Consider the following 72,089-nt stretch of genomic DNA (forward strand, 5'->3'; position numbering starts at 1 on the left):
GTACCTCAAGGGTCTACAGCTGTATGTAGAAGTTGTCTAAGTGTGGTCTTCTGCCTTCACCGTGCTGTCAGGGTTGAACTTAATGTTCATTCTCTCTGCTCGCTTCGGCATATTGTGTAGAAAAGCCAGGAGAGACAATGCTCCCTGAGTCATCCATTCAAGATTCATGTCAACCATATCTTCTTCTTCTTTGTCTTCTTCCTCTCCTTCGGAGTCTGATGGTTCCGGATCTAAGTCTGTCATTTCGTCTCCGCATCCACCTCCTCCGATGCCTTCCCCTTCGCCTCCTATACCAGAGTTTGATCCCAAGATCACAAGAGTGCCTTGTTCATCTTGCGGGAAGATTGGAGGTTCCTCTCCATCTTCAATAGTGTCTTCTAGACCTTTAAGCGTGGCAAGGACTACTTCTTCCACCAATGATACGACAAATATTGTGGGCGTGGCTTTTGGCTTCCTAGATGTGTCTGGAAGATGTTGTACACTTGGGATCAGTTCCACTACTTTCACGAACTGGTGACAGATGGGACGAACAAAGCGAAGGTGTTGATATGAAATCTCGTGTTCAATTCTGGGAGGTGAGGAGTAACCAACTGCAGAGTCACGTGTAGGTGAGAGGGAGTGTGAGTTACTACCTTGACTAGATGGTTGATGAATGAGTGTGAGGGGAATTTCATCCATGTACAACTGGCTTCCCTCCTTCTAGTGCCAGAAATGTTGACGATGTTGGACCCACCAAAATTCAGGGGATCACCCGGTATGAAGTCCCAACTAGACCATACATTGTTTAGTGTGGGAGTCCCATCTGGTATGATGGCTCGGTTGCCATTATCTTAAGGATTTTCCTCAACTCTTTCTTGTCAGCATAGGAGAGTGATCTGCTTTGCCTTCGAGAAGTGAGTTTCATGTGCCTCGTGAGTGCTAGTGTACTCGTGTCAATGGTTTTTTCAATATGAAGGGAGAGGGTGAAAGTGGGTCCCAAGTTGGTTGGGATGCAATCCCAACTCAGCTAGAAACACACACACAATAGGACGTGCATAGCTTCTGGAGGAGCAATCCACATGGATGCGGAAGTCAAAACATACAAGGTAATATAACACGTATAGCACTCGATGGATGAGTCTAATCGAGTGCAACAGTTGTTACAACAAGCTTCATGTGAAAGGTCTGTCTGATGTCCGAGAGAGTAGTCTACACAGGCGAGACAACATTAACAACATATACAACACATTTCCATTAATAGACTATGTATTACAACAAGTGAAATAGTTAATATGTAGAACATAGGTTGAAGTAACATGCATTACAAGTGTTAAATATTAGTCTTACAACAGATACAATACAAGTGCGAAAACGTGTTGGCCTATTAACAGGCTTTTGAATTAAGCGAAAGTTCCGAGACACATTGTTACACCATACCTCAGTAACCCCGAGTGCAAGGTGTTGGAGCCACTACTTACTCCAAAAAGAAAAGATAACAAACTCTCTTGGCTATGTGGGAGGAGCTGAGGAGAAAATTCCCTTACATGTACAAATGAGGGGTATTTATAGCCAAGGGTGAAACTGACCCTTATGGTTGTTTGACTACCCTCGTGACCGTTTGAATTCCATGACTTTTCAACTTACATGACTCTTTTTTCAACAAATGGGACTCTTGGAATTCCATGTTACATCACATTGATTGACAACATAGCCCATAGTAGAGATGTGGGCGACATGACTCGACATGGCAGTGCTAGTACGTTCGTGTCGTTGCTAAAGTGCATGTCGAGATTCAGTGTTGATTCACCTCCGCATGGCGAAGTGCTTCACCTCCGCATGGGTGATGGGTGTCTTCATGGTTTATCACAGCTTCACCTCCGCATGGCGAAGTGCATGGAGTCTTCAATGGTCCTTGGTTTGCTTGATGAAGCTTTAGCATGTTTTTCCTTACTTGCATGTTGGAAGGCTTGGCAGGCTCATCTATTCAAGAAGCTGCATGTTCGTCATGTTCATCCATTTCACATGCATCATTAGTTTGTCCGTTGGTGAAGGTATCCTTCTGCATGTGCTCCCTTCGTTCATCCCATTCGTCATCTTGCCATGTTTATTGGTGTACCTATACCTGCAATGACTCATGACAAGAAGACATCAAATCCAAAACCTCCTAGTCTACCATGACACATGATCATTTTGGATGTAGGTGACCGGGAGAGGCAACAAGGTTGTGAAGCGGGATTATGGCTCCAGGCACTGCTGATGAAAACTGCACAAGAGTCATTGAGTGATGAAGACAGGAAATCTGAGTCGACAGTGACTATCTGCGGGTCTAGCTCGATTGGGAGGAAAAATTGCTCAAATTTTGGGAGAGACGGTCTAGGCTGTAGGAAGGCAAGGTAGGAAAGATCTGTGCATTTTCTGGAACAAGCAAGAATCAGGGGCTAGAAGGAAAAAATTGCACAATTTTCTAGAGGAACAGGTCGGGATGTGAGGAAGGTAAGTAGGAAGGGATTGTGTAGTTTTTCGGAGGAACTGCCCAGGAGACTGACAGCCAAAACTGCACAATTCCTAGAGGGAAATGACAGTTTGCTTCTCTGTCACTGGAAGTAGAAACTGTGCAATTCTTAAAGGGAACTGGCAGTCTGCTGCTGGGAGTTGCTGGCAGGGGAAACTGCACTGAGGCTGGGAGGCTAGCATGCTGATCATTTATGCCCAATTTCTTAGCTGAATGGACTACTGGGAAGCAAGAAGGAATTCTCATGAAACTTCGCAATTTCCGAGATGAGCAGCGGGTTGACTGTCGGGATGACTGACTAGGAAAACTACACAATTTTCTAAGGGAGACAGGGATGGGTACTTCGTGTCTGTCTGAGTTGTCTGCACAATTTCCTCAGTCAGCTGAGTGAGAAAGGTCAATGGCCTCTGCGTAAATTTTTAGGGGAGTCAGCCCCGAGGTGACTGTCGGGTCTAACTGCCCGGATGACCAGCATGAGGGTTGATTGAATTACTTGCGGGCAATGCAACTTGAAAATACTATCTTGGTGCTTCTGCGCTATTCTGGTTGACATTCGATTGAGTCGAAAGCAGGGTGATGGTCCAACTGTCAGAGGAGAGTCTGATTGTCAGAACTTCAGCAAAAATGACTAAGTGTGTGAATGATCGAAAGATGCATAGGTGATCATACAAACACACGCTCACATGACTTGATGATGAAATGACCCAAACCATCCAGACACACATGTTCAACATGACTGACCGACGGTGCAAGTGACAAGCACGACACTCATGATTAACCATTCATTGATCGAGACAATGCTTGCACGACAGTGAATGTGACTCCGTGTGTGAGTGCAACAGATTCTTTCATAGCAAACACAACAAGCACATACGAATCGAAGACTTTGAGCATAACTATTAGGTCCCTATAATACTAATTATTACCCCATTAATATTGTACTTATATCCCTTATTAATATTGTTGTGCCCCTATTGTCCCCATATTGTTATTACTGTGCCCTTTAGAATCCCTCTATTGTTATTTTTGTCCCTTTATATTATTATTGTTAGGTCGGTTGGGTTATATTGTGACTCCTTAGACTCCTATATATAGAAAGGAGTTTTTTTCATTTGAATCATCAAAGAATCATTCATTTGTGTAATGTAAAGGAGGTTGCCCCCTCGAAGAGGCTGAATTCCAAGGCGTTGATCTATATTTTCTATCTTTTTGTGAGCTGGTTTCATAACATTTGGTATCAGAGGTTTGGATTCTAGGGTTTTTCTACTCCAAATAGGTCATCGTGGCATTTTCGCTATAAATTTTTTCTGTGACGTTTCTGAAGAGAAAAAAAAAAAAACCATTTGAGACGAAATTGCACTGAACCTTAGGTCCAAATTTCAGAACTTTTCGCACTATATTTGTGAAGATATGATCTTAGGAATTTGGTCTTTTTGCAAACTCCTGAATTACATTCCAAACAGGTGACCTGGGGAAAATTATCATGACTTTCTCTTTGAGCATCATATTGAAGTTTTGTAAGAAGGTACAAAAAGAGGACGGATTTTAGTTTCTTGTATATATTTTTTAGAGCCAAAAGTTGAAACAGGGACACGTGGCATGTCGTACAAGTTTGCACTACTAAACTAGTCTATAATCAAGTCACTGTGGGGGATTTGGCATAACTTTTCCTTGGAGAATCCAATTTGGATTAGACTGGTGGCATTGGAAAGAGTACACAGAGGACTACTGCAGGTCATAGTTTTAGAACTGGATGATCTGAAATTACAGAGATACATCAGAGGAAATATCGAGCTCCTACAAAGTGAAAAAAGGTGTGTAGATTTTTTTAAATTTTTGCTTAAGCTTGGTTTGAAAAATTATTTTGAAGGAATTCAAAGGGCATAGTAGAGAATTGTCATCGGTAACTGATGCCCCAATGAAAGAAAATGAAAACACCTAATAAGAAACCTGAAATATCTAGCATGACTCATGAAGAAGAGAAAGAAATGCTACACGATATATCAAAATTACAAGACCAAGTGCAACAAATGTCACTCTCACAAAAGTTAACAGAAGCTAAGATAAATGGCGTGGAATCTAAGATAAAGGGCATGGAATCTAAGATGAATGGTGTGGAAGCTAATATGGACAATTTGAAGATAGAATTGAAGGCATATTTGAAGAGAGACATGGCAGATTTGAAGACAGAATTGAAGACAGACATGGCAGATTTGAAGACAGATTTGACAAATTTTCTACAAGAAATACTTACAAATGGTGAAAGGGTAGTAAAGGAAACTCATGATGCGAACAAAAGAAATGTTAATCATGATTTCATAGACTCTAATGTTGGATCAAATACCCACCATAAACCAAAAATCGATATGAGGGAGTTTGATGGCAAGGATCCCGCAACATGGATATTACAGATGGAGCAATTTTTCGATCTCAATAATGTGCAAAACACACAAAAGGTACATATTTAAACTTTATATTTGGAACCAAATCAGTTTGTATGGTATCAATGGCTTTGCTCTCGTAAACAAATTATCACTTGGGCAACTTTTACGGAAGAATTGATAGCACATTATGAGGATACAAAAAGAAACACTTTTTTTAGCCAATTGATAAGTCTCAAACAAAAGGGCTCAATAATGGAGCACATTGAAGAGTTCCAAAAATTGAACATAAGGGTAAAAAATATTCCAGAGGAGCATAGGATTGATGTGTTCATAGGGACTTTAAAGGATAATATCCAACATGATGTTCGGCTTTGGGAACCTGATTCATTAGAGAAGGCATTCAGGTTAGCAAGAAAAATGGAAAGCAAAATTATGGAAACCAGGAAGCATACCAATCACAACTATAAATATGGAAGTGTTGTTTCCCCTAGTCTTCCAAAACCTATAAGGTTGACACTACAACAATTGGAAGAAAAAAGAGCAAAAGGGATTTGTTACAGTTGTGATAGCAAATACACTAAAGGTCATAAGTGTCGTGAGAAGAAATTATTCTACATAGATTGTGAAGAGGAAGAAGAAAAGGAGCAAGAAAGGTCAAAAGAAGAGGATATACTCCAGGAACAAAGCCTAGATAAAGAAGAAATGAATCCGACCATATATTTTAATGCATTGGCGGGAATTACCACTCCTCAAACCATCAAGATAGAAGGACAAATCAATAAGAAAAAGGTAATAGTGTTGATTGATTCAGGAAGTACCCACAATTTTATTCATTGTAAGGTAGCAAAAGAATTGAATTGCTTCTTATATCCAGCACCAGAGTGTCAAGTGATGGTTGCAAATGGAGGAACAATAAATTTCTCCGGAAAGTGCCATAATATCAAGCTATCCATGGGAGAATATGTATTGACTAGCCCAATGCTTTCCATTCCAATGGGAGGTGCTGATGTTGTACTAGGAATCCAATGGCTACAATCCTTGGGTACAATAGCTTTTAATTTTCGAGAACTTTTCATGAATTTTCTATGGAAGGAAAGGAAGTTTAATTAAGGGGTATTGCAGGAAAACCGGGAAAGATAATCAGCTCTAATGGTATGACAAAGCTTCTAAGAAAGGAACAAAGAGGTGTAATTGCACAATTATGTTCGCTAGATGTTTCCACATCGAAATCATCTATTTCTCCAAATCTCCAAAAAGTCTTGGACAATCATTCCAAGGTATTTGAGACTCCCAAAGGTCTCCCACCTATCTGTGATCATGATCATGCTATTCATCTGATTCCAAGAAGTTCCTCCAAACATCAGGCCGTACAGATATCCCTATGCCCAAAAGAGTGAAATTGAACGTATGGTTGCAGAAATGCTAGAGGCTAGTATAATTCAACCTAGTCAAAGTTCTTTCTCTGCTCCAGTAGTATTGGTGCACAAGAAGGATGGATCATGGCACATGTGTTTGGATTATAGGGAGCTCAACAAGCTCACTATTAAAGATAAGTTTCCCATTCCTGTCATTGATTACTGGATGAATTGCATGGATCAATTTACTTCACCAAGTTGGATCTTCATTCAGGATATCATCAAATCAGAATGAAGACTGAAGACATTCTGAAAACATCATTTAGAACTCATGAGGGTCATTATGAATTTTTGGTCATGCCTTTTGGCCTTACCAATGCACCTTCTGCATTTCAAGGTTTGATGAATTCCATTTTCAAACCATTCCTTAGAAAAATTATGTTAGTATTTTTTGATGATATCCTAATCTACAGCAAGTCTTGGAAGGATCATGTTGAACACGTTGACAGGGTGCTACAACTATTGGAGGAGAAACAATTATATGAAAAAAGATCCAAATGTTTCTTTGAAGTAAAAGAGGTGGAATATCTGGGTCATATTATATCTCATGAAGGATTTAAGGTAGACCCTAGCAAAATTAAAGCCATTAAGGAATGGAAAATCCCCACATCCATAAAGCATCTGCGAGGATTTCACGGGTTGACAGGGTATTGTCGCATGTTTGTTAAGAATTATGGGAGAATAGCAGCACCTATAACAACATTATTGAAGAAAGATGCATTTTCATGGACTCCAAAAGCAATAAAGGTTTTCAAACATCTTAAAGAGGCAATGTGCCAAGCACTGGTCTTAGCTACACCGGACTTCACAAAAACCTTTATTGTTGAATGTGATGCTTCAGGAAATGGAATTGGTGCTGTTTTAATCCAAGATGAAAGACCCATTTCTTTTGAAAGTCATCCAATCAAGGGAAAGTTTTTACAAAAAGCTATTTATGAGAAGGAAATGTTGGCAATACTACATGCACTTAAGAAATGGTGACCCTACCTAATGGGAAGACACTTCAAGGTAAAAACGGATCATGATAGCCTTAAATACTTTTTAGAACAAATATTATCCTCTAAAGAGCAACAAAAGTGGGTCACAAAGATGTTGGGTTATGACTTTGAAATCATCTACAAAAAAGGGAAGCAAAACGTGGTGGCAGATGCACTCTCAAGAAAGGATGAGGAAGTGGAAGCATTGTTGTGCGCCATTTCTATTATCCAACCAGATTGGATAAACGAAGCAAGGGAGGAAAGGAAGAATGATGAAGTGTGGGCACCTATTCAAAAGTTACAACAAGATTCCAGTACATCTGATACATTTCGCTAGAAAAATTATTTGTTATGGTACAAATATCACTTATACCTCTGTAAGAATTCCCAACTCAAACAAGAGATTCTTATGGAATTGCACACTTCTCCCTTAGGAGGGCACTCAGGATTTTTAAAAACTTACCACAGGGTTAAGAAGGAATTTTTTTTGGGATGGCCTTAAATCGGATATTCAAAAGTTTGTGGCAGAATGTTTGGTTTGCCAACAAAATAAAGTTGAAACGATTAAGACCTTGGATCTATTACAACCTTTATCCATTCTGAAAGAGCGATGGCACACTGAGGAACTAGGGTTCCTGACAGCCCTTCCACGGCGCACAATCTAAACACATAGCTTTACAAGCCCAAACAAAATTTTAGTCAGGACTGACCCTGTGACTATGAATGCAGAGGAAAATGAACAGTCCACCGAGGGAGGCATCAGCGCCTTCCCCCAAAAATTACAACAATGAAAACCCAACTGAGAGCAGAACTGAGACTACAGAGAAGCCCGAGGCTCGGCCTGCGCAGCAAATGGAGAAGAATGAACATGAAGATTTGGAATACGAGAAATCAGATAAACAAGCAACATATGGCACACCAAAGAAAGCTTCATCGCCCACATGCAAGCCCATCACCACAGAAAGGCCCAAGATCGAGCTGCCTAGTCACAGGATCAATGTGCAAATACAATATATGAAAGATCATGCCCTGATTGGAAAATTCATAGGTTTCTGGCCTACTGAAAATTCCCTGCAAGGCTGGATCACCTCGAAATGGAAGCCCAAAGGTCATGTAACTCTACAGTTGGGCCCTAAGGGCTTCTTCATAGCCACATTCAACTACCTTGAAGACCAGAACCGAGTCCTGGATGGAGGACCTTACTTCTTCAATGCAGTAGGTCTTTATCTATGAGACTGGGTCAAAAGATTCAACCCCGATAAGGAAGATTTCGGTTGGGTGCCAATATGGATCCGCTTGTACTCACTTCCACTGGGATACTGGGATGAGGATTCACTAACAGCCATTGGCAATGGTCTAGGTGAGTTCATAAAGGCAGCAGAGGAAACTAAGCTTTGAAGATACACATCCTATGCATGGATCTGCATTTAAATGAAGTTGGTCCATGCGCTACTGGACACGATAAGTCTTCTTCACGACGATTTTGAATGGATTCAACCCCTTGACTATGAACATGTACCCTTCCGTTGCAGGAGATGCCATGCTCACAGTCACCTCCTAAACATGACGCCTAAAACCACATAAACTGGAAACAAGTCTGATCCAGAAGGCTTTACCAAGGTTGCCAGCAGGAAAAGGCATAACAAAAAACCTCCCTTAGCACCCAAAAATGCTGCTCCTTCTTCTGCTTTTCCATCCTCCAGCAACAGCTTTGATATTTTGACAAATTTAGAACAGCCCGAATCAGATACGCCCATGCAAGAAAACCCAAGCTTTGTTCCATCCACCCTTTTGTCCCCCACTCTCATCCAAGCTAACACCAGTCATCCTTTGAAAGCTATCTTCTCTGAAAAGCCGGCCTCAGATTCAAAACCCACCACCAACCCTGTTAAATACAAAGCCCTATGGTCTGATAAAATTATGGACATCGATGATACTCCGACAGAACCCTCTCAGCCACCAATCCACCAGGAAGGGGGAATTCAGCAAAGCTTAATGGAAGAAGGACTAGAAAGCTTTGATCTCGGGGAAATAGACATTTTCAGTCTAGAGCAAGCCTACAAAAGGAAAGAGTTCGACACAATACCGGAAAGACAACTAGAAAATTTGGAAGTAGTGCTCACAAGAGTGCATCAGCACAATACTTTGGGCATACAACAAGGAGGCAAATGGGATGGGAAACATATCATTAAAGATGGGAAGAAAAGAGGCAGAAAGATAGATCTACAACGTACCATATTAATTGGGGAAATGCTAGTGGAGTCGGGAAGATGCTCCAAGTTGACCAAATATTACCGATCCTTACCTACTAGTCAACCATGAAGCTCATCTCATGGAATGTAAGAGGACTTAATGGTCGCGGGAAGTATAAAATCTTGAAGAACATGATTCAGCAAGAACAACCATACATTTTATTCATGCAAGAAACAAAATGCAGCACCAGTACCTTAGAATCCATATTATCCAAAGCCTGGGCAGGATGTCAAACAGCAACAGTCGACGCAACTGGTGCTTCAGGAGGATTAGCCATAGCATGGAATTCTCAACATATATCCTTAACAAATTTCCATGCTTCACACTATTTCATTCAAGCAATGTTCCACCTGATCGGCACCAACATACATGGACACTTAACCAATGTTTACTTCCCTCAAGAAAGTACACAAAAAATAAGGCAATTAGAAACATTGAAGATCCTTAACGCTCCAAGAGCTTATCCACTTTGGATAACGGGAGGAGACTTCAACATGATCACATGGCTGGAGGAAAAATTGGGAGGCAAAAGAAAGCTCGACAAAGAAAGCAATGACTGCAAAGATTACATTCAACACAATAGTCTAATGGACTTACCTTTTGACAACGACATCTTTACTTGGAACAACAAAAGAGTCGGCACTCAGCAAATAGCATCCAGGTTAGACAGATTCCTAATTTTAGACAATTTTGTTCATCTTGGTGGTGATATAAGTGCCTCTATCTTACTCTTAGCTGGATCGGATCATTGGCCTATTTCTTTACAATGGAAAAATCCCAGAAACTCTAATAGAAAACCATTCAGGTTTGAAGCTTTCTAGCTTAATCACCCTGAGTTCAATACAGTGGTCAAATCAACATGGGAAAGTTTCATTCCCAATGGAGGCTCACTTATGTACCGATTCCAGCAAACGCTGAAGCATATCAAAAAACAAATCAAAACCTGGAACTATACCACCTTTGGCAACATCTTTCAAGAGAGAAAAGCCCTTGAGCAGAGCACGACAGAGCTACAACAGAAGATCATCCTAGAAGGCAGAACAGAGGAGTATGCCAAGCAGGAAAAAATACTACTAACACAACTAGATGAAAGAGGCAAACAAGAGGAACTACTATGGAGATAGAAATCTAGAATCAGATGGCTAAGAGAAGGGGATGATCCGGATTTAAACAGGAACGCAACAAATTACAGAGATAACCATGTACACAAAGATGCAGCGGAAATAATACTTCATTTCATTAATGGAAAATACTGAAATATGCTTACAAACAGAAATGGAAATAAACTAGCTAGGGCGATGGTAGCTTATCTCTGAGAAGAGATGTGATGGCTACATGCCTCTGAACTGTGTTACAATGAGGCTCGAAGGCCTATTTATTGTTGAGAAACAATGGAAAACCCTTCACATCCCGAAACCTAACCCTAGAAGATGAAACGCCAAATTGTGGGCCCCGTTTGGGTAAATTGGTACATTAATTTCCCGGGGTCGTAACTTTGGCATATGATCTCCGTTTGACGCGTACGATAGCTCGTTAGAAAGATCTATCCGAGAACTACCACTTTGGGAAGGGCAACATCGGTCTATAGACCCATGTTGCCCCCAGATTTCCCAAAAAACGTCGTTTAGGGCCTCAAAACAGCTCCGGAAGTTCAGGACCTGAAAAACTGCTAAAAATAGTAAACTGTGCTACAATTAAGGAAACTGAAAATGCTGAGAAGGACAATGGTGGGGGTCCAGGTGGACTTGGCAGGTGGCCACCAATATCCACCTGGATCATTCCTCCCCCCTTAGGAAGCAATGGTCCCCATTGCGTTGAGCTCCTCCATGAGATGAGGAAACTTCTGCTGAACTTGTTCCTTGGTGAGCCACTTGCCCTGCTGAAGGAGTTGGCCTGCTTTGACAACTCGATATAGTTGGATATTCTGTTGGCGAGTGTTCTTGATCTGTGTGTCCATGATCCGATCAGTTGCAGCTTGTTCCATGCAATCTGGATTTAATTCTGTGGGTTTGAGCTGTTCTGCAATATCGGATGTGTCTAGCAATGGTGGAAAGTATGGCCGAAGGCGGTCCACATTGAACACTGGGTGCAGGCCAAGGAATGGGGGAATGCTGAGCTCAAATGCATTGTCTCCCATAGCCTTAGTAATGGTGTAAGGACCATATCGGAGTGGTCTCAATTTCCGATAGGCTCCAGTAAGGCGTTCCTTTTGCAAATGCAACCAGACTTTGTCGCCCACCTGAAACTTGTGTGGCACCCGATGTTGATCATGTCGCTGCTTGTACTTGGCATTTGATTTCTCAAGGATGTCATGGACCTGCTGGCGAATATGTTGGATGCGCTCAATGAAGCTGGTGGCCTTATCTGTTTCGGACTGGACATGAGCTGAATTCATGTGAGTAGCTGCAAGTGGCATGGCCACATCAATGGGGCATAGTGGCTGGAATCCCAAACCCACCTGAAAAGGGCTATGGCCAGTGGAGCTGTGAAGAGCTCGGTTGTAGCTGTGCTGAACGTAGGGGAGGCTCTCGTCCCAGGTGCGAGGATGCTTTGAGTTATACATGCGCAGAATGTGCACAATCATCCTATTGACAACCTCTGTCTGGCCATCAGTTTGAGGATGGAAGGCTGTGGACTTCGTGAGTTTGGTGTCCAGCATTGACCAGAGACTGGACCAAAAGGTGCTGAGAAACCGACTGTCCCGATCTGAGATGATAGACTGTGGGATCCCAAAGTGCACCCACACTCGTTCAAAGAAGAGTTTAGCAGTGGCTTCTGCTGTGATATTCTTCTTGCAGGCCATCATAATGGCCATGTTTGAGAACCTGTCGACGACCACAAAAACACAGTCATTTCCATGCTTAGTGGAAGGAAGGCCTGACATGTAATCCATGGAGATGGATTCCCAAGGTCGACTAGGGGTAGGCAACGGGGTATAGAGGCCTTGCTTCTTAATGGTCGGTTTGGCAATGGCACAAGCAGTACATGATCGGATGTACTTCCCAACATCCTGTCGAAGATTCGGCCAATAGAAATAGTTTTGCAGTACTGTAACTGTTTTCTCGACCCCGAAATGCCCAGCAGCCCGACTGTAGTGTGCTTCCCAAATCATCTTGGCACGCTCGCTTGAAGGAACACAAAGGTGACCGAGGTGGCATAATAGGGCATCCTGGAGGTGAAAATCTGCAACCTGCCGACCCTCCAAGAGTGTCTGGTATGTGTGGCCGAATTCTGGGTCGCTTTTGTAGATAAGTGGCCAATCAGAAGTCTCGTGCCCGCAAGAGTTGAGCACGGTGGTCAGCGCCATGATCGGTGGTCGACTAAGGCAATCTGCAACATTATTGGTGCTGCCCTTTTTATACTTGATATTCAAGTGAAACTGTTGCAGGTATGTAGACCACTTCTGATGGCGATCATTCTGCAATTTCCCTTGGGTCTGTATGAACTGCAGAGGTCGGTGGTCTGTGTGGATGACCGTTTCCTTCCCCAAAATGTAATGCTTCCATTGTCGGCAGGCCTGTACAATGGAATACATCTCTTTATCATAAGTGGGGTACTTCCGGACTGTGTCTGAAAGTGTTTCACTGTGATATGCCACTGGATGTCCATGTTGAGTAAGGACTGCCCCAATAGCATAGTCAGAGGCATCTGTCTCGACCTCAAATGGTTGTTGTAAATCTGGTAACGTGAGCACTGGTGCTGTGCAGAGGCGATCCTTCAACTCCCTGAATGCCTTCTGTTGAGATTCAAACCAAAAGAATTTTGCTTTCGCCCCGCCCTTGGTGACTTGACTCAAGGGCCAAGAAATATGAGAAAATCCCAACACAAACCTGCGGTAGAAGTTGGCAAGACCTAGAAAGCTGCGGAGCTCTGTTAGAGTGGTTGGAGAGGGCCAATCCCGAATGACTTGGACCTTGGCTGGATCGACATGCACCCCCTGTTCATCAATGATGTATCCCAGATACTGAACCTCGGTCATGCCAAAAGTGCATTTCTCCAAATTGGCACATAGCTTGTGTTGCCGCAGTGTTTGGAGAACCTGTCGGATGTGGTGGAGGTGCTCTTCCCAACTCTGGCTGAAGATCAGAATGTCATCCAAGTATACTACTACAAAGGAGTTGGTGAATGGCCGCAAGATGTCATCCATTAGCCTCATAAAGGTTGCAGGAGCATTCGTCAATCCGAAAGGCATGACCAACCATTCGAAGAGGCCCTCCTTGGATTTGAAGGCAGTCTTCCACACATCTAAGGGCTCAATTGGTACCTGGTGATATCCTGACTTCAGATCGATCTTGCTGAAATATTTCGCCCCCTTTAGTTGGTCTAGGAGGTCATCAATCCGCGGGATCGGGTACCTATTACGGACAATGATCTTGTTCAGCGCCCGATAGTCAATACAGAGTCTCCACGTCCCATCCTTCTTCTGTACCAACACTATCGGGCTCCCACAGGGCGAAGAACTCGGACGGATGTGACCTTTCTGCAGGAGCTCCTGAATCTGCCTCTTGATTTCATCGTTCTCCAGAACGGAGCGCCGATAAATTGGTCCATTGGGTAGCGGCGCACCTGGGGTCAGATCGATGGAGTGCTTGACTTGACAGTGCAGAGGAACCCCTGCCGGGGAGGTGAAGATGTCTTCGTACTCCTCCACAATCTTATCCATCTGTCGCTGCCATGCAGAGGGACCCCGTTTGGAGGCCGCGGCCACTGTCTTCTTCTTCCCTTGAGGGCGTATCATCAGGAAAACAAATTTCCTGGTTTTGGAAATGATCTTACTGCATTGTTTTGCAGTAACCAAAGAGATGGCGGCAGGTGGTGCTACCTCTGGTATCCTGAACAACTTATTTCCCAATGTAATAATAACAGCACGGGGCCTTGATTCATACACAGCATGTCGCTTCCACAAGTATGGTTGTCCTAGTAATACATCACAAACTTCAAGGGGAGCAATGTCACACAATACCTCATCCGTGAAGGGCTTGATGTTGTATGGAAGGCGACACTGCTGGCTCACGCGAAGATCTCGCCCTTGGTGAAGCCACCCAATGGTGTATGGTTGTGGATGTGTTGTGGTCGGTAAGCCCAACCGCTTCACGACCTCTGCCGAAATGAGGTTCTTTTGACTCCCGCTATCAACAATGAACTGTATCGGGGAGCCCTTTACCCACATCTGGGAGTGGAAGAGACGCTCCTCCTCCTCTGGATCTTCGGGTTCATTTTTTTGGATCTTTGCGGTAGCAACAGTGGCGCTGGGATCCGCATCAATGATCTGCTTCCCTTTTTCATACCCCTTATCGGGTTCTGACTCAGAGTCGGAACATGCATCTGATTCTGAAACCCTTAGCTCAGCCACCAGTGACTGCTTGGCCCGACACTCACTTGTGTTGTGAGTGGAGCTCTTATGGAACTCGCACCATTTTCCAGTGTCCTTTCTCGGCTTCGCGGCGTTGCTCTTTGCTTGCAGCTTCGGCTGGTTGTCTTGGGTTGTCCCGCCTTGGCTTTGTCCTTTGTTCTGTGGTTTAGGGGCACCTTTCCCCTGCTTTGGATTCGCAGATCCAAAGTCTCGCTTCTTTTGTTTAAACTTCTGCTCGACCTTGACGGCATACCGGTATGCTGCGCCGAGCGAGGGGATGTTTAGGAACTGTATTTCTTCCTGGATGTACTTGTGCAGGCAGCCACGGTATTTGAGTATCAAATGTTGCTCCGAATCCTTGATACCCAACTTTGTGCGAAGGGTATGGAAAAGATTGGTGAACTCCGGCACGTCTTGGTCCCTTCCCTACCGCAGCGTGGTCCACTTTATGTATTCATCCTCATAGCTTCCGACAGGATAGTACTGCTCCTTGATGGCATCCCGGAACGAATCCCAGGTGGGTGCGGCTGAAAATAGTGAGCCAGTACTTTCATCCTTCTGCTCGCAGTAGGTTTCCCACCAGTCCTTGACGTGGGGGGCTGCTTTGAGAAGGGCAAAAACAATCTTTTCCCGACTCGAAAATTCATGAACAGAAAAATAACCCTCTAGCAGATTTAACCATTTATCTACGGCATCGGCGTCTATCTGACCCTCGAATATGGGGATTTCAAAATTAACTTGTACCTTAAAGGGTGTGGCGTTTCCAGAGGAGCTGCTGGAAGCCGATGCACCGCTTCTGGGTAGCCGCTGAAGGATCTGCGCAAAGCTGTCCATCATCGCGTTCCGTTGTCGCTCGAGCGCTTCTTCGAGCAAGATTTTGATGGGATCTCCTGCCCCCTCGTCTTTCTTCTCGTCCGCCATGGGAGGCCGTCGGGATTTGCGAGGCTGGTCTTGCAAAGGTTCAACCAGTTCAAGCCCTAACTCCTTATATCCCGACCTTGTTGGGGACATGCAAAGAAAAACAGAGAAAAAGCAGACCGCTCTGATACCACTGATCCGGATTTAAACAGGATCGCAACAAATTACAGAGATAACCATGTACACAAAGATGCAACGGAAATAATACTTCATTTCATTAATGGAAAATACTGAAATATGCTTACAAACAGAAATGGAAATAAACTAGCTAGGGCGATGGTAGCTTATCTCTGAGAAGAGATGTGATGGCTACATGCCTCTGAACTGTGTTACAATGAGGCTCGAAGGCCTATTTATTGTTGAGAAACAATGGAAAACCCTTCACATCCCGAAACCTAACCCTAGAAGATGAAACGCCAAATTGTGGGCCCCGTTTGGGTAAATTGGTACATTAATTTCCCGGGGTCGTAACTTTGGCATACGATCTCCGTTTGACGCGTACGATAGCTCGTTAGAAAGATCTATCCGAGAACTACCACTTTGGGAAGGGCAACATGGTCTATAGACCCATGTTGCCCCCAGATTTCCCAAAAAACGTCGTTTAGGGCCTCAAAACAGCTCCGGAAGTTCAGGACCCGAAAAACTGCTAAAAATAGTAAACTGTGCTACAATTAAGGAAACTGAAAATGCTGAGAAGGACAATGGTGGGGGTCCAGGTGGACTTGGCAGGTGGCCACCAATATCCACCTGGATCAGGGGAACAAAACACCAAGTTTTTCCATCGTACAACTATACAAAGAAGAATGAACAATACAATCTCACACATTCAAAACTCTCAGGGAGACAAATTGGAAAAACAGGAAGACATAGAGAAAGAGCTCATAAATCACTTCAAAATTGTTCATCAAGAGCAGTCCACAAACAAACAGAGTGTCATCAATGATATTCTTCAACATATTCCTAAACTCATCACATAGGAGCATAATCAATTATTGCTTAGACGAGTCACAATCATGGAGGTCGAAGAGGCTTCCAATCAACTAAAGGCTGGGAAGGCGTCAGGACCTGATGGCTTCACGTCCAACTTTTACCATCACTTTTGGGATCTAATCAAAGTAGATGTATGGAATGTGGTAGAAGAATCAAGAGCAATGCATTGGTTACTCCCTTCGCTCAATGCAACTTTCATTGCTCTTATTCCCAAAGTCGCGCAACCAAGCACTTCGAAGAAGTTTAGGCCTATTTCCCTCTGCAATGTTATCTACAAAATTATCTCGAAAGTCATAGCCAATCACCTCAAACCGCTCCTCCCTCTTCTCATCTCACCAGAGCAATCTGGTTATGTAGAAGGTCATCAAATTTTGGATGGTATTATTCTGACCCATGAAACCATTCATTCTCTCAAGAAGAACAAACAAGCAGGTATGCTATTGAAAATCGACCTTTCCAAAGCCTTTGATAAACTCAGTTGGACCTACATAAAACAGCTGCTAATGGCCTTTGGATTCAGCCCAACCTGGGTCAAATGGATGATGACCCTAATATCCTCCCCACTTTGCTCTGTTCTTGTCAATGGGATCCCCTCTAAACTGTATCACCCTTCTAGAGGAATACGTCAAGGTGACCCTCTGTCCCCTTTTCTTTTCATAATTATGGTTGAGGGTCTAGGCCGTATCATAAAGCATGCCATTCAATCCCATGATCTCAGAGGGCTATCTGTCCATGGATCGCCTGCTATCACCCATCAACAATTTGTTGATGACAATATGCTCTTTGGTCATCCTTATGTACATGAGGCCAGAACCTTTAAAGCAATTTTAGACACATTCTCAGAAACTTTTGGCACCACCATCAACACCTCCAAATCTTATATTTTTTTCTTCCATACTCCTATTCCCACCTAAAGAATCATTGGATTCTCTCAAGCCAAGCTTTCGTCTCAGTATTTAGGTGCCCCTCTCATAGATTTCACCTTAAAGCATGCTTCCTGGCATCAACTCATAGAGAAAATGGAAAGTCGACTCCTGTCTTGGACATATAGAACTCTCAACATGGCAAGTAGATTAGTCCTGATAAAGGCAGTTCTACAATCAATGCCCCTCTATCTGTTCTCAGTGCTTGCTACGCCGAAATGGGTACTGAAAAGAATTCAGAATTTGCAACACAATTTCTTATGGGGCTCCATAGGGAAAAACAGAAAATGGGCTCTAGTCAAATGGGATAAAGTCGGAAAGCCTAAAAGACAGGGAGGCCTAGGCTTACGTGATCCTCAACACAGAAATACTCTGATGGGAGCTCGAATTTGGTGACAATGGGTTACCTGTCCACAGAAGCTATGGGCGCAATTATGGACTGCAAAGTATGCAAATAATCGGCCACAACAAGGCCTAATCAGGATCACCACCACGCTTACAGGATCCCTAATATGGAACACGGCCAAGCAACATAGAGAGGTCATCTAACAGCATAGCTTCTGGGAGATAAGGGACGGGAGGATGGCCCGTTTCTGGATGGATTCCTGGCAACAGAGACCCAAAATTGAAGTATGCTTACCAAACACAAATTATCATGGAAAAAACATCAACCAGGCAGACAATGTAGCCCATTTCTAGACTCCTATCACTATACAGGGATTCAAGCAATGGAAACCGGTGAGGCAAATAGCATAGCAAGAAACGGAAGCTCATAACATGGAGCTACACAAAGAGCTCACCAGTAGAAGAATCAAATTCCATACAGGAAGCGATGTTCTAAGATGGGGATACACACCGAAAGGCACATACACCACCAAAGAAGCATACCAGATAATGTGCCAAACTCAAGAACCAATAGATCCTGCCTGGAATCGTATATGGACTACAGGGATCTGGCCCAAAGTCTCCACTTTTATCTGGTTGTTGTATCATCAAAGAATTCTCACATGGGATAACTTAATTAAAAGAGGATTTCATGGTCCTTCTTACTGTCCCAACTATCAAAATAATGAAGAAACTATTCAGCACCTCATGGACTCCTGCCACATGGCCAATCAACTCTGGGAAAAGCTCACTTTCAGATGCCAGAGACCATGCAGACTTCTTGGGGATATAAGAGGCACCATTCGCAACTGGACTCCAGAGCCCTATAACAACAAAATTCTCAACAAGTTATGGAATATCTTTCCAAGTCTCCTTCTATGGACAATCTGGAAGGAAAGAAATAAGCGAATTTTCAAAAATCACAAAACTTCCTTAGAAATCATATGGACTAACCTATGTCAGAACATCAAGGAAACTCTTGCATTGCATCAATGGACAACGGAGGACTTTCCGACCCAGCCACAGGAATTAAGCATATGGGCTAACTAGAACCTATAGCTCCCACAAGCACAATTGAATACCAATAGAACCAACATCACAACCAGGTAGCTTTCACATTGGTCACCCCCCCCAACAGGAGTGATTAAGTTAAATTTCGATGGTGCCTCCAAGGGAAACCCGGGCAAAGCAGGATATGGAGGCATATTTAGAAATCATGAGGGCCAACCCCTATTATCTTTTTTTGGCTCCATTGGATGGGACACAAACAACTCTACAGAACTGGAAGGCTTGTGGCAAGGTATGAAGCTAGCTGACCAACATAACTTTTATCCCATCCTTATAGAAGGGGACACTCAAATCCTCATCAATATGGCCATTCAAATACAACAAGGAAGCACGGCTTCACGAGTTGCCAAAAGCTGGAGATTAATGACCAGGCTTGAAACAATAGAGAAATGGATAAAAGACAGGAGAGCAATAACTTTTATTCATGTCAAAAGGGACAGTAACAAAGTTGCTCATCTTTTAGCAAACATTGGGACATATCAGGACCAAATCCTACACTACGGTCTTCTCGACATCATAGATGACCAAAATCAACTGCAAATTTGCACTGACCTGGTGCATAAGGAAGCTCAATCCCTAGATGCGGGTGTTAATTAAATCATTTACGATGATGAGACGGGGCGACGGCGGACGGGGTGGCCACATGGCCCTCTGCAACCATCCCAAGATCAAAGTAAATGATACTCAGGGCACCTCACAGGTGGCATTAAATGCCTACTACAGTCGAGGCAAAGCCATTCCTTGTTTAACCATGGCACCAGAAAACATTCTAGTCATTCTGCCCCTGTTTCATTGTGCTTGCCCTCCGCAAGCAGAAGAGCCAACTGAGTGAACCAGCATGGGGCGTCGCTACTGGATTGTGTGCTGCCTTGACTTGGGTAATGGTTACCACCATTCCCATACAAATCTCTGCAACTCAGCTCTTGTCCTCCAGCATTTTGTAACCTCTGCGCAAAATTCCTCTGTCTATTCTCCTTCTGCTTCCCCTGACTCTTTCTCTGCTCCTATTTCCACCATGGTTCGCCACCGCATGCATAGTAAACGCGGTGGCACGCGAGGAGGCAGCTCTCGCTCCCCGGATTTTCATCAACGTAATTCGGTTTCCTCGGCTTCCTATACTGAAAATCCCCAATAAAATACCAGAAGTGGCCAAGGCAGAGCAGGCCTCCACTACTCTAGTCGTGAAGAGGCGGATGTTCAGATGGCAACCTTTCCTCTGCCTCTGCACCAGGTCCCTCACACGACGCAATTCTCATTCCGCAGCTCTCTGAACTACCTGGTCATTGTTGTCACCGTCTCCATCTCCATTACAGAAGAGACTGAGTAGCACATCCCCATGACAATTTCCATAGAGGAGATGCACAGAGCTGGTCCAAGACGGAACAGAGGCAACGACGAAGAACAGGGTGGTAATGGCGGTCGGAATAGACAACATGGGAAAGCCACTGTTGGAAGCTTGCATGATGATTTGGGCATTCAAAGTGACACGCGGGCCATGGAAAGCTACATGGAGGACACGTCGGACCCGCAAGTGGAAGCCGACAACAGGGAGGGAGGTCATCAGGCGGCGGGACGTGGCGAGGCAGACAACCCGGATGACTGGGCTTGTCCTATTGTGGAGGAACCAGCCACATATGAATTTGTGGCACGTGTCACATCTGCCAGGCGGAATTTCTCTTAGTTCTTGGTCTATTTCTATCTTGTCTTTTGTGTCCTCAGAGTTTTCTGAGGGCTGGTGGTCCAATCCGGACAAACTATTGTTTTCTGGGTGGTTTTGTAATGTTGTTTTTTGACAGGGTAGTCTCTTCAGAAAACTGTGGTTAAATCTGTTGTCTTTTGGACTTCTTTTTCTCTTTTAGACTGGTTTCCCCTTTGTTGGGGCAGTCTCAGACAATTTTCATGGTTGCATGCTGATTAAGGCCGGGTAGCTCTAACTACTTTTTGTATTATATCAATAGATTAACCTTATTTAGAAAAGAAAAAAAAAATCTTTATCCATTCCAAGCCAACGTTGGGAGGAGGTTTCAATGAATTTTATCACAGGTTTACCCAAGTCTGAGGGAAAGAGTGTCATCATGGTGGTAGTTGACAGACTTACCAAGTATGCACACTTTTGTGCATGATCACATCCATTTAAAGCCAGTACAGTTTCTATTGTATTTATGGAAACAATTCAAAAGCTACATGGAAACCCAAAGATTATTGTAAGTGACAGAGATCCCATTTTCACTGGAAATTTTTGGACAGAATTATTTTCTTGTCTCGGTACTCAGTTAGCTCATAGCTCACCTTATCATCCTCAATCTGATGGGCAAACTGAGATAGTAAACAAATGTTTAGAAGGATATCTTCGTTGCTTTGTATCTGATAAACAGACACAATGGGTCAAATGGTTGCCTCTAGCTGAATGGTGGTATAACACTTCCTTCCATACAACAACAAAAATGACCCCATTTATGGCACTTTATGGATATCATCCACCATCCATCACATCATATTTAAGAGAAAATTCTAAGGTTCAAGTAGTGGAACATCACATTGAGCATCAACAACAAGTCCTCCAACTCTTAAAGGATAACCTCGTGTTGGCGCAGAATAGAATGAAACAACAGGCAGATCAACATCGCAGCAAAAGAAGTTTTGATGTAGGTGATTGGGTATTCCTATAGCTACAACCATATAAACAAATGTCCCTCAAGCAAGCTAAGAAGGATAATAAATTATCACCAAAGTATTATGGTCTGTACAAGGTGTTGCAAAAGATTGGTACTATGGCATACAAATTGGGGCTTCCTGCAACTTCTCGAGTGCACCCAGTTTTCCATGTTTCATGTTTAAAGAAGGTTATAGGAGACAAGCTCCCAGTTCAAACAATATTGCCAGAACTTGACGAGGAAGGAAAAATTATATTGGAACTGGAAGAAGTCACAGAAACAAGAACTCAACAACTACGAAATCGATCAATTCCAGAGTATCTCATCAAATGGAAGAACTTATCCACTGAAGATTCCACATGGGAGGATGAGAATTTTATACATAAGCATCCAGAACTACTCCAGCATTTAGGACAACACTTTTTTGAAGGAGAGGGGCATGTTAGGTCCCTATAATACTAATGATTACCCCATTACTATTGTAGTTATATCCCTTATTAATATTGTTGTGCCCCTATTGTCCCCATATTGTTATTATTGTGCCCCATAGAATCCCTCTATTGTTATTTTTGTGCCTTTATATTATTTTTGTTAGGTAGGATGGGTTATATTGTGACTCCTCAGACTCCTATATATAGAAATGAGGTTGTCATTTGAATCATCAAAGAATCATTCATTTGTTGTAATGTAAAGGAGGTTGCCCCCTCGAAGAGGTTGAATTCTAAGGCGTTGATCTATCCTTTCTATCTTTTTGTGAGCTGGTTTCATAACAATAACTAGAACATGGTCGCAAGCATGACTTAGACACCAACATGCAGAAACTTGAATGAAATGATCAAGGAAGGTGGATGAAAAGACTCACATGATCTCACGTAGTGAACCCGATTGTGTGCAGTCATCAAGTGAAACTCTCAAGGGAGGCTCCGAAATTGGTGCAGGCCAAAATTTTGGAGGGTGGTTGTAGCTACTACAACAAGATCATAGTATGCCACTACTCATTCATTTATAATTTGATAAAGGCACAAGGTAATTGTGGTGCGCGGTGGCCTGGCTTCATAGTTCCTCGAGCCAAAACCATGAACTGAACGTTCTATCTTCTACTGGTCACTCGTTATAAGATTATAACATGTTAATCCTAGTAGTGGCAGTGGTTTGACTACATAGTTCCATAGTTGGAACCTCCATCTTATTGAATCCTTCATGTTAGCGTCGCCTATTGTAAAACTTAACAATGCATAAAATTGTGGCAGTGAGAAATGACCTAACTACTCGGTTCCATGGGTTAGAACCTTGGTCATGCTAATCCAATACATGCCATCCTAGCCACATATACCCAAGCCATATCATCTTGGCCACATTAACCCATGCCATGTCATCTTGGTCATGTCATCTTGGTCATGTCATCCCAGGCCAATATTTCATCTTGGCCATGTCATCTCAGGCCACGCCATCTCATGCCATGTCATCTCGGCCATATTTGTTCCTCTATCTCCTTACCTACAAAATTTAATGATTTACCAAAAATTAGCAGTGGGTAGTCTTCCAATGAGTAAGGTTTCATAGTAGGAACATTGGTTGGGTTGACCTAACTCCTGTCAGCATTGCTCATTTATGAGTTAAGGCCCGAAGGTCTTAGTGGTGAGCGGTAGCATGGTTCCGCACTAGAACCACTTTGTGCTAATTCCTTATCGTCATGATGTCGGGTCAACTTTTCCCACACTAAAATCCACTCAAACTCTTCTGGTAGTTTTATGGCTAAGTGGTTCAGTGTGGGAACCACATGGAACGGTTCTGTTAGGTCGAGTTTCACCAGAAGACGATTCACTTTCCTCCTTGTGCACACATGTTTTATGGTTTATTGTTGATGATCGATATCGTCCCATCGACATAGAGCCTCTCCACATAATTTTCATGCAACTTCCCAATGTTTGACGACTTGATGGTGTCCACATGCCATAGTTCCAATGGGTTAAGGGTTTGCCATCAGTCCCTCGGTGTCAAGTCTTGCTACACACACACACACACATGGATAACCCATTCCACTTATCACAAAGACAATTATAACAATATTATTTGTGGTTCTGCAAAACAAAAGGGAAACTAACCTAAATCTCAATTTATTTGTTTAATGAAGCATATAGCCCCAAGGTCCCGAACCTCAACTTTTGGTGAGTTATATGTAGAAGAAAGGGGAAACTACATAATGCTAGATTCCTACAAACTATGGCCCAAGGATCTAAGCCTTGAAATTTGAATTATTGACCTAAAATGAGAACAAGGGGCATAAGCAAAGGCTAAAAATACACTAGAGACACAATATGAGAAAATGCATGGCTCTAAAGATTGATTCACACTGTCGATATCAAAGGAGAAGCATATAAAACAATCTAGCACTACTTCCCAACTATAGGTCGATTAAACTCATCCTCAAAAACATATATGCTCTATTAATTACATAAATATGGAATAGTCATAATCACATTACATAACGAAAGTCACTAATTATCCTTATACACCACAAACCTACTAAGCAAACTAAGTTATTTAATTCATAAAATATTGATGTTAAAAAGAAAGTGAGCATAACACACAATTAGTCCCATTATTCATGAATTGAATACACCCCAACATAATCCAAGTAGACAATCAATTCATAGCATGTTAAACAACCCACATATTATGAATATGGTAGTGAATTGCATAATTCCCATATGTAGCCTAACCAAAGATTTATAAGATATTAGGTTAATACTTTTTGAAATCCAAACAATTAAACATTAAATGTCTTGTAAATCATGAATAAGGTAGTAATCCACATAGTTTAACCATTTATTTCAAACATTGGTAATTAAGGTAGCTTGTCAAGTATGAAATTAAAAATGACTTCACAACTCATTCAATAACATTAAGAGATATACAAGAATTCATTCCACACATGTGATTCTTGAAACATCATATGTTATAAATAAAGCATAAAACTGCAATAGAATTATCTAAAAATGTTCAAATGAATGACAGTTAAAAAAGTGATTACCACTCTCCACTCAACCATAAGCTAACTAAACTACAAATTTCTTGTAGCTGACCACCTCCAAGCTAGATCCAAATTTTGAGGGGATAATTTCTTAGGGATTTCACACCACAATTTGATAAACACTCAAGAGATGGAGACCACTGTGCATGTGGTTTTTCATCAGCCCTCTAGTAGTAACACCACAATGACCCACTCTTCTTTGAGCTCTTTCATAGGCTTCACCCAATTTTATAGTAGTTCAAATCAAACACAAGGTTCAACAATCATCTCCCCAATTGCTTTGTCTTTTGCCTTCCTCACTCCACATCCCTGTGCTAAGATTTAACGTCCTTTTCTCTCCAACAAGAGGGATTAAGAGAGAAAGATCACGTCTAAAATTCATGACCAATCCAAGAACCAAATAAAAGATCAACTAATTAACAGCGTTCGTTTCTCTTCTATGTGTATGTGTGTATATCTCAGTTTCTCATCTTGTATATAAGAAAGCACTTCCTTGGCTCTTCGATCTTCTCAGGGAATTGTGCACCACCCTCTTTTCTTCATTGTCTCCTCGATGCAAAAAATGGGATGAGAGCCATCCTATGACCCTCACCACCCCAATCCAATCTATTGAATGTTTGTCATGTGACTTCTCTACAATCACATACCTTATCATAATTTGTTAGATAGTGTGGTTGGCTTGTAATTGGTGGCTCAATGAGTTAATTTGGTTGGGTTACGAATTTCAAGTTACACAAGCTATGGATCTATAAGGTGGTTCTTCCCTCAATTGGTATGAAATTAATTTTAAAGAATAAATTTTAAATTCTCAATCAACGTATCATCAAGTCATGTTTCTCTACATTGGCGTTTCAATCATAATTTAATATTCCAAAAACAAGGATAAGAGGAGAGATGTTACATTGTGATTGCAAAAAATTATAATCACTCTATGTTATATAATGTCTATCTATTGTCCAAGGTGAATTATTTTTTGTACAAGAATATAGAATATGTTGAATAAGTATATTTTAAACTTGGTTAATTAAGTGATTCAATCTATGATTTTATGATTTGTTTAATTTTTTTAAAGTAAATCATTTTTTATGTTTGTTATTAAATTATTTTACTGAACTTATTATTAATATTTATAAAATTAAATTTAACTATTAAACTATTTATCCCTCCAATTTTATATAGTGATGTCAGCTTGAATATTAAATCACGAAAAGAACTAATCATAGTTGATTAATTTTTTAAATGAATTTATTTGAATACATTTTATACATTATTAAAATATTTCTAATTTTTTATATTAACTATAAAAGAGAAAAATATACCTTCAACTAAGCCTATGTGGCTTTGGATTGATGGTGAAGGGTGTATTGTTAAGGAACTTCATGCAATAGGCCATCGTTTCAAATCTCCCGTGGGTGTTGACTTACAAAAAAAAACTTTCAACTAAAGCACGGAGCTTCATTGGGGGAGAAATACCATACCGCATGCGTTCATATTGGAGGATATATATCGAAGAAAAAATAACATAATATATCGGGCATATAATATGGGGTAAAGAGTTTTTATACTGGTGGATATAAAAAATGGAGCTCAAATTTAATGAAAAGATATAAAAGGTATTAAAAATGTTAATGAAAAAATAGACACCTACAAGGGGTTTTAAAAATTGGGATGGCAGGTATAAAAAATGGAGCTTAAAGTTAATGAAAAAATATAAAGGGGTATTAAAAATGTTAATGAAAAAATAGACACCTACAAGGGGTATTTTAATTAGGAAGGTGTATTGCGTTCATATTGGTAGGGGGTTAAATAATGTGATTTTTTGAGGTATTTTCCAATAGGTAGTCAAATTAATGGTATTGTATGAACAAATATAAAGGGGTATTAAAAATGTCAATGAAAAAATGGATACCTACAAGGGGTTTTTTAGATTGGGAAGATGTATTGCATTCATATTGGTAGGGGGTTAAATAATGTGATTTTTGAGGTATTTTCCAATATGTAATCAAATTGATAATATTGTTTAGTGTGTCAAAAATTCATTGAAAGAAACCCTTGTGAACTAAAATGACTAGACAATAATATTTATTATATTAATCTACAAATAAATAAATAAACAAATTTAAATAAGAATTAATTAATTATTTAAATCAATAATTTGTTTACTTAAATTAAAGAATTATAAATTTTATATTAAATATAAAAATTAAAATGATTTCGAAAGCAAGTGATTTCCTTTGCAACAAATGTTGTTAATATTAATCTTATAAAAAGAGGACATGAATGTTTTATAATTAAATATGTTTCATAGTTAATTATAGAGCTTTAAGTTATTAAATTAATTTTTTTTAAGCAAAATGAGGGTGTTTTCGTATTTCACATTATTTTAAAAAAATTGGATATTGTATTATTTTTTATGGAATTATCAAAACTTCATTTCTATTTTCTACTATGATTTAGGTTAGTTTTTTCTTTCAATCATTTTCATTACATATTTGTGGAAACAAATTAAAATTGAGATACTTCAAACAACATATATATATAGTTAACTAATTATAAAAAATCATAACAAAATGACACACTCACAACTTAAATGTTGAAATAAAACATATATACATTAATATTTAATGCTATTATCTTAATTATCTTTGTTGTTTGGCATGATAACATTGTTGTTCTACAAAACATGTTCTGATGTATGAATCACAAATCCATGTCTAACACATTTGGTTGTAGTGTTTTGAAAAATCATAAGGATCATTTTCATCCCACGTCATTTTAGACTTAATATATATTATCCCACTATCACGATGTTTCTTTTCATTAGTCCAATAAAAGGTATCCTACTAACACGTAAAATTAACACATGAGAAATATGAGAAGTCAATTTGCATGCTTCCTTGTATCTTTCCAACCAGACCTAACATTCCCTCTATTAGGTTTTGATCACTGGTTGGTTGCACTGAACCTCCACTCCTCACATCCATTATTAACATCCTCAATGTGAAAATGATGTTTGCATGCCAAAAATATGGGAACAAATGCATCTATATTGATGCAAACAAAGGATTGACATATGTCAAGTAACTTAATCATTAATAAAAATGTAATACATATAATAATCTAAACATGCATTACAAAATGAAAATTTGACATAGAGGGATTATTATAGACCCATCACACTACATTATTCTTAGTGCACCCTCTTCACCACACAAATAATTAATTGACATGTCATATTTCTCTCTAATATGGTGAACCACCCATGTTGGGATAGATCACTCACATATTTTCATTTACATGATCATGATAAAGTATGCTTTTATTGTTCACTCATCTAAATTCTTTCTTGTCATTGTCCCACTTCCTTCTCTTATTTTCATACAATGCGATGCATGGTCCATTGCCTCCATGTTATAAAGAACAAATATATTAATAACATCAATTTATGAATTCACCATTGTATTCTTGAAATTAAAACAAATAGTATGATATAAAAATTATATTATCAAGTTTAGGGTAGACAATTAGTTTATTGAAAATTAATAAAAGATAAGTGAATTACTATTTATATTGCATTTTTTTGTTATTTTAGAGTAATACTCTTTTTCTTTTGTACTCATCACAATGGTTGTCCCAAAATCATTTTTCCTAGTGTGTTTTCAATTTGATTGATGTACCGACTATCATGTACCTCTCCAAGAAGAATATCTAATGAGATGAGACCACCCTAACTAATTCAACATCATCAACTAGGTGAATTAGAAAATAAACCTACAAGTTGTGAAACTCATGGGTAGTTCCTTCTCAAACAATTGAAAATTATCAATTATCTCTTAGTGCCACTATACAATGGTAGTCATGTGAATATCCTTTGATGCAATTGAATGTACAAATATGGATAATTTATACATGGTATAATGTAGGACTTACAACAATTTACATTTCACATAACCATGCATAGGAAAAGGATGATGACACTGCAAAATAGTCACATATAAAATTAACTAATGTAGAACTATGTCTACATAACATATAACCCACATTATAGAAAAAGGAAGACTACGATCAACATATATATCCTTAAAAGGTTTAAATGGTCATGTGATTTCAACCTTGATAAATGTCCTTCTATGGTGTAGTTGTGTTATTGAGTCAACCCATATTAAGAAGACACCTTTGCACCCAATATAGAATCCTTCATAGAATAAAGGTCATCTTTCTTCAAAATCCATGGGACATCACCTTCTTCAAGATTCCAAGAGGAGTGCCTTCTCCTCTATTTGTTTTCTTGCCTAATGTTTCCTTTTACTATTAAAGAAATAAGATTTTTCTTAACATCCAATATGATATTTTATTTGATGATAGCGTCTTTGTAATTCCCTTCTTCTTTATTTTGTATTCCCTAATCCAATCTATCAATGTGATTATTCCAAGTCCTAGGGTTTTCTCTGGTTTACCATTAAAAGTATATGTTTCTCTTATACAAGTCTAGTCTTATGAAGAAATACCCTTGAGCACTTGTACATTATCTTTTGTAGATGATTGGACCACCTAGACATTATAAACGGTTCACAATATTTACAACCATGCCTTTTGTTACAAGACTACCATGGTATAGCATAAGGAACATTAACACCAATGAATATAGTTGCACTAAATTAAGTGTGTGCAATAATATTATTGCGCCGAGAGGCACATTCTACAACCCAGTGTGACCCTGATGTGTAAGTATGTCCGTGCTCAAAGTTAAATTGAAGCTAATGTCGACCAACATAAAAATAGAAAATTAGACATCTAGATAATGTTTATGTTCATCTCTCCAATAAATAATAATATGGAAAAAATTATGCGGGAAACAAAAATGAAAATAAACATATGGATAAAAAAAACTACACTACAATTATCTCATGGGTTTAGATAAAAAATTAAAATAAAAAATAAAATAAAATAAAATAAATTGCAATACAATTATCTCATGTGTTTAATAGTTCTTTTATCATATATCTTGAATTTGAATGGATCATAAATTTACCTTCAACAAAAATTTTTACCACATTAAAATTCCAAATTAGGTAAAATTTTAAACATCTTTACACTTTACTAAAGCCACTACCATTTCTTAAATCAAAGTAAAAATGTTAATTCAACATAAAGAATCCAAAATCTTGTTGTAAAATATTTTAATATTTCTTTTAATTAGTTATTTGTAAAATAAATCTTTAAAAGGAAAACCATATCCTATGGATATATTAAAATCTCTATACACATAAATATTTCCACGTCAAAGTTGTAATATTCAAAAATATTCATTTGATGTAGTTTTATTATAAATTTTGTTATCATGCCATGTAAAAAACATCATTAAATCTAATATTAATATTGAAAGATTAATATTATTTTTATTAAATATAATATTAATATTATTCAACTTAATAACTTTTAATTAATACAATTAAATTTAATATAATATTAATATGTTTATATTATAACGATATATATAAACTCTAGATATATATGGGGGGGGGAGGGAGAACACAAACATAGAGTGATAGAGGTGGAGAGATAGAGGGAGTGGCGAGGAAGAGATGGAGAGATATGTTTATGCTTGGGGGTGAGAAAGAAAGACAAATAAAGAGAGATGGAGAGAAGGGGGGCAGAGAAGGAGAGAGGGAGGGAGATAGTGACAGGGTTGGAGGGGAATAGAGAGAGAGAGAGAGAGAGAGAGAGAGAGAGAGAGAGAGAGAGTTGAGCGGGAGAGATAGAAGGAGGTGGGAGAGAAATGGAGAGAGAGGAAGGAAGATAGCATGGATGTGAGAGAGAGAGCGAGAGAGGAAGGTAAGAATAAAGACACATAGAGAGAAAGATGGAGAGGGTGAGAGGGAGTGATAACAGATATGGAGAGAGAGGGAGAGAGGAGAGAAAGAGGGAAGAGAGATAGAAGGGGGGAGAGAGGGAGAGAAGGGGAAGAGAGTGAGTGAGGGAGATGAAGAGGGAGGGAGAGAGATATATAGATATGGAGAAAGAATGTGTATATTTTGGGGGTGATATAGAAAGACAAGAGAGACTAAGGGATATAGAGGTATAGATGAAAGGTGAAGATACGGAAGAAGAGAGAGATAAAGTTAGGTAGAGATAGATAAATATGGAGAGAGAGAGCATGTGTATTTGTTGGGGGTGAGATAGAGAGAAAAATAAGGATATATGGAAGGAGATATAGATATAGATGGAGGGGGAGAGACGACAGAATATTTCTTGCCTAGATGCATTGGTTTCAGTATAGATGGTGATTTATAATCCTATTTGATTGCTTGCACTAAAGGAGATAAACTAAATTAGAGGGGAGAGGAGGAATGAAGAGAGACAGAAGGAGAGGAGTGAGAGAGGGAGAGAAGGCTAAGAGAGAGAGGGAGACACAAATATGGAGGGGGGAGAGGAGGAGAGAGAGAAGGAGAGAGGGAGGGAGAAAGTGACAGGGTTAGAGGGCAAAGAGAGAGAGAGAGAGAGAGAGATGGGGGGGGAGAAAGGGATAGAGAGGAAGTATGAGACAGAGGACAAGAGAGGAGGAGAGAGGGAGGGACAAAGAGATGGAGTTGGAAGGGGAGAGATGGAGGGAAGGAGAAATATATAAAGAGAGAGAGAAGTGGAGATAGAGAGATGGAGTGACAAGGGAGAGATGTAGAGAGCGCGTGTATGTTTGGGGGCGAGATAAAGAGACAAACAAGGATAGATGGAGGGAAATATAGATATATATGGAGGGGGAGGGAGGGAAGAATATTTCTTACACTAGATGCATTGATTTTAACATACATGGTGATTTCTAATACTATTTGATTGTTTTCACTAGATGCATTGATTTCAATGTAGATGTTGATTTTTAATGATATTTGATTGCTTGCACTAGATGCATTGGTTTCAATGTAGATGTCGATTTCTAATCATATTCGATTGCTTACACTAGATGCATTGATTTCAGTGTAGATGATTATTTATAATCATGTTTGATTTATTTCACTAGATGCATTGATTTCATTGTAGATGGTGATTTATAATCCTATTTGATTGCTTTCACTAGATGCATTGATTTCATTGAGATGTTGATTTCTAATGAGATATGATTGCTTGCACTCGATGGATTGATTTTAGTTTAAATGTGATTTCTAATTCTATTTTATTGCTTGTGCTAAATGCATTGATTTTAGTGTAGATTTTTTCTAATTCTATTTGATTGCTTGCACTAGATGCATTGATTTTAGTGTATATGTTGATTTCTAATTATATTTGATTGTTTGCACTAGATGTATTGATTTTAGTGCATATTTTGAGTTTTTATTATATTTGATTGCTTGCACTAGATGCATTGAATTTCGTGTGGATGTTGATTTCTAATCCTAATTAATTACTTGCATTACATGCACTGATTTCAGTGTAGATATTTTTTTCTAATCATATTTGAATGCTTGCATTAGATGCATTGATTTAAGTTGCTTTAAGATTTGATGTAACTGGATGTATGATGGTACATTAATTTTAAAGTGACTGGATTAACAATGTGGTTGATTTTAGTGTAAGCACAAAAAAGATATTGACAATGTGCATTGATTTTTGTGTTATAGTAATTCAACCTATTAATATTGGAGAGCAAAAGAGAAAAGGTAAGATGTTTACTACAATAACTCGAGTTAAAGATTTGAATGGTTTACAATTTCAACTACACTTTTCATATAATCGATATGAAAATATGACAAAACTAATAGGGGTGAAAATAAGAATAGTAGAAGAAAATAGTTTAGATTGATCACAATGAAGACTATTTGTAATTTACTACATTCTTATTATTCACATTTTTTGCCATTCAACACTATTACATTGTCACTTTGCATTCAAAATTTTTATTTCATCATTTTTCATAGTTAAAGTTATTAACAATATCTATCATCTCAACAGATTAAGGTAACTCAACAAATTTAAAATTAAAACTACTCTTCAAGATATATTTAGTAATACCTGGAGGGACACTATTAAGAATTAATTAGTTGTCAAAAACTATGATACCTAAAATTAAATGAAATGGATGTGCAATATCAATCCTCCTACAAGCTATTGACAAGATTGTCTTCCTTCTTCATCACCAACTAATTACTAATAGACAATTACATACACATATAGAAATATAACACAAAAATTGTAACATTCACAAACATTACCATCCAAATCCAAACACATAAACACACAAACCACTCAAAGCATCCAAACACAGACACACACAAACCACTCAAAACATCCAAACACAAACACACAAACCATTCAAGGAAAGAAACATAGACTAAATTAAAGAACATAATTATATGGTCATTTCAAGAAAAGGAAACATAATGTAAATTTCAAAGTATGAAGTTTATCTCAAACATATACATAATAATGATAATCTAAAAATATGACATTGTTGCCCTCAGCTGGAACCAACCTAGATCCATCTAACTCCAGATCTATCATGCGCCGAGAGGGATCGAATCCCTCGAGGGATCGGATCCCTCGAGGGATTTGATCTCTCTTTGCGCATGATAGATCCATAGTTAGATGGATCTAGGCTGGTAGATATAAACGAATCAATCAACATAATTACTAGAGTAAATTCCTAGTCTTGGATAATTAGGTATGATGTATGTAGAATATCCATACAATGTAAAATATCTCTCTATTGAGATGGTCTTTATACATTGTAAATTGTATCCCCTCATACACTTTCTTGAGTTCATAAATTAGTAGTTGGAGGTTAATTTCCACTCACTTCACTTGTATTCTATCAAAAATTAACAGGGGAAACATAATATGTTCATGTTCATGGAAAATTATGGGGGGATATTGATATTGATCATTATCATTGGCCAAATAAAATATTTGATGTTTTGTGTCATTTTTAAACCTTTACAGTAAAACAATGCACACATATTCTTTACAAAAATAGAAAAGAAAACAATAACATTCAAACTCAGTGATTTACCTTAAAAACCCTTAACTAGTAAAACTAGCACTGGTTTAGAATCAAACCGCTAACTCTCATTCCATTAACTTCATATTTTACAATACAATATATAGGATCTAATCACGTCTGAAACCCTAACATGTTAACCTAGAATAGAATCATTAAATTGAATTATATTACAATGGTAAGAAAAACAATTGCTGGAAATAAACAAAAATAAGCCAAAAATGGAACAAAAGCAATCCAAATTTTGTTTTATTTTATTTATTTTCTTTTAGGGGGTTTTTTCTTTTAACCCTAAAACATGGGGGTTTCTAGCTAACCCATTTTTTATAACATATTTTCCCACATTTTCTTGAAGATACACATATTGGCCAGATCTTATCATCCTTATCCCCATTGCATACATTTTCCCCCAAAATATCTCTTTAACAAACATAAGGTGAGTTCATATACACCCTTTTTTATCTATCATAATGAGGAATACACAAATCTCATGAAATCAAAGAACATTTATATGCTAGTCTCCTTAAATAAACTAGCATATAACACCCTCATTTTACACCAAAAAAATTAAATGCGCCCATAATTGTGCATTTTGGGGAGGATTTTATGGGTTTAACTAAGTGCCACTTCCTGTAGTTCATACCCAAACAATCATAACCACTTTTTGAGGGTGTTTATACATGCCTAGGGTGGTAGGATAGAAGAAGTCTAACCAAGTACACTTACGTCGGTGATTGCTCCCTCGATTCTTGTCTGCAATTCCCTTGGATTTTAAGCCATTTTCCTAGAAAGGAAACCCTTGTTTCCATATATTCTTTCTTCTTTTGATATTTGAGAAGAGCCTCTCTCTTTCTCACTTGGAAACATAACATTTACTTTAGATACTTTCAATGGTTTAGTTTGGAGGGACCTAGGGATGGTTCCAAGAAACACCTTTGATAAGAACTAGGTGATATATTTACCTTTGTGATGCTTTTATATTTCATCAATTAGAAAATCAATCCTCTTGTTCCAATTTGAGGTCATCATAATCTAGAGCATGATATATGTTAGTTTTATCATTTACTTCATTTAAGGCATTCAATATTTCTTTGAATATACTAATGTGATGTGTTCATTTGTTGGTTCTATGCAAGCCTTCAACGAAGAGGTCGAAGGAGGAGATTTTCTCAATATATCTTCATCTACCTTTGTTCTCCTTGTTAAGTCCTCTTGCCTCACTTAGCAGTTCATTAAGATTTCTTGGTTTTTATTGATTGGATTGAGTGTTTCTTAAACTTGATCAGTTATGGTCTCCACTATGACCATGCCCATGATCTAAACATATCCCTTTCTGCATATATTTGACCCTGTAAAGAATACAATAATTTAAACCTTATTTTCCAATAACTTGCAAATAGTGGGGAATATAAATGTACATTGTCAATGCATACATACAAAATCCCTTTCATTGTTAATTATGTGAAAATATTTGTTAAAATATAGTAGAATTGATATTTATCTCAACATTTTTTATAAACATGCATTTGATATTTCGTACATTTCTTTTGAGTTAATAGTAACATCATTTTCCCTATAAGGGAAAATTTTAGGGGCTAATGTTTATAGGTGGATAATTTTCCATGTCTTTCCCAAAAAACAAAACCAAAATTTTTGTCTTCTCTAAAAAAAGGTCGACCAAATTTTATAGTACAAAATTATTTTACCTTAAAAATCAACAAAAGTTTATAGAGACAGAAATAAAATGTTAGAAATTTGAATAATTTTACAAAAATATTGCCAACATTTTATAGTTTTCATATTAGGGACTAGTAAGTTTCACTAATGTTTCTAAACTTTATGATAAATTTACATCCTTAAAATATTCCCTAGTCCCTAGTTGGGTGGACCTTGACACATGGCTAAAGAGAGGAGTTATGGAAGTAGATTTTTGGATTTTGAAGAAAGTATCATCAATATGATAATTTTCCCTTACCACATCTTACTAGAGTGCATTTAACAACATCTACTCCATGGCATGGGTATCTCTTAAGAAAACATTCATACCAACCTCTATATCATTGTGTTCATACCCAAGAGGTAAAGAAACAATGTTATTGCATACATTATGAATTGGTGACTTAAGACATAGTGGGAATTCTATAGGTGGTAGATTCAATCATGCTTAGTATGCTTCATATTTAAGTTGTGCTCATTTAGCAACCTTCTTTCAAATTGGCATCATAGTGGGATGTAGTGGTAAATAGTAGACATGTCACTTGGCATTCATATCATGAATGCAAAAATATTGAACAATAAATCAATGGTATTATTAAACACAATGTATTTAGTATATTCAAACATTAGACCAAATATTTATTAAAATCATGAAAATTTACCAGTTTATGAAACATATGTCAAATTAATCAATAAATCTACATTAATTTTATTGAAAAACTAAAAGTGCAATTACTTAATTATTTATTCCTTACAACCAAAGGGTGATATAACAATATTCCCAATGAAATCCACCTTTAACAAGTGCTTGGTGGTTTGCAAAAGTTGTAGTATCTTAACAACTCATCAGTAGACAAAAAATTATGTATTACATGCACAACAAGAAAATTGTATGCTTTCATTTTAATAAGTAACATTATCATTAGAGTGTTCCTCTAACAAGCACTTTATTAAGCCCTATATAAGCGCCATGTTAACCCTAAAACCCTTATTAAGTCCTAAATATTGTGTGATTACATTTCTATTATTATATTGTTATGTATGATAGAACCCCTCATGGTCCCATTTTATTATAATTGTACCCTTTGTCTCCCACACAACCAAACACACTAAGGAGACCTAGCCTTAAGATCATCCACTATTTTCTTGTACATTGTATTCAATTTAAAAGGAGGTTCCCCCTAGAAGAGGACTGTAATAATTGGCTTCTTCTCATTTTTAAGGTGCAAAAATCATAACACTTGGTATCAAAGCTCATGATCCTAGGATTTTGCTGCTTCAAATGGGTCATGGTGGAATTTTCGCTATATTTTTTTATCAAATGTTTTCGATGATAAAAATTAGAAAATAGTAGAAAATATATGGTTCAAATTTAAGGCCTTGGTTCCCTATTCTTTTTTGAATATATGCTCTAATGAAGTTAAGGTTTTTGAAGGCTCTTGAAACCCGTCTCAAACAAGCTAGTTCAACATTTTCTCTATAACATTTTTTTGTGTAGCTTCATATCATGAAACTTGGACCACAGTGAGCAAAAATCTTGATGAAAATCTAGTTAAAATTTCAGATCTTGGTTCGCTATAATTTCAAATATATGCTCTAAGTAATTTTAGGTTCCTAAATGCTCTTGAAATTGGTTTCAAACATGTTAGTTTAATATTTTCACAATAATTTTTTTAGACATTTCAGAAAGTGAAACTTGGACCATAATAAGAATAAATCTCAAGAAACGTATAGTTCAATTTTAATGATATTGTCCACTATACTTTCATATTTATACCCTGAACAAACCTAAAATAAATTTTAAATAGGTCATATAGGTATTTTTGCTATATCTTCCTATCTGGTACATTTTAAATTGTGAAATATTTAGGGATTATAGGAGACATATAGAAGTACCTCATTTACAAATTTTAGTATTATATTTGAAGAATTGAACACGTGACATGTTACGCAAGTTTGCTTGTGGGAAAAGCACAAAAATTAACACGTTTTGGGAATGTTACCATAAATTTTACTTGGAACATCAAATTCATTTCATACCTCTAGAATTGTGGATTTTTTTTTTTAATTAAGAAGGGTTAAAATATCATAGATATATCAGTAAAACTCCAACAATTCTAATACTCTCCAAATTAAGGTACATAACTTACTCATGACCTAACCATTAATTATAAGATTTTTTTTTTTGTGATTGAAATTTGTGATAAAGGTGAAGTATAATTAGTTTCTAACATGCCTCCAAGGAAAGCTACTACACTAATTAAAAATATTGAAGGCTCATGTCCTTGACTCATGAAAAAAGTGAAGACTTATAATTTAGGTTATCCCAATTACAGAAGAAAGATAATGAAATAGATGGTAGTATGTTGAAAACCGTGGATTTAATAGTTCTCAAAAAAATATTTAAAGAGAAATTGAAAATAACATGAATGAAAATAATGAAGAAATTTAAATTGTCATGGAAGATAAAATAAATTCAATGGGGGAAGAAAAAAAAGAATTATAAAAAATTCTATTAAAAGATCTCCCTATAAGGGATATCGAGATCCAAGGAAATTAGGAACATAAGGAGAAGCATATTATTGAAAATAAATCTCATGTGGGGAGTATGCTATTAGAATTAGAGAGCACAAATATTGAGTCATAGAAGCATAACTGTGTATTTTCAATCCAATATCCACATCATTAGGGCTTCAAGTCAGCACCAAAGAACTACTACATTCCAAATATTGATATGATTAAATTTGATGGTAATGATCCTGTAACATGTATATTTTATATGGAGCAATACTTTGATCTACACTAAGTAGTAGCCTTACAAAAGGTAAATATTGCATCCATGTTTTTAGAACAAGACCAACATATATGGTATCACTCACTTTGTGAAAGGAAAATTGATTTTGTTATATCTTGGTCCATTTTTACAAGGGAATAATTAACACATTATGGAGATATTAAGAGTAACATATTTTTAAATCAATTGGTAAATCTTCAACAAGAAGGCCCAACTATAGAGAACACTCAACAATTCCAAAAGTTTAGTCTCAGAGTGAAGAATTTCAAAGGATAATTTGTTAGACCTATTTATGTGAACTTTAAAGGAAAACCTCCAACATGAGATGTGTCGCTTGAAACCTAAATATCTAACAGATGATTTTAGTTTGGAAAGGAATTTGAAACTAAAAATATAGCCACTAGAAAATTGGTCATTGAAAACTATAGAGAAAATCATGCTCCCATTCCTAAACTGATAAGGTTGATTCCTCAGCAAATGGATGAAAGAAGAGCAAAGGGGCTATGTTTCAACTATGGAAGAAAGTATACTAAGGGCCATAAGTATAGAAAATGCATAAAATAAGAAAAAAGGGACCATGTTGAAACTATGAAAGAAAGTATAGTAAGGGCCATAAATTTACTGAGAAGTTCTACATAGATTGTGAAGATGAATATCAAGAAGTGGAAACTTCACAAGATCTAGAGCTAGAAGATACTACTCAAACAATCTCTTGTCATGCATTTGGCTGGCATTAGTACTCCATAAACCTTTAAGATAGAAGGATATATTAAATATAAAAGGGTATAAATATTGATTGATTCAGGTTGTATCCATAACTTCATTAATTACAAGTTGACAAAATTTCTAAATTGCTTTGTATATCCAACGCTAGAGTTTTAAGCGATGATTGCAGATGGAGGTACCATAAATTGTTCTGGGAAGTTCCATAGAATTAATCTAAATATGGGGGATTATTTTTTGGTTAGTGTCATGATTGCGGTCCAAATGGGTGGTTTTGATGTTGTATTAAGGGTCCAATGGTTACAAACATTGGGAATAATGGCCTTTGATTTTCAAGATATTTTCATAGTAATTTTCTTAAAAGGACATGAAATTAAGCTTATAGGTATCCAAGGGAAGCCCAATAAAGTGATAATCTATGATAGCATGAAAAAAAAAAAAATGAAAACCAAGTTGTAATTGAACATTGTGTTCATTTGTTGTTTAAACATCTATATCCTCTGCTCTAGTCGATCTCCAAAAAATTATCAACAATTATTTAAAGGTATTTGGAGAAATGCCTAAGGGGATTTCGCCTACCCAAGATCATGGCCATGTTATTCATTTGCACCCTATAAGTGCACCACCTAAAATATTCTTTAAAATTACTCACATGCACAAAAGAGTATGATTGAACATATGGTTCAATAAATGTTAAAGGTAAGGAACTTTCAACCTAGCTAGATCACTTTATCTTCACTAGTGATGATGGTTAACAAAAAGGATGGTTCGTGGCATATGTGTCCATATTACAAACATCTCAAAAAAATGATAATCAGAGGAAAGTTTCCTATTCTCATTATTGATGAAGTATTAGATGAATTGTAAAGAACAAAATTCTTTAATAAGTTGGATCTTCATTCTAGATATCATCAAATTAGAATGAGACAATCAAACATTCCCAAAATATCTTTTAGAATACATGAAGGTAATTATGAGATCTTGGTTATGCCATTTGGACTTACAAATGCACCATCCATATTTCAAAGCTTGATGAATTACATTTTCAAACCCTTACTTAGAAAAATGTGTTAGTGTTTTTTGATGGCATATTAATCTGTAACAAACCTTGGGATGAGCATGTACAACATGTTGACAATGTATTGACATTATTGGAAGAGAAATAACTATATCCAAAGGCTTCCAAGTGTTCCTTTGGAGTTTAAGAAATGGAATATTTCAGTTAGATTGTATCACATTATGGTGTCAAGGTGGATCCTGATAAAATCAAAGCTATGAGGGAATGGCCAATACCAAATACCTTGAAGAAACTCAAATGTTTCTTTGGCTTGACAAGATATCATAGTAATATTGTCCAGAATTATGGCCAAATAATAGAACCCCTAACAAAATTATTGAATAAGAAATAATTCTCTAAGGTTGAAGAAGCAACTAAAGCTTTTGAAAAACTTAAAGAGGCTATGTGTACAACTCCCATCTTGACAACACTTGACTTCAAAATAATTTTCATTGTGGAGTGTGATGCCTTAGGCCATGTCATCGATGCATTATTAATGGTAGAAGGAATGCCCCTTGCCTTTAAAAGTAGAAAACTTAAAGGAAATAAGTTACTCGGACCCATATATGAAAAAACAATGTTGGTCATACTATATGTAGTTAAAAAATTACGTCCATACCTAATAGGAAGACACTTCAAAGTAAAAACATATCATGGTAGTTTAAAGTAGTTCTTGGGAAAAAATATTGCATTCAAAAGAGAAAACAAAATGGGGCACAAAGATGTTGGGTTATGACTTTGAAATTATCTACAAAAACGAAAAACAAAATATTGTGGCAGGTGCACTCTTAAGGAAAAAGGAAGACACAAATGGTTTATTATGCACTATTTCCATTCCATAATATTGTTGGATGAAAGAAGCCAGGATAGAATGGAAACAAGATGAGAATATATGCAATATAATTCAACAACTATAGGAGGACCCTAATACAATAGAAAAAAAAATATTTGGAAAAATGATTTGTTATGGTGTCAAGATTGCTTATACTTATATAAGAATTCTTAACCCAAACAAAAGGTGCTTTTGGAATTACACATTTCTCTTATTGGAGGACATTTAGGGTTCTTAGAAACATACCATAAGATCAAGAAATATTTATTTAGGGAAGGTCTTAAAGTAGATGTGCCAAAGTTTGTAGCGGAATATGTGGTATGCCAAAAACTTAAGGGAGAGACAATCAAGACCCTAAGGCTCCTTCAACCATTAGGCATACCAAGCCAGCATTGGGAAGAATTTTCAATGTATTTTATTACAACTTTACAGTGATCTAAAGGAAAAAGTTTCATTGTGGTAGTTGTAGATCGAATGACAAATTATGCCCATTTTTTTTTCTATTTCTCGTCCTTTTAAAGAAAGTACTATGGTAGAAGAATTCATGGAAATAATCCAAAATATACATGAAATACCAAAGACTATTGCAAGTGACAAAGATCCAATTTTCACTGGAAAATGTTGAACTACATTATTTTCTTGTTTGGATACTCAATTGGCTCACAACTCATCTTATCATCCTCAATCTAATGGGAAAAATGAGATTGTGAACAAATGTTTAGAAGGATACCTACATTTATTTGCATTTGATAAACATACAAAATGGATCAAATGGTTTCCATTGGTAGAATGGTGGCACAACACATCCTTCCATACCTCATAAAAAAATTCACTGTTCATGGAACTTTATGGATATCATCCTCCATCCATCACATTTCCTTTAAAAGGGGCTATTAAGGCACAATAAGAAAAGAACCACATACAATTTCGGCAAGAGGTTATTAAACTATTTAAGGAGAACTTGGTTATGACACAAAAGTGGATGAAATAACAAGCATATCAACATCACAATGAAAGGGAATTTGAAGTGGGGGATTGGGTATTTGGAGACTACAACCTTATAAACAAATGTCCTTCAAGCAACAAAGAAAAGACAATAAATTAACACAGAGTTATTATGCCCCCCTATAAGGTGTTGCAAAGGATTATAAATATGGCTTACAAATTGGAGTTACCTCCTTATTCACATTTACATCTAGTCTTCCATGTTTCTTTCTTAAAAAAGGTAATTAGCGATAAGATCCTAGTCCAGACTATTCTACTAGAGATTTATGAAGAAAGGAAAATAATAATATAACCATAAACAATTTTGGAAATAAGGACTAAGAAGTTAAAAAATCAAGCAATTATTGAGTACCTCATTAAATGGAAGAACCTACCAATCGAAGAAGCAACATGGGAAGATGAGTTGTTCATGCTAAGGAACCTGCAAATAGTTAAGTTTTGAGGACACCATTTCTTTGAAGGGGAGGGGTATGCTAAGTCCTATATAAACCCCATGTTAACCCTAAAACATTTTGTTAAGCCTTAGATATTGAGTTATTACATTTTTATTGTTATATTGTTATGTAAGTTAGACCCTCATGGTCTCATTTTATTATAATCGTACCCTTTGTCTCCTATATATATACTAAGGAGACCTAGTCTTAGGATCATCTAATATTATCTTGTACATTAAATTCATTGTAAAAGGATCTTTCCCCTCCAAAGAGAACTATAATTATTGGTTTCTTTGCATTCTTAAGGTGCAAGGATTATAACTCACTTTGCATTGAAAAATGAACACCTCTAGTGACTAACTTACGTGGCTTATGGATTACATGTTTTTCACTTATTATGTTTCATTGACTCATGTATACATGATGGATTGATCTCACTTGGTTCCTTGAGTTGTGCTTGATGATGTTGTACTTGTACATAGTTCTTTGGAGGACATTGATATTGACACCCACATTTCATTGATGATGCCACCCACTTGATGATGGATGTTGGAAACTTGACGATGACTTAGCACACATACATAATAGATCCTCCTCCACCCTTAGAACCTTGGACAATGCATATTGGAGATGACATCTTAGACAAATGATGTTGGGCTTGAGGAGGCTTTTGATGATAAGTCATGACCCTTGGATGAAGGGACATGTCACTTTGATGTTTTCTTACACCTTTTAAGGAGAGACATGTTTTTAGAGATGATGTCACCCTTTTGGGGTCTCTACAATCACACATGTAGCATTTTAGATAGAATTTTTCATGTTTTAGAATTATATTTCCATCTTTGAAACTATTTTGGAGGTTGACTGGATGGCCTATCCACCTTGTATCATGAATTATTGGCATTTTATGGGTCCCATCCACCTTGTATCATGATCATCCATGATAAGGCCCTCTTCTACAATTAATGGATTATTGGATGATAAATATTTCCAATAGTTCACATAAGCATATATCTTATGAAAACTTCCTAATATTAGTGATACCTTGTAATACATATAAGAAACTAAAATATGTTATAGCTGCCAAATTGCTCTATTTTATATGTAAAATGCATTGGCCCCAAGTCTTTGATTTCCACAGATTCAAAAAAGTTGTTGCACTATATCTTCCTCCCTTATTTCTCCATTCTCTTCAAATTCAAAATTAATTTAATTGGAGGTGCCTTAATCAACATTATTTCTCTACTATATGCTTCTTAGAAAAGCATATTCCACTTCCAACTAAATTAATCTTTCATTCAACTAAGCCAAAATCACCATCAAAGTTTCCTTTTGTACAATGAATTGATGGTCATCATAGTTTGTAATTTCATTATTATTGAGCCCAAAAATTCATTGTGTCGTTAATTAATTCCTTGTGCACATGTAGGACTTGTTGATTGGAACATGAATTTTGGTTTCCCCATGTAGGAATATACCACAAGGATGATGTAAAGAAGACCAACTGAAAAAATTTGAGTAGAGAAAGAGCCAAAAAATATGAAGGTATTTGTAGCCAAAGTAGACTAGAGATGAAATGGATGGAGCCAACCAAAACTCAAACTATAGTTCGAAGAATTGGATAGGTATAAATAGAATAAAGTCACACTTGAATCCAAAGCTTGGTTGTTGAGTAGAAGGATGAACTTTACTACAACCCCTAAAACCTTCATGACTAAAATGCATTATCCTAGCTATGCTACACAAGTCTCCTTCCCAATATTTAAGAACCCACACTTGCTTCACAATGTGCATGCACATATGAGCACATGGTCTCTTTGAGTTAATGAGGGAACTTGGGAGGAATACTCCCCACTTGTGGCCTCCTTTAGAATTAGTACTAAACTTATAGTTGGTTGCAATTCTAAGATAGCGGCTTGGTAGTGCAATAAGCCATTAATCCTTAACGTTGGAAAAAAAAAAAACTTATAGCCTCATTGGCTAGTTTGTTTGATTGTGTATTTTGTTTTTGCAAGACTTGAATGAACTTGACGCTATTAAAGTGTGTCACTTTCTACTTTATTCTAGAAGATATCATCAAGTAAATCTTGACATTTTTCGAGTCTGTGCCTTTGTTCAAAGCTTTTTCGAGACTGTCCCTTTTTTCAAAGCTTCACTAATGATTAATAAATCTTTGATCATGATTACATATTGAATTTGTCTAACTATAAGTAGTTTGACACCTTGAAGGAAAGAGTAAGCCTTTTCTTAGTTATTTATGCTAGTTTTACGAACTAGAGATACTATCATTTCCTTTGTCATATCTTTTGTCCTTCGAGATAATGGATGAACCCTACACATGTCACCTCTAATTACAAATTTTATTATATAATAAAAAAAATTGTATTTGCATACCCACATTGCAATGCAATTCAATAATAAAATATAATGGTGCATTTCATTGGTTTAAAATCAATATTATATTTCATACCTATTTGAGTAGTAATATGTTTAAATTGTTCTTTTACACTAAGTGCATAATAATAAATAATTTGTGTTTATAGTAAATAATTTGCATTGACACACAAAATTAGATAAATTAAATTGGTACTTTTATAGGCTTTCAATGTATATAAAATGCATTGAATAACATACGGGGAAAATCCTCTTTTACGAATCTTAGTTGTCTAAAATAATTGATTTTTCTTTAATCCCATCGCAGTAAACCAACCTATGCTAAAACAACGTAAACAACCAACTACGTCATGATTTCCTTATAGTGATTTATTTATTGAATTCACATTAAGTAAAACAAATGTCAATGTTGTGAAGTTGTCACTAGTTACCTATGATTGGCTGTGAAAATTGATTTAAAGGTTAGTTGTGATGTTGATATTGGAAGTTAAATTTTAAATAATGTTGTTGGAGATTTCTATAAGTGAAATGTGTAGTGTTTTTGATCCGTTCAATGTTAGTTTATTCATCCTGAGAAATCCAAAAGATATATAATTAAAAAGAATTTATTTATAAGCAAAATCCATCATTAGAGATCAAAAAGTTATATAATTAAATGAGTGCTGAAAAACTTATTTATAAATAAAAGAAACTAAAGTTTTTTAGATAAAAATTAAGAGAAATAAATTTAATCAAAAATTGAGATAAAAAATAATAATTTAAAATAAAATAAAATAATTGTTAATATTATTTTAATATCTTTTTTAAATGTTGTAATCAGAAAAAATCAATCTAAGTTGCCAATAATTTCAAAATAACTAATATTGCCAATAATTTCAAATAACTAATATTTCTCGTTTTAGTATTTTCTTTTTTCCCAAATTCTTTACTGTTAATAAAGTTGGGTGTGTGATGCTAATTAATAAACTAGCAATTGTCCCAAAAGGTACAAAGAGAGGCCGATAGGATTATTAAATTGGAATTGTTGAATTTTTCTAGAAGAGTTAATTGGTTTGTGGAAAACCTTGTTTTCTTGGACTGGATCATTGTGCAATTACTTTTCTTTAGATGTTTTATTTATATCTATATTACAAGGAACACATTGAATGTCTTATTTCATTTTAGAGCAAGTTAATTACCCAAAATCAAGAAACCTCTATAAATGGTCAAACATATAAAAAGAATACATCTCATTCATATGCAATACCAAATCCATCTTTTCTTTTCTCTGAGTAAAATTTCAAAAGCATGAAGACATGCCATTTCATATGCACAATAAACCCAACCTTTGAAATTTCAATGCTTGGATGCATCCCATTCATATGCTACAGTAAACCCATATTTTCCTTAAATTTCAATCCATAAACACACCCATTCATGAGCCATAACAGAACCACAAAAAACAAAACCCCCTGACCCGTTCTACTCAGAGAGAGGTAAGACGAAAGGACAACACTGTCTATGGATCCTCCATGTCTCCGAAGGAGATGAGGAGCATCCCGTGACCCATTAATGCATTGTCTTTTCAGGAGTGCAAGGTAAGACTAAAGAAAATCATTAGCTACGGATGTTTCATGTCTCTATAAGGGCTTGATAAATCTTCGTTTATTTTGTAAATACAATAATTTGATTGCATTTTAACACTGTAAATACTAAAAATGAGCGCATAAAGAGCAGATAATCAAGAAGGAAACGCTTCAATCACACACTGGAAATCAGAATTTGATGTGGAAACTTGTAACGCATCAGATGCAGAATTATCTGATACGATTTCTTTTTTTAAATTACAGTCTTGAAAGACTTTGACTGAGGACTAATCTAGCTCAGTCTGACGTTTATTCAAGCCGGTTGTATCTGAGTCCTTGTCTGCTATGTTTACTGGCTTATTGTCATTGTTGCCATCATTGTGAGCTGAAATTGGTTTAGAAGTGTTAGGCTTGGAAGGATCAACCTCTGATACGAAAGAGGCAGTATTTGCATCACAATCAGCCTGAAATCCAAAGACCGAAGGTAGACTAGAAAGCACAGGAGAAGTACACGTCTCCTTAGGACCTGATGGGTGGATCCTTACTAAATCCATGTCTGACCCAAATGTATTTTCCTTCCTTTGGCTTGAGGATTGTTGACAATCTCTTCTACTATATACGTGATACTCATTCAATACTCTTATCAGCAATTGTCAGCTCCTTACAATCTCGTTCAAACTCATTATTATCATGTGTTCTGGTGCTTTCCCATCTTGCATAAGAAGTTTGAGAAGACTCTCTAGAACACAAACATACTGGCTTTTCAAATTTATTGTTAGACAAATCTTCGGCCATTCCAACTTGTCCGCCACGGAATTTTCTTAACTTTTCCAAAGCTTTCTGCCTCAGAAGTAATTCTAAATTCTCTGCCTTCGATTCATCAATGCGTTCCTCCATATTACACTCTGCATGGCAAGAAAATGACTTGCCTGACTGACTTGAATCCATATTCGAATAATTTGGCAAAACCTTCTTTTTGTTTTTTTCCACAGGAATGGATAGACTGCGACTCTCTTCTACATGGTTCCTGATTCTTTTCTTTGTTTTAACCCTTTCTGGACTACGTACCGCTTTGCTTCTGCTATTGACTTTACCATTGCGTTCATGTACGTTCTTCCCATTTGGGCTTCTAATGCCAAGCTCATCCGCGCCCTTTTTGTATAGATTGCCCTCCTTTTCTTGCAGCTACTGCAGCTTATACTAACGCTTCTTCTATAACGCTGCCTGCTTCCTCTTGCTCTGCGCCTTATAGGATGTTCTTTATGCCTCTGTTTTCTACTTTTTTTCTTCTTCTCGGTTCCTGCCCTAGTGGTTGAAGTCTGTCTTTTACGCTTCTGGGAATGCTAATCACTGGAATCAGTGCTCCTGCTGCTCCTAACTCTCTTCCTCTTAGAATCTCTTCCTCTACTTCTTCTTAGACTTGTACGATGATTACTCTTGCTTGAATCAGAAGATTCATATGAAGAAACAGAAGGAGACCTCTCCCGTTTGGATTTATTGGATTTCTGCCTTGATCTACTAACCTGCTCAGATGCAAGATACTTATACATTGTTGAAGCTGCAATTTTGAGAGAAGTAATTAAAAGGAACGAAGATACTAGCGTCAATAAAGAGGGTGTTTTCCAGGAGGGGTGTGTGCCTTTCAAAAGAAAATGGAAGCGAGGCCTGCATTTTGTCATACACTTGACATTTTTTCCATAATAACATACACGACAAAGCAACAAAATGGTGTCCGCAAAATCTTACAAACATCCCCGTGTTGCTTAACACTATACTACGCATCCATTCAATACCAAATTTCCATACAAATCTTGCAAAAAAAACCTAAACAAACAAGTCGGAAAAGAAAGAACCCTACCTCCAATTTCCTGCCTTTTTTTCACGATTTTATAGATTCCATTGAGAGGTCCCGGAAAATAAAAGTAGAACGCCCTAGCCGAACTCCTCAAGGCGCAAATTATGCGTTACAATGCCAGGAACCCTGCATTTCCATCCCTAACAAAAGCAAACACAAGACTGATTAGCATAAAATCAGATATTTAGATCACCTGTAATACCCTAATTGCTTACTGAACCGCAGATGAAATCCGGGAGCGATCGAACGCCTGGATGTATTAATAAGATAACGGAATCCGTTATAAAGATCGTGGATTGCGAATTTCCAATTGAGGGTTTCCGTTCTTTGGCTTCCCTACAATTATTCAATCGTCCATGGATATGAATATACGGATGGAAATGGATATTAGTTAATTTAGTGGATACATCGATCGATCTCCTGCTGCTGCTCCTCCTTCGAGCACAACAACCCGCCATGCATATTGCATATACTCGTTTCTGGTTGAATATGAAGAACACTGCTCGCCAAAAGCCAGGGAAGAAGAACAGCACACTGGCAGGGAAAAAGCAGTAAAAATATCTTCAAGAGTCACATAAAAAAATGGGAAAAAGCAGTAAGCAACTCAACGTGTATTTGGAAAAAGCAGTCACACTTCAAATCAATGGTTGAAAGTGTCTCACCTGATCCAACGGAGCAGGGTAAAAGTGTTGACGATTGTTGATGCATAGGAAGGCCTATCGGCCTAAATATAGAATTTTAGTTGATATTAATGTATTAAAATCTTTAGAATATATATATATATATATATAGATATATATATATATATATATATATATATATATATATATATATAAAATATGTTTTATATATAATTTATTTTTAAAAAAATCAGAGTTATTTTTTCTTTATTTATTTTCAATTTTTATTTCTGATATAAAATTTTTACTAATATTAAGATAAAACCAAAACATATATATCTTTTATATAAAAACATTTATACTTAGTTTTTACATAAACTTAATGATATTAATATACACCAAGTTCTCTATAATATCATTTCGGACACACTCTGTAATCCCACACATTATAATTGCCGTAGTTTAATGAAACTGTTTTTTGCCTTGAAAGATATGGAAATTCAGGGAATATTTTGAAAAAATCAGGAAAAGATTCTTGTAAATCCAAATAAAATCTGCCAAATTTCATAATTTAAGGTGTCTTAAAAGTTTTTTATGGTGTTGAATCCATTTTCCCCATAAAAACATACATGATTCAAACACTGCTTCTATAAGATTTTTTGAAATTTTATTACCGGGATTCCAACCACTTTTGAACAGTCGTTACAATTCCTCAATCGAATTCCTAATTTACTTTAACCGCCTTTTTAAAGACTAATTTTATTCCAATTTTATTATGATATTAATATACATTGAAGTCGAAATTCCTCTTCGAACCTTTGGAGGGAGAGAGAGGCAGGGAGCAACTAGGGTTTGAAACAGGAGGCGATAGAAGCGAGCTGGTAACCATGGAGGGACAAGGAGGAGGGAGCTCCACTCCCTCCTACAGTAACATGGTCTCAAACAAAGGCAGAGGGATGAGTCGGAATAAACTAAAAAATTCCATGGAGAAAGAGACAAAAACCATTGATACACAAGAGTCGAAAGGCAGCGAACCCCATGAGGAGAAAGGGACCCACGAGGAGGTTCGAGAAGAAGCGAAAGCAGGAGACAGAGGTCAGAGGTTGGAACTATAACGGGACCCTGCAAGCCCAAATCGAATATTAAACCACAGGTGGTCCTAAATGATCCGGCTCTGCAGGAGCACAGAGATCACATGGAAACCTATGCGGTCATATGCAAGTTCATGGGTATTTGGCCCACGGAGAAAGCACTATACACTTGGATAAGAAGCACCTGGAAACTGAAAGGAGAAATAAACATACATCTGGGATCCAAGAGTTTCTTCACCGTGGTTTTCACGAACCTGGAGGATAAAGACAAAATATTCGAAGGAGGACCTTACTTCTTTGCTGCTGCAGGCCTCTACATGCGACCTTGGACGATGAACTTTGTTCCAGAGCAAGAAACATTCACATCGGTTCCGGTATGGATTAGATTATATTCCTTACCTTTAGATTATTGGCTACCGGAATCCTTAAAAGTTATAGGTAATGAACTAGGACATTTTATAAAGATATCAGAGGCAACTCTGCAAGGTAAATACACATCCTTCGCACGCATATGTGTAGAAATGGACTTATCGTGAGCACTCTTGGATGAGGTCATCCTGGAAGTTTATGATGAGGAATGGGTTCAGGCGGTCGACTATGAACACATCCCATTCAGATGTCGCAAATTTCATGAACATGGGCATCTCTTCAGAGAATTCCCACTCAACAAAAGAGAGGACAATCTGAAAGGCAACAATGGTAAAGACCCTGAAGGTTACACCAAAGTGGTCGGCAAGGGTAAAGGAGGAGGAAAAAAGCACCACAAGAAACCCAGTGAGAACAAGCTACCAAGTCACAACAGTTTTGAGATTCTAGAAGAGGGGGGGAAGAAAATGATAAGAGTAAGGATCTGGGGAACATTCCCACAAAGAGGGACAGAGAGGATTGCATGGACATCACACAGGAAGACAAAGAAAGGAAGGAGGACCCACTAAAAATAACAAGATTTGGAGGATACCAGGACATGACCCTAAGCGAAGGAGGAACGGAGTACCAAGACCTATAGGAGATTCTTGATAGGGAGAACCTGGAACTAGAACAGTTTCTAGAACAGGGAACCAACAATGGGATTGACTCTCTGCCATAAGAGAAGTTTGATAGAGTGCAACAACTTTACCTCAGAAGATCCCAAACAAAGGCTGTAGGAGTCAAACAGAACTATGATAGCTAGGAGAATAAAGGGGTCAAACAGATGGATATTACACGAGGATACTCCACCAAAAACCCAGGCAAGAAAAGAGGAAGAAGGAGACAGAATGATCTCCTATCAGAATTTTGGAAACCCCTGATTAATTCAGGTAAAATGAAAGATCTCATTAGTTACTCTTTTACAAACACTTCATTATGAAGCTCACAACCTGGAACATTAGGGGGCTCGGAAATAAAAGAAAGCAACAAAATCTCAATAATAGAATAAAAGAAGAAAAACCAGACATGGTATTCATACAGGAAACCAAATGTTCAGTAGAAAAGATCAGGGACCTTCACTGCAAATGGCTTAATAACTATGAATACCTTGAGGTCAAAGCAAACAACACAGTGGGGGGAATTCTTACCCTGTGGAATCCTCGAAAATTTGGAATCATAGATGCAGATGCATCCAAAAATCACCTTTCAATGGTAATACAACCTTTGGGGGACAAACATTGTTACTTAACCACAAATGTCTATGGTCCTCAGCTGCTAGAAGACAAACTAAAACTCCTCACCACTCTAGAGGAGCTAAGAGAAAGACACCCAATCATCCCATGGATTTTGGGAGGAGACTTCAATATGATCAGATCACTCTCGGAAAAAAAGGGGGAAGCAGAATGTTGGGATGAGACTCAACTACATTCCAGAACTTCTTAGACAATATGAGACTGGTGAGTATGGAAACAACAAATGGCACCTTCACTTGGAATAACAGAAGAGGGGGAACTGCCCAAGTTGCATCGAAATTAGACCGATTCATAATCTCGGAGGATCTCCTTCTCTCTGGTCACTCCATGATCGCCTGGATTCTTCCTTTCGGTGGCTCAGATCACTGGCCTATCCAGTTGGAAGCTTGTTTTATTGGAACCCCAAGAAACAAACCTTTCAAGTTCGAAAATGCATGGCTCACTCATCCCAACTTCATCAATAATATTAGAAATTGGTGGGTGGAAGATATGCCCACTTAGGGCTCGAAAATGTTCATCCTACATCAGAGACTCAAACACATCAAACAAAGGCTCAAAGAATGGAACAGAAAGGAGTTTGGCAACATTTTTGAAGCCAAAAGAGAAGTGGAAAGAAAATTACAAGAAACTAATCAAATTCTCATCAAGGAAGGATTCACAGAGGAAAGGAAGATACTGGCGGACTCTCAACGGCAAGAATGGGACAATAGGTGTCAGCAGGAGGAAATCTTTTGGAAGCAGAAATCTAGAGTAAAATGGATTAAAGAAGGGGAGAGAAATACCAGATTCTTCCATAAATCTACTATGAAACACAGGGCTCATAATAGGATCACAAAACTCCTAGATCCACCAGGGAAGGAGTTAAATACTCATAAGGAAATGGAATCTGTGTTGGTTCAACACTTCAAAAGCATAGCAGAGGATACCTTGGCAGACAGATCTCAATTCATTAATAACTTCACTAAGAATATTCCCAAATTGGTGACCAGAGAAGATAACTATAATCTCAATAGGCCAGTAATGGAGGAAGAGGTCAACGTAGTGATCAAAGAGATGCACAATGGGAAAGCTCAATGCCCGAATGGTTTCAATATAGACTTCTTCAAAACTTGTTGGGAAATAGTCAAATATGACATTCTTGAGGTGGTGGAGGACTCAAGAAAATCAGGAAAAGTTCTAAGAGCGATTAATGAATCTTTCATAGCATTAATCCCTAAACAGGAAAAAGCCATGACACCAGAAATATTTAGACCCATAGCTCTATGCAATGTGGTGTACAAAATCATTTCCAAAGTTATTTCCAACAGACTCAAACCTCTTCTTCCATTGTTAGTATTAGAGGAGCAGACTGAATATGTGGAAGGTAGACAAATTCTCAATAACATCATCCAAGTGCATGAAGTGGTTCATTCCCTCAAGACCAACAGGCAAGCAAGTATGATAATACAATTGGACATACTGAAGGCCTATGATAAACTAAGTTGGCACTATATAAAGGAAATCCTTAAAGCCTATGGCTTTGACTTCAACTAGATAAAGTGGGTCATGGCTCTGGTAACCACAACAAGTTGGTCTATCCTTCTTAACGGCTCACCTTCTAGTACCTTTAGGCCTTCAAGAGGCCTTAGGCAAGGCGATACTCTTTCTCCTTTCCTCTTCATTCTCATGATGGAAGGATTAAGCAAAATGATTAACTTAGCCAAGAGGGAAGGAAGAATTCAGGGACTAAAGCTCACTCAGAATGGGGAAACTTTGACTCATCAACAATTTGTGGATGACACTATGCTGCAGGGCATACCCATGGTCAAGGAAGCCAAAGCCTTCAAACAAATCCTGAATGATTTTGCAAACACTGCTAGCATAGATGTAAGCCTCACAAAATCCAAAGTTTTCTTTTTCAATACGAATATTTCAATCCAAAAACATCTCTCCAGAATTCTTGGTTTTCAAAGAGAGAATCTTCCCTCGAAATATCTGGGTATGCCTCTCACAAACAAACCTCTGAATAAGGAAGTATGGGAGTCAGTTATAAATACGCTGAAGGACAAAGTCAACAACTGGACTAATAGATCTTCGAATTTAGCAGGAAGACTAGTTCTTACAAAGGTTGTCCTACAAACCATTCCAGTTTACATGTTCTCAGCCCTTCCAATCCCTAAAGGAGTTTTACAATAGATCGGGAACTTTCAAAGAAACTTTCTTTGGGTGTAAGGGGAAGAGAAAAAGAAATGGGCCCTGGTGGCGTGGGACAAGCTCTGCAAACCGAAAACCCATGGTGGTTTAGGTCTCCACGATCTAGACACCCTAAGCAAGGTTTTGGGGGCAAAACTTTGGTGGATATGGCTGAAGGAATCCAACAATCCATGGACCAAGTTATGGAAACAAAAGTACGCAATGAATTGGCAGGAAAAGGACTTCATTTGAATGTCAAGGCACATCAGGGGTTCTCCTATTTGGAACAAGGCTTGGGAGAACAAAACCTTAGTGTGGAGTACTAAAAAGGTATGTTTTTGATGATCATTTCAATGGCTTTTCTGTGGGACTTGTGAATATTTTTACATCATGAACATGGAAAACAATAAAGAATTATAAAAAAACATGTGGAATTAGTATGCAAGACTTAAACCGCTGATAGTTGTCATTCTCCTGTGCAGGAAGGGGTAAAAACGAGGAGCTGTTGTTCCAAAGAAAAAGACAAGAACAGGGTAACTGCTGTCCCTTTGACGAAGGACCGAGTGCAAACAAGGCTAAGCAGATTGAAACAAACCGGTCCGGAAAAGGAGGAGAAGGCACCAGCTCGACGGAGGAGAAGAAGTGATTAAGGATTAACAGTTTGGCGAATCCCCCAGGATCTTCGATCCTGAGGGGTCGTTGTTTTATTTATCTTATTACTTAGACATCTCCGCCGTCACCCTTATATAAAGGTACGGCACTGTTAGCTTTGGGGGATCATGCTTTTATGTAACTTTCTGTTAAAGATTGAACTTTGATCATCGAGTCTCGTTGAACTTGGCTCATTGTACTTTCTGTTTTATGCATTAATATAAACTTGGTGATTATCTTATCTCTGCATCTGGATTAACCTAAAGCGGTGTACCCTTGAGGCTAAGGGCCCGGCCTCGGAGGACACTTGCTTCTGTATCACTACGATTTGATTTCTGCGTGGTTTGCTTACCGTCATTAGTTGGTAATCTGATATGCTTAATAAGTTGCATCATATGCTCTATTAAGATTCATTCATTAAGGTTTTTACAGACAATAACTGTTACATTGACTCTACCTTATATCACCAATACCTTCAAAGTTGATTGAATATTATTGGACTTAATTGAACATTGTTATTATTTTGTTACGGAGCTCTTATGCTATATATTCGTGTTGTGGAATTTATCTGAAAGATGTGTTCTTTATGATTCAGGAGTAATGTTGTTCCATTTTGAAACGCAGTTGTATTCCTGTTGATGACGATTGGTGCTAAATCAGATTACTTTTCAAGTGTGTTGTGTGTGTGTGATTTCCAAATGTTGTTCCATAACTTATTAGTAATTAGTGTTGTTCCATTAGCGCGTGCTGCTTGATTTGCTTGGAGAATGAAAGATTGATGTTTGATTACAACGAGTGCATTTGAGTTGATAGGATAAAGCTTGATTACTACTCGCGAGGTTTAGTTATTCGATTGCTATTCCATTTCAGAATTGTTGTTCCATTTTAGCATTGTTGTTCCATTCCAGATTTGCTGTTCTATTTCTTATTTGTTGTTCCATTTTTACCTGCTGTTTCATTTACTCGCATTTGTTATTTTGGTGTGAGAGACGATCTGTGGCTGTAGTGAGCCTCGGCATTTACTGCCTCGCTCCCAGACCCGTGGTCCATGCTCTAATTTCCTTTCCATCAGTTTCCAAAGGGATGGGCTATTGCTGTCGAACCCTTGACTGATAAAGTTGCCTAGCTTTAAGAGTGTGTTATTTAGTCATTTGAAATAACTTAGTTATAAACAAGCATCCGTTTACTCTTGTATTTTTGCAGAACGTTGTACAACTAGCATTACTCTGACAAATAGCCTCAGATTGAGTCACTCTTTGAAATAACCAAACGCTCCCGGATTGACATATTAATGTGAGGTAATTAGAGGTGAAAGAGACCCTTTTTATAGCTCTACATTTTGGTGTCGTTGTCGGGGAAAGAGTGTAGCCATTTGTCTTTTTCAGAGTAGTGTACAGACCTGTTAGGAAAGAGTTGGATCTTAAAAACGGAAGGTAAGAACCTGCGTGCGAAGCATGTAAAAGCCCTGCTCCACTGTCCGCTTTCCTAACAGATTTGTTGTTGCTTTGTTTGAATAGAATATTAAGCTTCCATCCTAGCCCGAAAAAGCTAAGGGGCCGGTGACCCTTGGCCGAACAACTTTCATAGAAGAGATCTATAAGAAAACAGAATCTCAGCCATCAGTAGGCCCCAGGAAAATCATTTCTAAATAACCTACTAGTTCCCTTCAGGCCACAGGATCACCATCTGTAGCCTTTGCTGAGGTGCATAGTCAAACTGAAGAGCCGGACTTTCAAGAAATTGAAAAATCTACTCCAGAACTATTGCAGGAAGGGAATTTCAGCAACTTTTGTGAAGGAGAAGGAGAAACAGGGGAAACCGAGGAACCAAAATCCCCCATTGGAACAGATCAGCCATTAAACAGCCCAGATAAGGGGAGCGCTGCGAAAATCATTGTTGAAGGAGTCCAATCTCCTCAGACATCAGGTATTCCCCTTATCCCAGATAAAGGAAGTGCCATTAAAAATATCCCTGCTAAAATTGTTCCCTCTCAACCTAGGAATACCCTCCTAGATATGCCAGAAGGTTATTGGCATATATTCGATCCTATGGCTCAGAACCAGCCAGATACTCAAACCTCTACATTACAATATCCTATAGTGGATTCTACAGCAAATGCGCCCACGAAAGCTATCCCTCTTCAACATATCCCTACATTTCATGGTCTCACATCAGAAGATCCGGATGCATTTTTATTCGAATTTGATGTGTTGTGCAGGGGATATGATTACACCACCGATCCCCAGAAATTGAAATTATTCCCCTCTACATTAAAGGGGGATGCTTTAAGATGGTTTATGGGACTAGGTGGTGGGGTCATCAACAATTGAGATCAAATGAAAGAGTCCTTCTTAAAAAAATATCAGGATTATTGTAGGTCTAGAGAATTGAAAGACGAAATATTCCAAATGACAGCCAAACCGAACGAAACATTAGAAGAATATGTGGAACGTTTTCAGTACAAATTACAAAGATCTCCTTATGCATCACTACCTTTACCTGATAATGTGTTAAAAACTGCATTGATAAGGGGCATGAAGGAACAATGGATTGAAACATTAAACATCATGGGAAAAGGGGATATTTATCAAGAGAATTTTGCTGACATTATTGATTTATGTATCAGGAGTTCGAGAGGCAGCACAAGAGTAAAACCGACAGAATATGATCGGTTTGCAAGAGACAATAAAATATCAATAGAAGGAGTAATGCATGTGGAGATTGGAAATTTATTAGAGAATTTTAAAACTGATGTTCTAGGGACGCTAACTACACAACTTGATATTATGCAGGCCAAACAGAAGCAGATGGAGGCAGAACAGAATTTGGCAATCTTCTGCCCCCGATGCAAGAAAAAGCATAGTCACAAGGAGTGTCCACTGGATACAGTCCAAACATGTGCCATCTGTACAAAAGATCATCTGACGGAAAGTTGCCCCTCACTTCCTGGATTAAAAGCAGTATATAAGGAAGCAGAAGAAGAACCAGAATCGGTGTACTTGATCAACCAACGCCGCCAGTGGCGGCCAAGACAATCTAGTATGTTTCCAGACCCAACCTCTTCTTTTCAACCTCCACAATATAATGCTCAACAATATAATATGTGGCAAAGTTAGTCCCAACCCCCATTTTCAAACTGGTCACCGCCATCGTTTCCTTCTTCAAACCTGTGGTTGAATCAGGCAAGCCAATCTGGTTGGCCGAATTTCCCTTACACTCCACCATATTGGCAAAATAGCCCATATCCTCCACAATGGACTCCCCCTACTTCACAAAGTTCACCCTGGAAGACAAACTGGCAAAGACCGATGAAACAGCCAGTAGGAACTATTCCGCTCCCTCAACCCACTCTTCCAACTTTACAACAAAATCCCCAGTCTAATCTGAGACCGCAACTCCTAGCCCAACCCAACCCCAATCCAAATAACAGACCGGTCCAATCTCTTCAAATCATAGAATCATCAGAAATAGGACCTGACCTGCGGGAGTGTAACGATCTGCAATTATGATCTGGACGTATCATTGAAAATGAGGGAGATAAAACAGTTCATATTGAAGATCAATTATCAAGAGAACATCAGTTGCAACAAGAGGATGTAAATAAGCAGCAGACTCATAATCAAGCAACCACATCCTCTCCTCCGTTCCCAGAACGATTAGTCATACCTCGACCTTTACAGTATCCTGACTTCGACATTCTGGGAGAATTACAAAACTTGTACATAAAAATCCCATTCCTCCAAGCCATTCAAGACATTCCTATATACGCAAAAACTATCAAAGAATTGTGCATAAAGAAACCAAGGAGGAATATAACAACTAATCCAAGAGTCCAAGTAGTCGGTACTTTATCTGATTTATTATCCGGGAAAGAAACACCCATTAAATATGAAGACCCCGGAAATCCAATTGTAACTGTTCAAATTTACAGTCAGACCCTGTCTAATGCCTTAGTTGATCTAGGAGCTGCAATCAATATTTTAACAACCACTACCTGTCAAAAGCTCGACATTACATCTGTAGGACCCACCTCTACTTTGTTAGAATTGGCTGACCAATCTATGGTTAGACCAGAAGGTACTCTACATGATGTCATGGTCTCTGTAGATTCCTAGGAATATCCAACCAATTTCCTGATAATTAATCCAAAAACCCGACTTGATGGACACCCGTTAATCCTATGTAGACCTTGGCTTGCCACTGCCGATGCTTATATTGATTGTCGGCAAGGAAATATGACCATAACCAAAGGACCTGATATCAAGAATTTAGTTCTATATCCTCCAGCGCAGCCAAGTGTCACAATAATTAAAACTAACAAGTATCCTGTATCATACCTTACTGATAACATTAGATCTCCATTGACTATACAAGAGGCACTTGATTTTAAAGATCAAACAGAAGATGATGCCATTAACAACTTCATTAGTCAAACTGAATCCGGATCCTACACACAATGTCACATGATAGAAGCAGCATTTGATAATGAATTAGAAGAAGATCCTCTGAAAGACACACATGATCAAAAAATACCTGTTACTTCTGTCGAAAATAGTAAAATTGTGGAAATTGAACCGGGAAAAACTTTAAATATCAATGCCAACCTCACATCTGAACAAGAAACTAAGCTCATCCATCTGTTAAGAAAATGTCAAGAAGCATTTGCATGGGATTACCCTGATATGAAAGGAATCGATCCACAATTGTGTACACACCACATTTATATAGAAAAAGATGCTAGACCTATCTGTCAACCGCAAAGAAGACTTAATCATCATCTAAAGGATGTGGTAAAAGCGGAACTTTAGAAACTTTTAGATGTCAATTTTATTTATCCTATTTCTGATAGTAAATGGGTCTCTCCGCTTGTGGTGGTACCAAAAAAGAATGGGAAATGGAGAATTTGTGTGGATTACAGGAAACTCAATAAAGCAACACAAAAAGACCACTTTCCTCTCCCGTTCATAGACCAAGTGCTAGATACTTTGGCAGGAAAGAAATTCTTTTCTTTCCTGGATGGATTCAGTGGATACAATCAGATTCAGATTGCACCTGAAGACCAGGACAAAACTACTTTCACTTGTCCTTGGGGAACATTTGCCCACCGAGTTCTACCTTTTGGCCTATGTAATGCTCCTGCCACATTCCAAAGGGCTATCCTTAGCACTTTTGCAGATTTAATAAATGAGGGACTTGAAGTATATATGGATGACTTTACACCCTATGGAGATAATTTTGATCCAGCACTAAATACCCTAGAAAAAGTCCTACAACGTTGCATAGCTACCAGGCTTTGCTTAAGCCACGAAAAATGTTACATGATGATGACTGAAGGACTTATTCTAGGACACTATGTTTCAGCAGCCAGCATTCAGGTAGACCCGACCAAAATCCAAATAATTTTGATTATTCCCACTCCTACTACTCAAACAGAGGTACGCATCTTTCTTGGATTTTCTCGTTATTATAGATGATTTATAGAACATTATTCACACATTGCTGCACCTTTATATGCACTAACTGGTAACATTGATTTTCTTTGGACAGAAAAATGTGAACGTGCTTTCAAGGATTTAAAGAAGCTCGTATCCACAGCCCCAGTCCTTCGAGGACTAAACTGGGATTTTCCATTTCAAATATCATCATATGCCTCAGATACAACCATTGGTGCAGTCCTTGGGCAAGAAGAGGATAAAAAACCATACGCTATCTATTACATCAGCAAAAATTTATCCCCTGCTGAATTAAATTACACTGTTACTGAAAAAGAATTCCTAGTTGTAATACATGATGTCAATAAATTTAGACATTATGTTAAAGGCTATCCTGTTATCTTGTATACAGATCATTCCGCCATAAAATATTTATCAAATAAGCCTGTCACAAATGCCAGAATAACTAGATCGTTGATCTTATTGCAGGAATTTGATATCACAATCAAGGACCGGCCCGACAAAGAGAATCCTGTAGCCGATTTTCTCTCAAGAATGCCAAAGCCAATTGATGCAGCAGCAGTTGAAGATCGATTTCCGGACGAACATCTATTTGTTGTTGCCATTCGAACACCCTGGTATGTTGATGTTGCCAATTACCTTGCAGTAGGTAAACTACCAAAACACTTAACCCCTAATGAACGAAAACAGATTGTTCAGAAGAGTACTCGATTCTCCTGGATTGGGGGCTATTTGTTTCACACAGGGGCAGACATGCATATCAGGAGATGTGTTCGAGAAGATGAAATCTTTGACATCCTAAAAGCCTGTCATGACGGACCATGTGGGGGACACTTCGCTGAGCGTAGAACTGGACACAAAGTATTACAGACAGGATATTATTGGCCACCGATTTTCAGAGATACAAAGAAATTTGTCCAAGCCTGTGCCAGCTGCCAGCGAGCAGGACGTCCTGGTCAAGCTGACGAGATGCCTCTGAAACCACAGTTAGTCATTGAACCATTTCAAATATGGGCTCTTAATTTTGTTGGACCCATCAACCCCTCATCAAATCGGAGAACATATATCTTGGTGGCAATAGAATATGTCACCAAATGGGTTGAAGCAGAAGCATTGCCAAGAGTCACAGAGGACTCTGTCATACAGTTCTTGTTCCATCTATTTGTGCATTATGGCCTTCCAAGGGAAATAATTACAAACGGAGGACCACAATTTGTTGGCAATAGATTAGCTGCAACACTTAATAATTATCATGTCCAGCATAAAATCACTACTCCATATCACTCACAGGCGAATGGACAAGTAGAAAGCAGCAATAAGGTAGTAGAATCAATCCTAACGAAAACCATTGCGTCACATAGGCATGATTGGGTTGCCCGACTACCTGAAGCACTCTAGGCCTATAGAACAACATGGCGAAGAACCACTAGTTACTCACCTTATCAATTAGTGTTTGGAAAACAACCCATTTTTCCTATAGAATTTGAAATCCAAACATTACGAACAACACAAGAAGTTGGCTTAGATCTAACCGAGGCACAGATTAATTGACTACAGCAGATCAATGAATTGGACGAAATCAGGCTCTCTGCACTACAAAATACAGCACTAATTCAATAGCAGCAAGCTAAATGGCATGACGCGCTCATCAAAAACAAAGTCTTCCACGAGGGAGACTGGGCTCTGTTATATGACTCTCGGTTTCAGGACTTCCCTGGGAAACTCTAGACTCGTTGGTTGGGACCATACGAAATCCAGAAGGTACATGACAATGGGACCATCACTTTAATCACCATTGACGGTTCTGGATATGCCTTCAAAGTGAATGGCCACCGAGTTCGTCTCTATCATAAACCACTCACTCGGGAATCCTTCTGCCAACAGCTACGCAGAGACACTGATATGGAGATTTTAGGAGAGGAAGAGAAGTCTTCCTCACCTATAATTCATTAAGGAATTCATTTCTTTTTACAATTTGTACATAATTTATTTTCTTCAAGTCGTCTGTGTACATATGTTTGAACTAAATGTGTTCTTTTGCTCAAAGATTTCGATTTTTGCCGTTCCTGAAACGAATGGCATTTGTGTGTTTCTGTTGTTCCTTTTCAAAAGGAACAACATTTTTTATTTTTCGATTTTTCTGCTGTTCCTTTTCAAAAGGAACAACATTCTCGATTTTTCTGCTGTTCATTTTCAAAAGGAACAACACTCTTGATTTCTGATGTTCCTTTTCAAAAGGAACAGCACTCTTGATTTCTGTTGTTCCTTTTCAAAAGGAACAACACTCTTGATTTCTATTGTTCCTTTTCAAAAGGAACAGCACTCTTGATTTCTGTTGTTCCTTTTCAAAAGGAACAGCACTCTTGATTTTTCTGCTGTTCCTTTTCAAAAGGAACAACACTCTTGATTTTCCTGTTGTTCCTTTTTCAAAGGAACGACGTTTGCTTGTTTTGCTGTTCCTTTTCTAAAAGGAACAACATTTTGATTTTTGTTGTTCCTTTTTCAAAAGGAACGGCACTGCGGTGTGTTCACTGTCCATTTTTCAAAGGCACAGCATATTTTTTATTTCTGCTGTTCCTTTTTCACACGGAACGTCATTTTGAGTGTGTTGTTGTCCTTCTTTTTCAAGAAAAATAGCATTTTTTTAATTTTATTTTCTGTTGTTCCTTTTTCAAAAGGAACGGCATTGGTGTGTTCTACTATTCCTTTTTCAAAAAGAACGGCATTTGCACTTTTGAGACTTATGCTCCTCTGTTGTTCCTCTCTCAAAAGGAACACTTCTAGCATACGTTTTCTCTCCTTGTGAAACAGCTATCCCTTTTGCTGATCTAAATTTGAGGATGCTTCTTGCTCCTGTTTTTTCAAAGTCTTTTAGATACGGCTATTCACTTATGCGATGAATACAAAATCACAACATACTGAAATCAGAAAATTATAAATCGCTATCTTTATAAGGCTCTGTATTGGTAAGAGGGCAGATGGAAGGACATACTTATCTTTTGTTGTAATTGTCTTACTAATTTTGCCCTGATTGGTTATCTTTATCATGTCATTCTTTTTAATCCTCTTTGATTTTTGTTTAGGAATAAGAGCAAAGGGTTTATATCTTCCTATTGCGATGACTTCTTCCACCATTCCTACTCTTAAGGAGTGTTGAACCACCCTTTGTGTATAAATAAGGGAAAGTGCTTTATGAAAAAAAAAAGTAAAAAAATGAATTATAAGTTGTCAAATGCAGGATAGGGGGTCTCATCAAAAGCCAGCCTACCATGATCATGAGGATGGAAGTGAAGTGGCATTCCCACTATGGCCACCACACCAGGGATATGGTCCAAAGGTATACCAAATAACAAACCTTGGAACAGGAGGTCTCATCACGAGCCGACCTGCGCACCCTTCGCCCCTCCTCGTGAATGGCATTATGGCTAACTGGTTACCAAGCCAACATAATGGCCTACACTTTGACATTACATTCCTTAATATGCACATAAAGGATCATGGTTCCAGGGGTGAAATAAACAACTCTGCCAAGGTTATGGACCCCTGTCGGCAGCGGAGCACTGTTATTGGTATTGAAGTCACATTGATTACACCAATAGGTAGGATCCTAATGCTCTTTTGTTTCTTATATCCTAGGCACTAATCATACATTATTTCTCGACTTATATATCACATGAACATTTATTACCACCAATCATGGCAAAGGAGGTGACAATGACCACTTGAGATTTGGCAAGTACGACAGACGTCTTATCTCCCGGCCTTGCATCATATCACAACAGCCTCTTACATAATACGCGATCCAACTTCATGCCTCGATTTCGATAATTCATTGTTTTTCTAAACATGGCATATTTTCATACGCTGTTCCTTTATGACTTGGTTATAGATCAGGTGTTGCTCCTTTCTTTGATGGCTGGCATAGCCTATGACATTGTGGGGGGGGGAGTTTAACCTCATTATTCCCCGGGTTATGTGTCAGCTCACTATTCGGGAAAGATAGTGTACTAGGGAAGGGCACGGCTTAATGGCATGATATTTCTATTTTCTACACAAGTTGTTGTTCATAAGTCATTTATGTTGCATACTTTGTGTTTTTTCTAAATCCTACGATTATTACCCTCTCTGTGTTTCAAACAGCACAAGCAGTTGTTGTTCCATTGAGAATCCACAGCGAAACCATGGGAGGCAGGGCAATTCGAAGCGAACCACAGGAGTTGACAGTCTCCGCTGCTGCTCGGGAGATCCTGGAAAGAGCAGGGTGGCTGACTTATCTCAGTCGCCTGCAGGAGTCTAATGAAACAGTGGCGATGGAATTTCTGCAGAACCTGCAGGAGGATCACTCCACAGTAAGGGGGAAGCGGATAACAGTCACCGATGATATAATCGCAGAAGTCTCGGGACTACCAGCCATCGGACCTGTATGGACACTAAAGAAGGAAAGATTACAGAAGATCATGGAAATTTTCCAGGACGAAGGCCAGAGCTTGACGATTAAGGGGAAGGGAGTCCTGCCAGCAACGCTAGGAGAACCCTGGGCAGAATTAGCAAGAACAGTGCAAAGCTACATCACCTGCGAGGGGAGGAAAGACGTGGTAAGACCACGACATCTTAAACTCTTAGCTGTTCTAAAGCAGAAATGCTCTGTAAATCTTCCTGCACTTTTGAATTCATTACTTCATGACGTCGCACGAAGCCTAAAAAAGGCACAACATGTAGAGTCAGTTGTCAGCCACCATGGATTAATTCGATTAATAGTTAGTCATAGCCTCACCCAGCAGCAAAGCAGCTAGGAAGAGCTAATTGCAATAATTGAAGGGAGGGCAACACCACCATCCCCAAAACGTAAACATACTACAAGCACACCAGAATGTCCGGAAAAATGTAGAGAATTTGGAAAACAAAAACATATTGCGAGCACATATGAACAACCAGAAACACACCAAGAATAAGCAAAGCGTAAGCATGAAGCTGATACGCGGGAACAACCAGAGAAACGCAGAAAATTAGTCCGGTTAGCCCGGATAAGAGGAAGGATGGAAAAGCTCCAGGAAAGCACCAGCCAGCCAGTGGTAATTGAGGACGAGAAACCCTCACGGCCAGAAGTAGAAGAAGAACAAGCTGAAGGAGAAAAGGAAGGAGAGGCCGAGCAATCCGAAGAGGAAAATGAGGAAGCAGTTGAGCATTCGGAAACAACAGTTGAGCATCCTGAAACAGAAGCTGAGCATTCTGAGGCAGAAGCTGAACAATCCAAGCAGGAGGAGGAAATGGGATAGCAGGTAGGTAGCCCACCACAGGACCCAGTGGGAGAAGATGAATTGACCGCAATCTTGGCTAATATGGGTGAGTATGGCCAACCTTCCACTCCATCATACCTCCACGACACACCCCAGGAAGAAGATGCATCTGAAAAACCACATGCAGAAGAGGTAGAAAAAGGAAATCTGCCTGTTCATGATGAAGAAGAGATAGGAGACACTGAACGGGAACAATTTGTTCCCAAGGCACCAGAGGAAAGTCCGAAGGAAGTAGGGATAGAAAAAGAAGTCACGAAACCAGTTAGGGTTCCTACCCAGATCATCCAGCACAAAACAGTGAAGAAGCACCCCAAGAGAAAGATCCAGGGACTAGTCACGGCCCAGAACACAACAGAATGCCTTCTTTTCCTTCTAATAAAACATGGGAAATTAGGGAATTACGAAAGGAACAACGGAGGTTATTGAGCATAATAGCCCAGCTCCACCATCAGATTAGGATCCTAAAAGCGAGGCAGAGGGTAAGGAAGACCGCAGGGAAGAAAAAGATGACCACTGCAGTAAAAATCCGCAAGATAAAAAGGCGGAGGACCAAAAATCGCCCTACTGCTCAAAACCCTGCTGAAGATCCAGCTGTTGTTCCAAACCTTGTTGAAGATCCAGCTGCTGTTCCAAATGATGCTGAGGAACAGACTGCTGTTCCATTTGAAAAGGAACAACAGCAAGCTGATATTCATGTTAAAATAGAAATGGAGGATATGATGACTTGTGACAAGGAAATCCAGACAGAGGCACCACCCTCAGGGGTGATAAGGGTTCTGAACTCGAAACAACGCAATAAGAAAGTTCAGGTAAAACTCCCGGCCTCCACTGCTGCATGGAAAAGAGATCCAAAGACAAGGACCTTGCACAAGGGATTGAAACAGGCTCAGCAAGAAATGGAAAGGCTTAGAGAACAAACGGTCCCTCGCGAGAAGTATGAAGAACAACTAAGGAACGTCAACCAATCCGAAAGCCAGGCCTTTGAAGGGTGGCGAAAGGAACAAGAGAAAGTTGCAAAGGTAACTCGTAGGCTAGATACTGTTATCAAGCAGATGGATACCTTGTGTTATTTATACAATGACGTTTTAGCATGTAGGGCCCCTGCCGAAAACTATGCTCTGTTTTTACTGGAACGATACTTACAATAAAAAATAAAAGCTGTTAAAGCAGGCGTCCTGATACAAATTAACACTGTCCATGACTTTATAGATTGTTGTAAACATTATGGGGTGAAGGTCCAGAGGTTGCTATGTGAATTTTATTTGCATAACCTCGTGCTAGATCAGGAGACTAAGCTGAACCCTCGCCCTTTTGTTGGAGACATCCAATTGCAAGCATTCATCTCATTTGGGGTTAATCAGATTAAATGGCTCAAAGCCTATAACACTTTTCAGAGGCAGGAAAATGGCCTAGACTTGTGGGTAAGGGCTGAGCCTAGGGACCTAGTACGATTGTGGAAAGCACATAGAAACCTCATGAGAACTCCGGGTGTCATTGAAACGTTAGGACCCATGCACGAGGCCCTCATTCGACAAGGTTTAGAATATTTTCTTTCTATCAAAGACCTCGCCATTGATGCAACCAAATTTCGGTACCTAATCTCTAATCCAAACATCCAGCTCAGGGAGCCATTTAAGTACGAGAATTTTCAATTAGTTTCCAACCGTTTGAACCTTTATAGCGAAAGCATTTTGAAGGCAGGGCCATCCTGGTTAGGATATAGATTCCGCAGTCCAATTATCTGGCACCCTGCACCCGGATATCAAGCCCTATATGAGATGCCTGAGGGTCAAACAGGCCAGTTCTTTGACTACCTAGTCACTCACCATGGTTGTAGGCCTCTGCATGAGATTCCTTCTCCAGCCTATTCTCTCACTGCTTTGCATGTCAATTACAACGTTTTCATGAGGGCATGAAACAAGGTAAGCAGGGGAGTGTGTGGAGTACTAAAAAGGTATGTTTTTGATGATCATTTCAATGGATTTTCAGTGGGACTTGTGAATCTTTTTACATCATGAATGTGGAAAACAATAAAGAATTATAACAAAACATGTGGAATTAGTATGCAAGACTTAAACCGCTAATAGTTGTCATTCTCCTGTGCAGGAAGGGGTAAAAACGAGGAGCTGTTGTTCCAAAGAAAAAGACAAGAACAGGGTAACTGTTGTCCCTTTGACGAAGGACCGAGTGGAAACAAGGCTAAGCAGATTGAAGCAAACCGGTCTGGAAAAGGAGGAGAAGGCACCAGCTCAGTGGAGGAGAAGAAGTGATTAAGGATTAACAATTTGGCGAATCCCTCAGGATCTTCGATCCTGAGGGGTCGCTGCTTTATTTATCTTATTACTTAGACATCTCTGTCGTCACCCTTATATAAAGGGACGGCACTGTTAGCTTTGGGGGATCATGCTTTTATGTAACTTTCTGTTAAAGATTGAACTTTGATCATCGAGTCTCGTTGAACTTGGCTCATTGTACTTTCTGTTTTATGCATTAATATAAACTTGGTGATTATCTTATCTCTGCCTCTAGATTAACCTAAAGTGGTGTACCCTTGAGGCTAAGGGCCCGGCCCCGGAGGACACTTGCTTCTGTATCACTACGATTTGATTTCTGCGTGGTTTGCTTACCGTCATTAGTTGGTAATCTGATATGCTTTATAAGTTGCATCATATGCTCTGTTAAGATTCATTCATTAAGGTTTTTATAGACAATAACTGTTACATTGACTCTGCCTTATATCACCAATACCTTCAGAGTTGATTGAATATTATTGGACTTAATTGAACATTGTTATTATTTCGTTACGGAGCTCTTATGCTATATATTCATGTTGTGGAATTTATCTGAAAGATGTGTTCTTTATGATTCAGGAGTAATGTTGTTCCATGTTGAAACGCAGTTGTATTCCTGTTGATGACGATTGGTGCTAAATCAGATTACTTTTCAAGTGTGTTGTGTGTGTGTGATTTCCAAATGTTGTTCCATAACTTATTAGTAATTAGTGTTGTTCCATTAGCGTGTGCTGCTTGATTTGCTTGGAGAATGAAAGATTGATGTTTGATTACAACGAGTGCATTTGAGTTGATAGGATAAAGCTTGATTACTGCTCGCAAGGTTTAGTTATTCGATTGTTGTTCCATTTCAGAATTGTTGTTCCATTTTAGCATTGTTGTTCCATTCCAGATTTGTTGTTCTATTTCTTATTTGTTGTTCCATTTTTACCTGTTGTTTCATTTACTCACATTTGTTATTTTGGTGTGAGAGACAATCTGTGGCTGTAGTGAGCCTCGGCATTTACTGCCTCGCTCCCAGACCCGTGGTCCATGCTCTAATTTCCTTTCCATCAATTTCCAAAGGGATGGGCTATTGCTGTCGAACCCTTGACTGATAAAGTTGCCTAGCTTTAAGAGTGTGTGATTTAGTCATTTGAAGTAACTTAGTTATAGACAAGCATCCGTTTACTCTTGTATTTTTGCAGAACGTTGTACTACTAGCATTACTCTGACAAATAGCCTCAGATTGAGTCACTCTTTGAAATAACCAAACGCTCCCGAATTGACATATTAATGTGAGGTAATTAGAGGTGAAAGAGACCCTTTTTATAGCTCTAAACTTAGTTCAGCAACACAGTTTCTGGGAGATTAGAAATGGGAGTCTAGCCTAGTTCTGGGAGGACAAATGGCAGCAGGAACAGAATCTATGCAGAGAAAGTCTAGACATCATAAAAAATGACACCCTTAACAAAGGCCTCAAAAGGGTAAGTGACTTTTGGGATCAATCAAGAGAGGAAGGGAAATGGAGATTCTGGAAAGTACCAAATTACAGTGCAGAGACCCCTTTGAGAGCCCAAGCTAAAGTTCTTGAAGAGATCTTGGAAAAGAGACAGATTTTAACATCAACTTTGGATGATCTTTTAAGATGGGGTAGAAATAATGAGGGCAATTTCAACCTCAAAGAAGCCAAAAGAATAATCACTGGATTTGACCATTCCAATCCTGACAAGACTTGGAAAAACCTTTGGAGCAACCCTCACTGGATGAAAATCAAAATGTTCATATGGCTAGTTCAACATAAAAAGATTCTGACCTGGGAAACTCTTAGAAAAAGAGGTTTTGCAGGACCTTCTAAATGCCAATTATGTGGTCTACAGGAGGAGACCATGGATCACCTTCTTAGCCTTTGCGAGTTCACCTCCTCCATCTGGAATTGGGTAGCCTCTATCTTCAACCAAACAGACAGAAAGGAAAATGACATTACTGAAACTTTAAAGAATTGGAGGAAAGACTTCTCGGAAAATGAAATAGTCAATGTAGCCTGGACACTGATCCCAGGTTTTTTGATCTGGAATGTGTGGAAAGAACAAATAAATCAGGCTCAACTCAGGGTATTGTGGCTCAAATTCGAAATCAGCTCAAAGAAATAGTTAAAGTCTATCTGAAGCAACCTCCTGAGAAACCCCCTGTTCAAAGAGACATCCACATCCTTGAATAGTTGGGTCTTCAGTCTTATGGTCCTCTAGGCACCAATAAGCAAGAAAGGCTCAGATCAGATAGCAAAGCCTACTGGCAACCCCCCCCCCCCCCCCCTCCCTCATGGCTTCCTGAAACTCAACATAGATGGAGCTTCAAAAGGGAACCCAGGGGATGTTGGTTATGGAGGAGCCATAAGAGATGCAGAGGGCAACATCCAAGTCATTTTTCACAGTCATTTGGGGAGGGCTACCAACAATATGGCAGAACTCATGGCCATTGAACAAGGCTTAGAAATCCTAATAGACTACAATCTCCATAACAAAATCATAGAGGCGGACTCAGAATTAATGATTAATTCAGTCAAAAGAATAAGAACTGGCTCAGCACCAGATAATGTTTGAAAGCACTGACGACTTTCGTAGGTGTTTCATAGAGTACAATATCACCTCAGAACACTTAGAACTCTGAGCTTTGTTCATGTGCGCAAAGACACCGACAGAGTGACGGAGAGGCTAGCCAATGAAGGAGTGATTTACACAAGAGGAAACAAGTGCCTCTTATGGGAGTCTGTTCAGACAGGACAGCTACGCGAGGACTGCAGCACTCTGGCGCATGAAGACAGGGAACATTACCAAAACTCTAAGGGGAAACAGCCAGCAGAAATCTCAGATGGCGGAAGTCAAGGGCTCAATTTATAGGCAAAAGAAGTTTTGGACCTTGCAGAGGAATGGAAGGCAGAGGAGAAAGAAAGTAAAACTTGGAAATGGCTCTAAAGCTTCTCCTCAAAATAGGGTGGTTTTGCAGCAGGTACCAGAGTTATCGGAAGCCCGATTGTGCCAGAAGTGGTTTCACCGGAAAGCCTCCGATGCCACAAAAGGTGTTACACGTGGCTCCAGGAAGGTAGAGAATACCGCCTTCATTGGGCGGCATCTCCCGCGCATCTCTTCAACCCGATATCCTTTTCGACCGTCAGATCCAGTGGCAACAGATCTAGGGTTGAGGTTGTTCGTGTTTTTTGGTGGTGGGACCGTGGTGGTTTAACTACAGTTTCCTGGGTTATCAGGCGTCAACATTGACATAAGCGGATTTTCGGAAATGCCTCTAATGCCATTGTTCATACAACACGTGGCTCCAGACAAAATGTGAATACTACCTTCATCGGGTGGGTAATTATCGTGCATTTAGACCGGTCGATATTCATCACAGCCGTCGGATCTGGTGGCCGCAGATCTAGGGTTGAGTTTGGTTAGGCTGGTTCGTGGTGGGACTGTGGTGGTTTTGCTATAGTCTCCCGGGGTATGGGGCATCCGCATAACCACGAGTAGATTTTTGGTAAAGCCTCCGATGCCATTGACCATGTGACACGTGGCTCCAGGCATAAAGTGTATACCGCCTTCATTGGGCGGGTAATCCTTGTGCATTTAGGCCGGCCGATATCCCTCACAGCCGTTGATTTCTACGGCCGGGGATCGACGACTCAGATTGACTGTGCATGTTCTATCCGAATTTCCAAGGAAGCCACTCCTTCGCTTTGTAGATTGTAAAGTGTGGTGGGCCCGTAGAAGTGCGAGTGAGCATATGGCATATGTCATCATGTATATTTTGTATCCTCTTTGTTGCTTTAACTGAATAGAAAGTCTAATTCTTGCTTTAGCAAAAAAATATACAATGAAATCTAGAAATGTATAATTATCCACACGCAGCTTCCGTTGCTTCATTAAGTCCTAAATTTATTCAAAATCTATTATTGCCACTAACAACAACATGTGTGTTACTTTTCTGCGCTAGTCATGTAGGTGGCCTCGGCACGAGCCTCGGCAACGGTTATGGCATTTTTCTTTCTCACATAGGAAGAGTTTAGTTTGGCCTCAGTGCGAGCCTCGGCAACTGTTATGGCGTTTTTCTTTCTCACATAGGAAGAGTTTTGTTTGGCCTCAGTTCGAGCCTCGGCAACTCTTATGGCGTTTTTCTTTCTCACATAGAAGAGATTAGTTTGCTTCGCTGTTTTTTTAACCCGAATTTTATTCTAGAATTTGTTATACACATTAAGAGCAATTAGCATAGTTAATTCCAGAATCTTACTGTTGTTGACGTATGGCATTTGTATATTCTAATAAGTCAACTTTTAAGATGATATAAATTATTAATAAATAATTATTTTATATAATTTTAATAATATTGAAATTTAATATTTAATTATACTTTAACCGTTATTTTTAATTAAATATGGAATATTTTATTAAAAAACTCTTTATTACTGATTTTCAAATAATTATTTTTTTACTTATTAATTAATTCACCATCTTTACTATTTATTCTTTCTGATCGATGAATTTCTCACCTTGTCCCCAGGATGAACCGCATTAGTTAGTTCAAAACATAGACCAAATCGTAACAATATGATTAATCCTGAAGACTTTCTTTTACATTATGGATCTAACATATTCTAATTTTTCACACTTAC

Source organism: Pinus tabuliformis, chromosome 8 (assembly GCF_031772625.1).
Source record: "Pinus tabuliformis cultivar Carrire ecotype Pingquan chromosome 8, CPIR1, whole genome shotgun sequence".
In the NCBI taxonomy this organism is placed as follows: domain Eukaryota; kingdom Viridiplantae; phylum Streptophyta; class Pinopsida; order Pinales; family Pinaceae; genus Pinus; species Pinus tabuliformis.